Source organism: Cyprinodon tularosa, unplaced genomic scaffold, assembly GCF_016077235.1.
Source record: "Cyprinodon tularosa strain WSP-4 unplaced genomic scaffold, ASM1607723v1 ctg633, whole genome shotgun sequence".
Classification (NCBI taxonomy): domain Eukaryota; kingdom Metazoa; phylum Chordata; class Actinopteri; order Cyprinodontiformes; family Cyprinodontidae; genus Cyprinodon; species Cyprinodon tularosa.
This window is the reverse complement of record NW_024039378.1, coordinates 750,269-801,608: the sequence shown is the minus strand read 5'-3', so window position 1 is coordinate 801,608 and position 51,340 is coordinate 750,269. Positions and strand designations below refer to the sequence as shown.

Below are 51,340 nucleotides of genomic sequence, written 5' to 3'. Positions count from 1 at the left end.
TTACCTGCTAAATTTAAGAAAAAATCCACTTATTGTAAGAAAAATTACTAACTTAGATTAACATTTTTTGCAGTGCATGGGATATATATACACTATATACCAGGGCTAACCAATTAAAATTCAGCGGGGTGCGAATAAAGAAAATCATCAACCAGTGAAGGTCTGGAGATATTTTTTAATTAGAATCTGTTACTTTAAAAATAATTTAACACTGAAAGAAAATTAGGTGCATCCATGTTATGATCAATACATTGAATTTCTAAATTAAAAATATATATATATATATATATATATATATATATATATATATATATATATATATATATATATATATATATATATATATATATATATATAAATAAAAAACGTTGTTCTCTACTTCAAAAATAGTTTTTTAAGTTGAGAACAATCCTTCAGTTTAGACAATTTCCTGATTTAGATATTTAATAAAACACCTTAACTGACCTTTTGTTTGTTTTTTCTTTCTTTTTTCTGTCTTAATCAGAGCAGTGGGCTTTATGCTGCCCTGCAAGGCTTTAAACCTGGTTTGAATGGAGACTAAGCCATTCTCAAGCACATATCAAGGAGCTCATTCTGAGCCTGGATCCAGATTTATTTTTGATTCTGTTCATGGTGGAGAATCCTGCTTCACAGCAGCAGGTTGAGCCAAACATCCTCTAAATATGCAGGGTTATCTTTGAGCACGCCATTTCATTTTTCTGTCGCCAGTTCACCACAGTTCTTCCAGCAGTCCACACTTTCTCTGCTTTCTTTTCTCATCGCCTTCTCCTCCGCCCCGGCTTTTCAGGCAAATCAAGTAATCAACAGAGGTGGAAAGAGTACTAAAAAATTGTAATTGAGTAAAAGTATCTTTACTTTGCCTAAATTCTACTCAGAGTAAAAGTAAAATTACCCATCTCAAATTTAACTCAAGTAAAAGTAAAAAATTACTTCATTTAAAATGTAATTTGAGTAAAAGTTACTTAGTTACTTTGAGTTATTTAATGCAAAAAAACGATGAGTCATGAATCGAATTGAGCACAAGGTGTTTTAATGAATTTCAAGGCGTATTTCAGTGGACATCCACACTTGCAAAAGATCAGCTGGGCTAAGGAACATACTTCCTCATAGCACAAGGACAGTCACAGCCTGTACCATAAAGTGCAAACTATTTTCAGTCCTACTGTCCAACAGACAACAACATGATAACTAACTTAGCGCCACATTTTTTCGTAAATTGGATGTTGATGTTTTAAAAGCCGAAAGCTGCGTTTTGCTGGGCAGGCACATGTTGCACTGCATTATCACATTTTTCCCTTTTCTGCATTTGAAAACAAATATTCCTTCCAAATATGGCCGAGGGTTTTTCTGGCTTTTGTCTCCAGAATATGTTTCCTCTTCAGGCCTTTCCTCATCCATACTCCCTATGTTGTGATTAGAAACTGCCATCTTCCGAAGCGCAGCACTGGATTATGAGACAATACAAAGGGTAAATGCAAGGCAGGGCCACATTTAATTTTTTCACCATCAGTATTTTTATTTTTTTGTAACGTGAGGGGGTTTTAAATGTAGCAAAGTAAAACTATTTAGGTTAAAATTTACTCAAGTAAAAGTAAAAATTACATATTTCAAAAACTAGTCAGAAAATTACAAATTACTCATAAAAAGTACTCAATTACAGTAACTTGAGTAAATGTAATTCATTACTTTCCACCCCGGTAATCAAATAGTAATTGCACAGTATCCATTGCACAAGTTATTGCCGTTTTCGTGTTGCATTGTAGAGTCTTGTTGCAGCAGGGATGAATAACCTGCAGTAGCGCTTCTTTTTACAAACAGGGTGTAAAAGTTTTTACCAAAGGTGCTGCTCAGCTCCTCTACAGTTTGGTGCAGAGGGTGGAAGGTGTTGTCCAGCTATTAACTGAGCTATTAACTTCAATATATTTTCATGCTTTTAGTAGTTCTGGACTGAGATATTTTCTTATGTTACTCCATGAAGGGATTCGATCGGTACAGCAGAGGATAGCAGATCTTCTAAAGGTTTTGGTCAGTGAGAGTGGAAGATAAGGGCAGGGAAACCCTGGTGTTTGTTTGGTGCTGTGCCTCCCAGTCATCTGCAGGTGTCAAAGGTTAAGTTCAGTAGCTGTGACACCTTCCTGGAGGGGAGCATGGCTTCAGCTATTGCTGCTAATACCCTCATGCTTTCTTTCTAAGAAGAAACAGTTGCCCTTGTCTTTCTGTATTTTACCCTGACTCTTTCTTAGACGTAGTGATTGAAGGTCTCGTGCTGCAGTCTCCTGTGTGCACTGTTTCACCCTTAAATCTCTGATCCATTTGGTGGAGATTTCTCTCCAAGATCAATGTCTAAAACTCTGATCCTAAAACACCAGTGTCTTGCAACTTTTAGACGTGTCAGTCATGCTTTGGGCATGTTTCTCCTATTGTGCTAATAATAACTGAACTTTATTGATCTCACAGTGGAGAGATTGTCATCTGCATTTCATCCTTCCCCTTGGAAGAAATGCATTTTTCCACAATTTCTACAAATCCATTGTGTGGCGGCCAAGGTCTTTTGCTCAGAGAGCCAGAATGGCAGTGTGTGGAAGTGGGGCTTGAACTCAGAACCAAGCTCTATGCCCTAACCACTAGGCCACTTGTCCCCCACCACTATCAGTGGCTGTTTCTCACCTAGAATATAGAGGATATATCAAAATGATATACAGAATTTGTTGTTTTGTGTGGAAATGCTTTTAAAGCTGGTGTTTCAGCAAGATAAGAAAACTTTTATGGGGCAGATTGTTGGCTCCAGATCACCCAATAGAAAGCATGTGCGGTTAAATGAAACAATGCGGTTCCTGAGGTGAAATCAGGAAATAACTATTGTCAAACATTGCAGACACCTGCAGCACCTGTTCATATGTCACAAATGTTAGTCAGCTTCCTGTACTTATGATGTGAAACTTTCTAATAAACATTATTGATGCAACTAAATATTCTTCAGTGGTTCACATGAAAAAAAGATCTTCTATATATTTATTACCTTCTGGATGTTTTTTGTTTCTGTATATAAACATTAAAATCTCCTCACTGCTTGATAAATGATGAAATATTTAACTGTAGTTGAAATGTTTTGTGGAAGAGGCAAAGCTGGTAAAGCTTATCTGGAGCGAGCAGCCACAGATAGAACCAGAGAGAGAGGCGGACAGAGCGGGGGTTCCCTCCACCTGAGTCAGCGCGCATGCGCGATTCCCTCCTCTGTTGGCTTCTCTCCTGCACGCGCTGTCGGCTCACATCAGACCGTTGGAGAGCTGGAGAGCGCGCGCAGCAGCTGGAAAAGGACCAGGAATCTTTATTCACTTGTTTTTGATTCCACATTTTTTCTGTTTTTTGTCTAGTTCTAAAAGTAAAAAACAGAAGAAAAACGCAACACATTCATAACGGTACGTTTATTATTATTTTTCTTTCTGTTTACTATTTTAAGCGGTTTGTTATATGTTATTTGGAAACAAATATGTTTTATGACACTGAGAGCACAGGTGTTTCAACTTAACATCTAATCCATTTACTGTCATTTTGTATTCCTAAAATTAAACCCATAAAGTTTACTTTAATAACCGTTACAGAAGTGAGACTTTATTTTGAATAATTCGTTTTTTATGCATTTTTAGTTTAATTTTACCAGCCTTCCATCGACTTAGGCCAGTTTATTGTTGCATGTTATCATCATGATTTATAATCGACGCATTTAGTAAATCTCCACATTAATGCTGTTTTATAACAGAGGCGTTGGTAGGATCCTAAACACTGGGGGGCTTAGCCCAACCCAGGAACCTGTTTCCATACATCAGGAATGAATATAAAGCTAATGAATAATTAAATAGTAAATTGTATACCTTTTTTTTTATATGGGATTTTCTAAGTTCAGCAAAACCTCTACTTTTTTGCTTCTTTTTGCTTATTAGACATTTCGTAGCTAGATTACAACACCAAGCAAGTGTTATACATTGAAATGAACAACAAATAAAGCCTTCTGACAATATTTTTCTAATTCTTCAAGAGCTAAATATGAGTTTTGTTCATTTTTTCCATTAACAATTCACCTTACAGTGTAAAAAACAACAACTTAAATCCAACGCTATTGCAAACCATACGCTCTCTCTTTAAACTGGTGTTGGGGCTTGGGCTGATATAGATAATCTGAAGAAATTCTCATATTAATTTGATATAGAAAGGAGGCCACTTTTAAACAATAATTATTTTTTATTCAAGTTTCCTATGTTTATTAAAAAATAAGATTCTTTAAGCCTTTATTTCAAAATGTTCTTTTATTTCTTTTTCTAAATTCATGGTTCTCTCTGTGGATGTGTTTGAGAATTTGAAGTTTTCTTTGAGCTGTAGATTGTGTAAACAGAAGAAGAGCTGGGCTTGAAATCATTAGAGTGCAATTTTTTTATTTTTGCCAATGGCAGCCTTATTGGATTTTTAGCTGTTTTCCACTCATAATTCCAGCTTCACTGCCCTTTTCTGTTCAATTTTACTATTTCAAACTTCCGGATAAAACTGGAACCCATATAGTTTTCATTAAAAATCATTCAATAAGTCAAGCTGACCCATTAAAAGGGTTTTTCTCTATGTGATCAACATTTAAGGTTCTGGTTTCTTGAGTAATCTAACTGAGACTAATGGGTAATCCATTATAGTTTATTTTATTAGAGAATATTTTATTGTTTGTATTAATCTTCAGACTTGAAGGGTAAACAAAGTTGTATGTTTTATTAGTGATGATTGCTGATCTCCAGCCTCTTATTGCTGTTTGTTCAGCTTTGAGGATCAGACTGTTCAGACCTTTAGAAAAGCTTTAGAACACACCTGGGATGTTTGGCCAAGGAGGTGGGCTTTGTTTATCATCCACCATCCATCCATCCATCCATCCATCCATCCATCCATCCATCCATCCATCCGTCCGTCCATCCATCCATCCATCCATCCATCCATCCATCCATCCATCCATCCATCCATCCATCCATCCATCCATCCATCCATCCATCCATCCATCCATCCATCCATCCATCCATCATCCATCCATCCATCCATCCATCCATCCATCATCCATCCATCCATCCATCCATCCATCCATCCATCCATCCATTCAATCATCCATCCATCCATCCATCCATCCATCCATCCATCCATCCATCCATCCATCCATCCATCCATCCATCCATCCATCATCCATCCATCCATCCATCCATCCATGCATCCATCCATCATCCATCCATCCATCCATCCATCCATCCATCCATCCATCCATCCATCCATCCATCCATTCAATCATCCATCCATCCATCCATCCATCCATCCATCCATACATCCATCCATCCATCATCCATCCATCCATCCATCCATCCATCCATTCATTGCTCTAATAATAAACCATCATATGTGCATCTGTTTCTCTCTGCACGGCTCAGTTCTCCCTGCAGCGGGTCTAACTGACCCCCTGATCTGCCCTGAGCTGCGGTGATGACACCGACTGGGGCGACATTTGAAAACAGGAGGCTGTTTGGGGTTGTCTGTCCCTGTCACCATAGTAACCCCAGAGACGAGGGGATGCTCAGCCAGCTCCTTTGCTTGGCTCTATTTGTTTCTGTTATAGAAAAGGATTCAAAGGGGATTTGTTTTCATTTGGCTCATCTTGTCCAACAGGCAGTTTGGATGTTTCTCCTCCTCCATCTAGTTAGGGGGTCCAGCTTCATCCCTCTGAGCTTCATAAACACGTGTTTTTTTGTCAGAAGAGACAGATGCTTTCTGCTCCTCCTCCTCTTCCTCAGGGAGTTTGACTGGTCTTTTCAGAGCAGCAGCACGTCTGTCGCTGTAATTGCTGCTGTGGAAGAAGTTAGGGATGTGTGATGATAATGTTACTGTTTCCTCCTACTGTTGGATCTCTATTAAAATGTATCTTCTTTCTAAGCTGTTATTTCATGGTTTGTCATTGAAATGTTTTATTACCTGCTAAACTTTTGTTTGAAGTTATTTCTCTTTTAATAAAAAAAGGTGTGCTGTGGTGGTGTTTCTGGTTCTGCTCGATCCATCTTGGTTTCTCCTGTAATTGGTTACTGAATATTTAGAGTTTATTATATGATGATAAAATGTGCTTATATACTTGCTTCTGTTGATGCTAATTTATTTTTACATTATTTATTTGTCACTGCTAATGATCAATGCTTTGAAAAACCTGGAAAATATGTATTTAGTTGAGTAGCTAGATGGTCCCTTATAAACTAAATTTGTTATATGAAATTATTTTTCCTATATTCCTGTTTAGTTTGATAGATTTTTTTTTTAAGACTCTTTGCTCTTTGGGCCTTTTATTAAACAGCTTCATCTCTTTAACTGTTCTTTGCAAAGATCCCGGGCATTTTTTGTCGATTCTTTTGAATATAATTAAATTCAAGTACAGATTTAACACACTATCTCATATTTTCCATTTTTTTTCTTACTAAGCATGCTTTATTATTATTCAGCTCTCCTGAATAGTCTTTAGAAAGTCATCAGTTCTGTGTTGGTTTTTTTGTTTTGTTTGTTTTTTGTTCAGTGTTTTATTCATGTTCTTTTTATGATTTGTGCAAGTAATTTTCTCGCTGTGCAGAAGTCTGCAGCAACTACTTTGTATAGTCCAAATATCAACAACATTTACATTGAAAAGCTGACATAGCAAGAGCTGTATTGCATTATGCAAAATTGCATAAAAAAAGTTCTTTAAAAAAAAAGTAATTTTAAGGATTTCCTCTGAATTTTACTGGTGATTTCTTGGCAGAGAGTTAAACTGGTGGATTGGATTTGGTTGTTGGCTCCCTAGATCTTCTCCATGTTTTTATTCTCTATGGCATGGTGGCAGCTTTTGTCCTGTTCTGACTTTAGTTGTGTCGCTCTCACGGCTTCGTGTTCAGCTCACCAACTGGGCAGCCTGTAGTGTTTTCTCTATAACTAACACTTAAACTCGATATAACTGCAAAGAAAAGGTCAAAGTTTGCTGTATGAAGGCAGATAAACACACAGATATATAGAGATATATAATCCCCAACATTTAAATATTTGTGTCATTTTAATGTCATTTGTTTGAATTGCATAATAATAAGTCATTCAAACGATAAACTTAGTGTATTTGATATGAACACACTCAGTAGTGTTCATTTTGAGTAAGTTTATTTATCCTAAATACGTGAACCTGATGTTTTTGTTTTTCAAATAAATAAACTTTATTATATGAATGAATATTGAGCATGTTAGGTTTATTTAAAAGGTTTCTGTAGAATTATTTAAAAAAAATAAGAGTCTTTTTAATATTCTAAATACATTTTGTATGTAAATAAGCTGTTGATTGGATGCTTGAATTCTAATGACCAATTTTAGGTCAGTCGCCTTCGGTGTATTATTATTTTCTTATTTTTAAATTAATTACCAGTTTTAAATCTGCATATGCGAAGAAGTGCTGCCCTGTTGCCATCACAACGTGAGCGTGTGCAATATTTCATGCATGTTTGCGTTAAACTGATTTAAAACTAAGGTGTCTTTGATGCCTGAGTGTTTTTGTGAAGCGATCTTTTATATTTCTTAATTTAGGAATCAAAGCTGCCGTTTATTTTCTAGTTTAGATGTTCAGAATAGGCCTCATTGATCTTATTTACTCAGTTAAAAACAGCTGAGAGTGACAATAATCAGACAGTAATGATCAAAGGTTTCATTTCTCTTATTGTCTTTATTAATTCCTTTCCTTATATGCTCGCATATTGATGATGAATCTTCTATAGTAATTTTTTGGTTTTCCTCCATGTCTCATATTTCCACCTCAACCTGAGCGTTTCATCCATTCTTCCTGCTAACCTGCTGCTGTAATCCTCGTGGCTGAGGCATTTGGAAATCTGTCACCGCTGAAGAAAGTGTGGGAGCTGTAATCTGTTAGACTGCTGAGCAACGAGCAGCCGCCCTAAAAACCTAAAGAAATCACCAAGAGACGCTTAAAAACAGGGGAAAAAAGCACCCAGTGACTCACATTTCACTGTCCATGGCTTCCTCTCTGGTTTCTCTTAACGCTTATTAATCAGCTCCATCAGTGCCAATGGCAATTAGGATTGTTATAACTGTTTATCTGGAAGGTGTTCGGTTGGTTAGCAGAGACTTTCCGTTTAGTAGCCAAAAAAAAAAGCATTTTTGCATCCCCTCTTAAAAATTCTGCAGAAATGTTAAGAATAAACAGGTTCTAAATATTGGTTCAAAGTAGAGATTGGGGCTGGGCAATTAATTGCATTTGCAATAAAATCGATATTTAATAAAATGCATTTTTTAATTAGAGGCATTAAGTTTTAGTCCCATTACACTGAGCAAGATTTTTCCCTCTAGTTCTTTAAGCTGGGCATAAACGGTGCGATTTTTTCAATCGTTGCAGCAGCTACAGCTCACACTGTACGATGAAACCGCATGATTTCGTTGTACAGTGTGAGTTCACAGCTCACGATGTATGTTCAGCATGACGCTCTGATGCGATCTACCTGCTCACGCTGTACGTCTAAAACCATGTTGGACTCAGCTCCGCAGTGAGATGGCGCTACTTGGACTCGTCTATCTGGAAGCCAAATGAGTGGAAGAGGAATATTAAGCGCACTGCCATGGCAATTTGTGCAATATTATGCTTAAAGCCCTAAAAAGAACGACAAAGATATGGCTGAGCAAACGTGGCTACTACGGTCTGTCAATGTTACAGAAAGAACTACATTTCACTCGCACCCCGCCATGCTGCTGTGTTTACACCAAAGAAGAAGAATCCTTGTTTGTGCACTGACCGATTTGCCCACGACGGTCGATTGAAAATCAAAACATGTTTAATTTTCTCCCGACCTCACGATTCCTGATCGGGAGGTTGTCATTAGAGCCCTTCGTTACCCCCTGTACATTACACGACGCACGATCAGGCTGAAAGTCGGCCCAATGGGAAAATTCTAGCACAACTTTCCAGTTGTGCAAGAAAAGGTGGTTCACGAAAAGGGCAAAAAATTCCACAGTGTAAGCCCAGCTTTAGGCAGCAGTAAAACACTTAAAAAGGGTTCGCAGCCACATAGAAAGTTCGAGAGAGTTGTGGTTACCATGCAGATGCATGCATGCAAGTAGAAGCACTTTTTTACACTAATTTTACTCTAAAATCATGCAACAATAGACTCTTTTCAAGCAAGCTTTCAAAATCTAAAAGCCTCTGATGAAATATCTACAAACTTGGGGTTAGTGCAAAGAAAAATCAAAATAAAATCGCAATTGGCACTTTATTGAAAAATAATCGCAACTTAGATTTTTGGCAAAATCGTTCAGCCCTATTAGAGATGCACTAATACCAGATTCTTTCAAACTGATTATGATTGCAAGCATTAATTCAGACTATCGATACCTATGGAAGAAGAACATTCTCATTGGAATCTGGCTTTTTTTTAAACACCGAATTTTAAACACTGAATTTTTTTAACAACGAATTTTAAACACTGAATTTTTTTAACAACGAATTTTAAACACTGAATTTTTTTAGACATTGAATTCCTTACACTCAGTTTTTATCTGGTAAAAATTCACCTGAAAAAATTCAGCTGCAAAAATTCAGCCGCAAAAGTGTTGCCATTTTGTTTAACGAAAAATTCTTTTTTACTACATTCAGCCAGGAACAGCGCAGCCATAATGTCACCTGACCAAATGAGCTAATTTCATTGGCTAGAAGCTGCTCGACTCTATCGAGTGTAGATTACTTTGGCTTGAGTTCACCAAAAGGTCAACACTTTTGCGGCTGAATTTTTGCATCTGAATTTTTACCAGATAAAAATTGAGTGTAAGGAATTCAAAGTCTAAAAAAATTCAGTGTTTAAAATTCTGTGTTAAAAAAAAGGCAGATTCCAGCGAGACTTTTTTTTCCATAGATACCAGTGCTAAATATAAGCTCAGTCAAAATAAAAAGTTTGATTGTGTTTTTTTTTTAAGTCATAAAGAGGCAGACTGTTATGGATCCAGATGCGTCGCAGTAGAACCGGCGTTTTCCTGCTCCACATAAGCCCCTCTCATCATTTAGAGCTAAGATTGACTTTATCATGGATTCTGTGATATATGCCAAATATAAGGTAGCCTTAGTCCAGAGTATTGGGGAGAATATTGACCCAATATTTGTATCATTCCATTTCTAGTTTGAGCTGGAAAACATAAAGTTAAACAAAGCCATTAAAGGAGGAATTTGGGCATCTTATGTCCATATTAGATTTGATTTTATGCATCGAATAATCGATTTTCTTTCTAGGCTTCATGAGTGTCCATGAATGAACTCAAGTCAGGTCTAATTCTTAGGATTAACCTGTTATAGCACTGAGGGTTCCTGCTCGTATAGTGAAAAAAAGGCTCCTATTTGAGCTTGTTGAGCTCTTTGTTCGGATTAGAAAGTCTTTTATCTGAGTGGTTTCTATTCATCTGTGGCTTAGAAACACATTCAAGAGCAAACAAAACCTGCAGACAACTTTCTAAAACTTTTTCTTGCGTGCTCACATTCTGACAGTTTAATCGTATTCCTTCAGATTAGCAGTGGGAGTCTCTATTGTGTTATATTTTATGCATTCTTATGTTTTTCTGTGTTTTAGTCTCCAGCACTGAGGCTCCGTTTGGCTTGGAGCAGCCGCTCCTCTCTGGAACAACATGTTAGCTTTTCATACACAGTTTGCAGCAATAATTAACTTTTCTTTCATGTTTATAAACTGTACAGGTCGTCCCACGCCCTGCAGAGAAGTGTTAAAGCTAAGTAGAGCTCGTGTTTGGCTTTAGATAACAGAATAAACCTGTTTAACTAACCCACCTCCCAGAAATAATCACGTTATTAGCTTTACAGAGAATATGTGCAGCACAGGGAAACCTCCTGCTGATGTCATCCCCAGATGAGCTGGGAGTCCTGATTTATCTTTTAATAACGTCCCATAGAGCAGGGTTGTCCCGATCCATTGTGTCTGTGTGCTTTTCTCCGTCCTCCTTTGTGCTGCAGAGAAGAGGTCAGATGAATTTATAGTGTCAATATTTGTCCTTGTTTTGTTTCTCAAACAGGTTTCCATGAACTTGTGTGCTTTTGTGTTTTGTTTAGCCGTACACTTTTACGTCTTAGCAGCAATCAGTTTAAAGAGAGAGCAGAGTTTATTATTTTAATTGTTATTAAATTCATATGAAAGTTTTCTCATTCTAACAGATTTATAATCAGTAAACAAAGTTATCGCTCAGGAGCAAGAAAATCAGGCCTGTTTTTTGTCATCAAAACGTATTTAAATTTGTTCTTTAGTTTTATAGTTATATGATTTATTGCACATTTATTTCTCATTAACTACATTTAGTTGTTAGTAAATTTATAGTCTAAGGCCCCGTCCACACGAAGACGAACCCTGGCCTAAACGCACAAATTTTTCACCAAACCAGCCTCTCATCCATACGATGCCGGCGTTTCGGGGGTCTGTAAACGATCTTTTTTTTATTCAGCCTTCAGAGTGGGAAGATTTCAAAATTTCCAGCGTTTCCATCTTTACGCTCTAACCGCAAATTTTTTTTTTTACACGCATGCGTCATAGCGTCGCCTCTAAACACGCATGCGCGACACAGTATCACAACAACAATGGCGCCGTTGCTAATGCTACTCACCCTGCTGTCGGGCTTACAACAGAATCTTCTTCTTCTGGAATATCTCCAGGAAGAACAGAGCAATATCGACGACATAGTTCTGCACCTGAATTTGACTTAACCACGAAAATGGACCCGCAGGGCAACCATGTATAAATATTAGTGCGCATGCCCAACATTTCGTCGCTTATTTTTGCTTTGGCACCACAGCGCCACTTACAGGCCTGGCATACATTTTGCAGCGTTTTCATGCATTCGTGTGGACGCTCACATTTATTTTACGTCTCCGTCTTTACAGCAAACGTTTTGGAAAATATCAGCGTTTCGTGTTCGTTTTGACTTCATGTGGACGGGGCCTTAGTGTCAGGCATGCAGCATTAAAATTACAGTGCTTAGTAAAAAGAAAGAATAGAATAGAATTCAACTTTATTGTCATTAGACTGTCACAAGTACAGAGAAACGAAATTAACTCTCTGCATTTAAGCCATCCCTTTGGGGAGCAGTGGGCTGCCATTGTGCAGCGCCCGGGGAGCAGTGTGGGGTTAAAGTCGTAGGGAAGCGGCTGTTCTAACCCTTGGATTTCTGAATTCTCCCAAGTGGTGCCCGACTTTACACAAGCGAATAAAATGAATGTGATTGGTTGTTTATCAAGGGGGCGGATTGTTGTTTGGTGTAGAAGGCTTCCAGCCGTACATGTTTGAGCCCTTGCCTCGCAACGCTGCCAGTTCTGTTAGCTCTACGCCTGCTGGAGACACAGACGTCCATCCCCGTGAACACTGGGACGGAACTCAATGGGAAAGGAAATTATTCTGATTTCTTATTTCAACTGTTGCGTATATTAGCTGCAACATATGAATCAAGATGCTATGACAGAAAAAATTTGATTGACAGATGATCATTGATACATGATTGGCCGAATTTAGGTGTACAAGCTGACGTATAACTAACTGGCCGGCATGAGATAACAAAACAAAACAGAGATTTTTTTAAAAAGAGAAATTGTCTTAATTTTGCAACAATATAGTCTGATAAAGAGTACATTTATATGCATGTTTAAGCCAGAATAATTTGACATTTAAATACGACTTTGCTCAGGGACCCAGAGTGACAGTCTGTGGGAGTGGGACCTGAACGTAGAATTTCTGAATTCCAAGTGCAATACCCTAACAACTAGGCCACCACTCCCCAATGGTAAAAAAAAAGAAGCTATTTAAGAGATTTTAGTGATCATAAACAAATCTTTTCTTAAATTTTTTATTAACTGGGAGAGAAAAACTGTTAAAATGGTTGATAAAATATAGAGATTTGAAAAGATTTACACATCTCTCTTCCATCAAGTAGAATATTAAAACCTTACTCTGGTTGTTGTGATCTTTGATCCTTCATAAGGTCGACAGTTAATAAGTCATTAATAAGGGAACCTTTTGTCAAGCTCTATAAGTGACGTGCAGAGAGGAGACCTGAAGGTATCTGGGAGGACTGAGCTTCACCAGGTGGAACCGTTCTGGTTGGATGGTAGAAACCAAGCTGGTGGGAGAAAGAGCAGAGGGAGGTGGAGCAGAACACAGAATGATCTCCTCACTAAAGGAAAAGGGGCTGAGAGTACGATAAGTCAAACACATAAAGAGCAAAGGACAGGAAAAATCTAAGCAAGAAAGAAAGGATGTGCTTATGAAACATCCTTATTAATACAAAAGACATGTTCGGATCCAGCTGTTATTCTGTTGAGATGGAATTAGAGCATTTGCTTTGTCTTCCTCATTCATCCAGTTAACCCATCTCATCTTTTAATGCAGAGCTGTCAGATTTTGGGTTTGGACTTTTAAACTCTGCGTAGTTAAATTTTATCCTCCACTGTCTACTTATTATTTACCATCAGTGACTGAGCTTTAATGTGAAGCTGTGAGTCGGTGCTCAGATTGTCAGGAAACCATGAGAGAAGGAGGCTGTGATGCTGGATCATGGTGATGGTTCCTCTTTCACCCTCTGCCTCCTTATTGAGGTCCATGCTGAAGGAATGCAGAGCGAGCGAAGGATCATAACTGGGTCGGCTGATGAGGTGGTTGGTGTGAGGTTCTGTTTTCTGAATGAGTGCGCCTCACTGTCACAGTGGATTTCCCAGCATGCATTTGAGGCAGAGGCCACCAGCACTGAGGTCTACTCTGATTATGGAACCGAGCTGCAGACGTTTGAATGTTTTGGTTTTAATTGTTTCTACTGGATTAGGACCCTGATGATGATGATCATGATGATGATGATGATGATGATGATGAAGGTCTATGAGTTCTTTTGTTGCCTCTTTCATCGTTTTGTTCGGTGGTTCCAAATCTCTTGGTAATGACATTGTGCCCATGTTATGTGGGCCAGTTGATCTTTTCTTTGACTGTTAAGGTCCGACAGACAAATTATAATAAACTGTAAGGACAGTGGGCAACTATTATTTTCCTGAAACAATAAAGGATCTTGAATGATTTGGATCAGCAGCGTCTGAAATGTTGTAGAAATCAAAACATCTGTAAAACTTAGTGATTTATTCCAAAGTGAAGGTAAACAGTGGTGTTTAGTTTGTTAATGAGGAAACCATTGATCAGATCAATGCAGATGATAAAATAAACCTTATATTTCACCAGGAAGCTTATAGGTTGGAGTCTGATGTGATGCAGAGAGGCGATGCAGTCAGATGAGCCCAGATTGATTCTGTTTTCTGAGAGACGGATGTCTCAGTATACAGCGGGGCCACCAGGGGTGGCCACCCCACTCGCCAGTGTAAATTGTGGTAGCCTCAGTTTCATCTCATTAATCCCAGCCAGCGACGTAACATTTAAAATACCACAATAAACCAAGATATGAGTAGGTGTTTACTTAAGTCATGTTTACGACAATAGTAGATTCAAACCCTGAAATTATGGCTTTTAGTTTCTGTGTGCCACCCCAAGATTTTTAGCTGCCCCATCTGGCCCCCCCTATGAAACATTTCTGGAGGCGCTATCGTGCTAGCAAAGCTTTCACACACACACCTGCAAACTGTGACCCTGTTTTTGTTGTAAACCGCATCAACAAACTGTCATTGTTCATTAGCGGGTCTGTTTCCACGGCAATCAGCATGTCTGTGAGCGCTAGCCACAGTAACACACAGCAGCCCTGGGTGTCTGATACAGACTGATACAAACTGCATTATAGTGCAATATTAAAATGCAAACTAATGATAATTTGATAATAGGAAGGAACAGATCAGAGAAACTCACCCTGAGTAGTTTCATTTTTTTTATTCTTTAAAGTAAAAAAAAAAAAAAAGATCCTCACCAGCTTATTTGCATTTGCACATTTGCAATGTCTTAAAGTTATATCCATCCATCTTTTTTCCGTCTGTCTCTTCTTTCAGGGGTTGACCAACCTCATTTTCTCCAACTCAGAGTTTCTGATTTTACAGGTTCTGCATTAAATCCCTGACTGTTCACTAGTATACATTGAAAGTTTTGTTCTTACATTAAAACCTGGTTAAAAAGTTATAACAGTTTAGGATAATTGTGATTTGATCACCTTGTAAATTTTAACATGAAATGAGTTCCAACCCTGACAATATAAACAGAAACATATTTTTTTTCTCTAAGATTTGAGCCTATTTGATCAATTTTGTGGCAGCTTCATAAAGAGAGAGACCACTGGCTGTCATGGTTTTATCTAAAGCTCAGATCCACATGCAGAGAAACCAATCCAGAGAGTCCAGGGGAAAAGGTTTAACAGGTTTTATTGAAGAGATAAAGAATCTCTGAACAGACTCCAATCTGTGTGCTGTATTCCAGTGTTAGTCTGATTCAGTGGAGGGCAGAACAGGGTTTACCCAAAACACGGTCAGTTGTAGGTGAACAGAGAAACTGACTGTCACTCAGATTTCCTGCGGTACTTGAACTGGTCGTAGTGGAGATGATTCCCTTGCTCAGTGTGTAAACTCAACGTCCTCTCTGGGAAACTGGATCCAAACCTCCAGTTTGAATCCCCAGCTCAGTTTGAGGCTCAGTTGATCCCTCCACGGAGTGAAGGTCCCAAAGATCCAGTTTGCAGGATGACTTCCCAAAATTGGCAAACACTCTGGTGTCGAGGTAGTGGCAATCAGCAGCTTAAGAGCACTCCGTTAACGAGGTAACCATCAAAATGGCAACAGATTGTACATTTAAATAAGTTAAAAATGCTGGGCTTCTCAGGACCATTCCTCAGAGTTACAGATTAAAATGAACACATATCTGTTGTTTTCTTATTGGACATAGAATCAGACTGTAGAGCTTCTAGAGATCCTGAAAATTATTTTCTCAGGCATCATTATATTAGTAGACAGGTTAATAAATCTGTTTTAAGCAGAACTTTTGAGACATGTAACATGCAATAAAATATGTTTCCAAGTTTAAAAGAAAAAATATGCAATGCTATAATAAAATTCAATATATCTTTTTGTCTTTTGTAGCCCGAGACTCAAAAATAGCTGTGCCAGCCAACCCAGAGACAGACAGACTCACAGGACACAGACCTAAAATTAAAGTATAAGAAACTTACAAGAATTAAAGCACAAATAATACAAAAACTGTGTATAAGTGATTTTTGAAATATAAGGTTCAATATATAGACTTTGGCTGTCAATGAAATATGGGACACATTTCTAAATTAGATTTTGCTGCTTGTGAAGGAGGATAATCAGTGATGCAGCTTAAAGGGAAGCCATGCATGGATGGATGGAAATGAAGTTGTGTCCGTTCTAGGGATGTTGGCATCGGCTGTTTTTCGTCATTTTTTTATACATTAATGTTTTTGAGCCCTTTATAAAATAATGCACTAAAGGCAGGAATCTGTCTGTATCTATAAATACCACAAATATATTGGGGTACTTTTGCGTCTCAACAATAGTAAAGCATTCAATAAATAAATGTTTGAGCTCATTTTTGGAAAATACAAACCCTATTAAAAGCGTCTGGCTTGAGTAGCTTTAGCTCCATCAGCCACCACCCTTAGAGCGTCCCCACCAACTTTTATCGCAAAGTTACACCCTCGAGACAGACACTTCTTTTTAACAGTTGTAACTTTGACTTTGACGATAGAAAGAAACTAGCATTTTAGCTCAGACTAAGTTTTACTGAGACTCGTTCAGCTATTAAAATCAGGGGACATTAATAGCTGAATATTTCACAGTAAAACATTGGGGAAACTTGATATATAATATACAGTCCTATAGATGAGCAGCTTAGAAAACTGTAGAAATATCCTGCAAAGACCTGAATGGGAACCAGAGTCATGCATCAGATCATATCTGTTCAGATCTGTTTTCAGATAATAACTCTTGGTAATGCAGATCCTATTTCCTGTCTGTCAAACTATGTTATCTTTGATACTTTTTCACTGAAACTAGAAAACCACTTGCAGCTGTTATCAAAAAGATTTGGTTTTAAAGTGTCTCTTTCTGCTGGTTTAACAAAGAAATATTTTTCTATGAATAATCAGTTAGTGGGAAGAAAAGAAAAGCTAAAAATTAGAAAGTTTTTGGTAATCTAGATGCTGATATCCCCCCAAGAGGAGAAAGAGCCATCAGCAGCCGGGTCAGGGTGTTGGTTCTCACACACCGGGTGGCTCTGGTTATTAGAACGATTTAGCTGCAGATTTGATGGAAGAAATCGGGCGATCAGTGATGTGAGATTAGGTTGTGTAACGCTCACTGTCGTCTTTAATTCGTCGGCAGGAAGTGGAGATCTTTGCCGACATGTATCCAGAACTTCACACGGTGATTTCTTCCTGTGTGAGTCTTAAATAATTAAACTTTGCAGGAATGTGGTCCATATTTGGGCTTCCTGCCACTGCTCTAACCCGGTATGCTGCAGTCGAGTTGTTATTGGAAATATGACATCAGTGCTGGGTGTGATCTGTCCTTTGTTCACCTTTGAGCAGCAGGTGGTTTGATGAGAAAAAGCCTCAGGTTGTTTAGTGAAAATACAAACCTATTAGAAAAAAAGAAAAGAACTAAAGGTGTGGCAGTTAGATAATTCGTATCTAATTGGATGTTAACATACAGGCAGTGAAATATATTCACTCGTGCAATCTATTCTCTTTTTCTATTGTAAAAATTGTGTTTTCCAGTCAGTTATACAGTAGAAGACTCCTAAATGTTTAAGACAATGAGAAAATGAGTCATCCTCTGAGGCAGCAGAGGAGGTGCTGGATGAATGCAGACACTAAATCTGAGAATCATGGATCATTTATTCAGGGATTTTCCTTTTTTCCCCTGAGTTTTATCAAGACAGTTGCAGTTTTTGTGCAGCTATGATTTCCAGCAGGGCCAATACTGTCTGTATCAGCTGATTCCATCCATCCTTCATCATCCATCATCTGTCCATTATGGATCCTCCATCTACCAATTCCTCCATCCATCTGTCCGTCTGTCTATTCATCTGTCTGTCCATCCATCCATCCATCCATCCATCCATCCATCCATCCATCCATCCATCCATCCATCCATCCATCCATCCATCCATCCATCGATAATCCACCCATCCATCATCCACCTATCCATCATCCGTCCATCATCGATCACCCGTCTAACAATTCCTCCATCCATCCATCCATCCATCCATCCATCCATCCATCCATCCATCCATCCATCCATCCATCCATCCATCCATCCATCCATCCATCCATCCATAATCCATCCATCCATAATCCACCCATCAATCATCCATCCATCTTCTATCATCCATAATCCGTCCAAAATCCATCCATCCACCATCCGTCCATCATTGATCATTTGTGTAACCATCCCTCCATCTGTCTTTTTTATCCATCTTTATTATATTTTTGTAGATTTGTATAAATTCCCTGACCTTAGAAGCATGGTTGTTTTTTTTTTATAAATGCTAAATGGTCATTATTTGAGTATTTATTCAAATTGACTCTAGAAACCAATTTAATTTAGCAGGAAAAAATGATTTGGGCTGCAACGACTATTTTGCAAATCGATTGATCTGACCATCTTTTTATTTTTAGCGATTAATAATCAAATAGCAAAAGGCTCCTCAAAGAGGATTTTATAAAGAATTTAAACCAAATGAAGCTAAAACTATGCTGTAGGAGGAGATCTGTATAGAGCAGATTGCCAGACAAAAAAGGATTTTTTCTTATTTTTAATTCAAATTTTTATTATATTTTCCCACAACATTGTTATAATTACTGCTCTGAATGGTCTGGCCTACTTTACTCCAGTGCAGTTTATACAGAATTTAAACAGGTGAAGCTAAACTTATAATACTTGAGGAGTTATTTGTAGAACATACTGAAGGAGGAAAAAGGCTTTTAATCTTAATAACAGAATTTTTTATTTATTTTTCTTTTAAATGTTGGTATAATTATTGCTCTGAGTGGGTTTTTCTTTTAGCTAATGGGATAATTTTAATAATCTTTATACTAGTAAATATGTTGATGACAATTTAAAAATATTAATTGCTTCCACGTGATATTTGATGCAGGAATATGGCTTCATTTAATAAGCATTATATAGTTTTTAGCAGAGTAAAATGACTGCTCTGATTGCTTCTAGCTCACTGAGTTCTATGAATATTGCTGCCAGAGCAGTGAGTAAAGAAGTTTAGGAATAAAGGGAATTTTGCGGCTGGTTTCCAGCTCTATTAACTACGACCTGCTGCTGAGAGTCTCTCTCAGTCGTTAGTCTTTGACCTAAACTTGGAAAAGCAGGAGAGAATTGATAAATACAAACTGCCTGTAATGAAAAGAAAACTATTTATGTGTCCAGACTGCTAATCCATGTTTCCTGATTAGATTAGTGGAATGATGTTTTAAATGAAACTGATCTATCATCTTTTGTGTCGTGATGCAAACTTTGGTGCTTTGTAACTTTAGGCTTCCTGCCCGTCGTCAAGATGCATGAGAAAACAAAGCAAAGATCCACAAACATTGTTGTGGTTTTCTGTTAATTCCTTTCAACAGAGCCGTTGCTCCTCCTCTCCTCCAGGCTGCTGATCTTCATCTGCAGACGTTGCCAATGCAATGACTCTTTTTGGACGTTATCATGGTTACCCGTAATCCTGGTGACCCGTCAGTCTGGTGCCATCCTTCTCTGCTCCTGTGCAGTCAGTCGAGGCGATGCACGTCATGGGCAGCGTCTCCCAGGCCAACAACGTCGAAGGGTTATCCTTTAACCAGGACGTAGCTGTTGCTGAAGCAATGTCCCCACCTTCCTCTTTGACATTTTCACACAACAGTAAAAATGGGGCGAGACTACAAGACAGTCCTGCACCTCCTCCTCCTCCGCCTCCTGCTCCCCTTCCTCCTCCACCTCCTCCTCCTCCTCTGCTACCAACAGGAGGAGGACTGAAGAAGAAGAAGAGGGTGAGGAGCTTCTTCTGGAAAACGATTCCAGCGGAGCAGGTTGGGTTATAGTGTTGCTAGAACTCAGTATTTGTATGAAGCTGTGAGAACCAGCCTCACACCAGTGAACTGCCTGTTTCAGGTCAAAGGTCACGCCAACCTTTGGACTCAGGGTCAAGTCCAGCAGGATTTCCAGATCGACGTAAAGAAAATCGAGGAGCTTTTCACTCAGAACGATGGCCCGCCGGCCTCCAAGGCCACGCCCACCAGAGGAGGGAAGACCCGGCTGTCGTTCAGGGAGGCTAAAGACGAGGTTTGGTTCTTCTTATTGTTTGCTAAAGGCTTTTGGTTGCTTTATGGCACGACTCTAACTGTCTCTTCCTTCACACCAGGTCTCCATTCTAGACGCCAAACGAGGGCTGAACATCTCAATCTTTCTAAAACAGTTCAAGAGGTAAATCAAAGAATGAAACCATTTATCTAACCTGAGGATGTTACTCAGTCAGAGAAACAATGACAACCCCCATTTTAAGATCGCAACCATCTATACCACTTCCTAGAATAAAACAAGATTATCAAATTGGTTTAAATTATACATCCCTTTATTCCTAGAGGTGGTGTTCATTTAATCTGAGTCACTGACTAATCAGAAGATCGTACCTGTTTCTGATAAAGCTCTGGGGTGACAGCGTGACTCAGGAAGTGATGGTGCGTTGCGTCTCGTCACCCTCATCCCGAGGTGTTGTGGGTAAAAACAGATGTGGTGATGCTGCTTCTGTTATGGGGGAATGCAAACAGACGGATGCTAACAACATGTGACTGATCCGCAGTTATGTCAGAAATGTGGAATCCTCTGCAACACGCACAAAAGCAGACCGATTACCACACCCAGATATTAAAAACATAAAAGAGTCAGTTTTTTTCCAATCCTACTAGATGACAAAGATTAAAATTTAAATAGAAAACCAACCTATATCTCCTATTGATTTCTCATTTCTTCCTGCGTTGTCCTCCTCTCTGACATGCCTGCATGCCAATGTCTGGACGGACTTGTTAAAAGAGGAGCTCTGCTTGTAGAACCAGTTTTTGCTGACATAACCTGACATAGATTTGTGATTGTAAAGGCCAAAGCATGACCCCTCAGTGTTTATAGGAACAACGGACAGACGGTAGTGAGTATTAGAGTGTTAGTGTGATGTCTGGATCTGATCTTACAGAAGAGTTAATAAAGGTTTGACCGTTCCCCACCAAATATCACCCAGTGCCTCCTCCGAGGTTCTTCCTGTTTTCCTCCTCTAATCATCCCAGCATTCCTTCTCTGACCTTGTCCTCCATCGACCCGAGTCAACCCTATTATGTAGTCAGTTCTAATCCTTTCCAATTTTGTTCCTTCTCGTAAAAATATGAACATCTTAAGCTCTGCCTCCTTTCTTGCTACGTTTACACAACCATCTCCATATTGTACATCAAGGCACGTCTCACTTTGTTACAATGTATTCTTTCTTTTACTTTTTAAGCATCCTTCTGTTCGCAGAGGTTAGCCGTGTTTTAGTCCTTTAGTCATGTATGAAACGGCAGGACAATATATATGATATTGGTAAATAGCAGCTATTGTCCATCACAGCAACACTAATTGATTGATTGATTTAATGGATCTGTATATGTATGCATATATATATATATATATATATATATATATATATATATATATATGGTTATCAAATTCTCCTTTTCTAGATAGTAGAAAAGGAGAACACGGAGCTGACATAACAGGCTGCTGCATGCACAGCGCCATCTTTAATATTTTTTCACTGAAAAAAACAATTTGCCACATATTCTATGAAATTGAAGCTGAAAGGTCAGGGTTTTTAAAATGTAAAATCCAACGCAGCTTAGAACCATCCAAACATTTGGTCGCAGGCAGTCAACAAGGTCAAAGGAAACATGAATAGGAATAAAGGTGAAGCGGTCACCATTTCAACATAGAATCCAATCTGAAGCTATCAGGAAACCAGTCTGTTCCAGGGTTACAGGTTGAGAGTTCAGAATAAGGGATGTTCGCATAGAGACATGGCTGAGGTGGGAGAGTGAAACCTGACCGCTACTGCACAAGGAGCATCAATTAAAACAAGACTGGGCTGAGAAATACTTCTAAGGTTCTATGGCTGGAGTCCATCTGGGTGGAGGTGTGGTGCTGGTTTACTCAGGGGTCTGCAACCTGCAGCTCCGAGGGCCAAAAGTGTCTCTTTGGACCTTTAGGTATGGCTCCTAATAGTGGTTAAAGCTCTTAAAGAACCAGCTAAAGGTTTTAAATATGGGTTAATTTTATAGGCCCTTGTTTGAAGCAAAATTGTTGATTTTCTAAACAGAATGAAGATTTTTTTTGATCACTTTTATTTGTCTGGGCTCAGGGGAAAATGGCTCTTTGGATCTGAAAGGTTATAGAGACCTGAGCTAGTTGGACTTTATTGGGTTAAAGATGGACTGAAACCCTATAGGCAGTTGGTCCACATCTTTCAAGAAGATTGTTGGGGCTGGGTGATTTATTTCATTTGCAAAGAATCACGATTTTTAAGAAAATGCTAAATTCTGGTCCTGTTACATTTAACAAGACTATAAGACTAGTTTTTTCTTATTGCAGCACTTTAAGTTGCTTTAGTAGGTTTTAAGCGGGTTTGCTTTTACGAAAAAGGGAATAAACGTTCTAGTGTGCAGATCCATGCATGCAAGTCGAAGTAATCACTTCTCCAAAAGAAGATAACAGTGAAGTCCTGCAATAATACTTTGAAAGGAAAAAAAAAAACATATACCCTGGAGTGAAACATCATGGTTCTGCTTAGTGCAAAGGAAATCAAAATCGCAATATTGGTTAAAAATAACCACAATTTCGATTTTTGGCACAATCGTTCAACCCTAGTAGCCAGTAAGAGCCATAAAGAAGAAATAATGACATATCCCCCTACCCTTTACAGGAGATTCATGGTTAAGTAATGCATGGAATTGGTCCAAAGGTGTCAGTTCTTGCTGCTTCACACAGAGTTCATCATTAGCAGATCCAGATTCCCTAAATGGGAGGCTCTTTTTCTCACTGTTAGATGAAAATGATAACCTGAGTTCTGCACCAATAACCTGAGAAAACAGGATAACATGTCCTGAACATGTTTACTATGTTCAGACCCACTGCTTAGTAAACAGAACACCTACAGCTGTGAGGGAGGCACACAACCATAAAGGAATCAAAAGTAAACTTATGCTGTCGTATAGAGCCAAAAACATGTTTGAAGTCATCCTGTTTCTCTATATTTGGCTCCAGATAAGCTCCTTAAACTTTTATTTTTATCTGTCAGAATGTGATCGTTTTATTTGTACGGTTTACGACTCATTAACACATCGAAAAGTGTCATTTTAGCACATTCAGAGTGTAATTTAACACTGTTAATTAAATAAAGCATTTTCCCCCCACAGGTCCAATCAGGCAATAGTGGATGACATTCACCATGGCAACAGTGAATCATTTGGGGCGGAGCCTCTGAGAGAGCTGCTGAAGCTGCTTCCAGAGAAAGAGGAGGTGAAACTGAGAAACATCCATCAGCCTCGTCAAACACAAACAACCTGACTTCCAGAAAACGTAGAAAGTCTGTGTTTCATCTGTAAATGTGTGTGAGCAGTGATGATGGAATAACTCTGGGTTTGTTCTGCTGAAGGTGAAGAAGCTGAAGGCGTACCGAGGCGACGTCTCTAAGCTCTCATTGGCCGATTCCTTCATCTATCTGCTGACTCAGCTGCCCAGGTGAGCTTGTATTATTTTTACTTTATCAAATTAAAATTAGTAGAAAAGAGGGACGAGCTTAAAAGGCAACAACTTTAAAATGATTTGACGTTGCTCACATGCTGGACTCTTAATGAGAGGAAATGTATGAGTTCATGTCATTTTAAAGTTGATTAGTCGTTTAAAGCTGTTTCAAGTTGCAGAAAACAGCTTCGGATACATATATGATGCACACAAACTTCACCTAATGCAGGGCTCGATGTTAAACACTGGCCGATCTCACAGGGCAAGTAGTTTTTATTGTTGGGAGAGTACAAAAATTTCATTGCATTTTCCCGCCGGGCACGTGCAATGATCGCAAAAAAAATTATTTATCAATCAAAATTACTTTGAAATCACCGACATTCGACCCAGAAGCGTTGCCGGCGCCATTTTTGTTGTTTTGTACACATTCTCGCGTGATTTGAAAAAGCCGCGTGATTTTCCGCCAGATGGTGTGATTTTTGTCCGGAATTGGCGCGAATCAGACACATTTTTTTCAACTTGACGGCTAAAAAACAACCACAAGGGAAAAAAATGTAAGTACAGTAACACCCCCACCCCCACATAACCTTAGATTAAAGGGTTTAGGAAAATTGACAAAATTGTATTCCATGCGCACAGTTTAAATATTTCTATCATGTGGCAGTCTTCTGTACAGTGATGCAGGTCATACTGTATATTAAAAATGTTCATTAAATTTTTCTCTCTTAGACATTGGAGAGGTGCATTTAAATGTTATAGAACTAAACATGTTAGATTGGCGACCTGCTATGTTATTATTATTGTCTTGTTGATGCATTTATTTTGTCAGGGAACACTAATTCTGAGTCAGTTAAAAATCGGGGAATTCTGAAATTATGTAAAACTGTGGAAACCCTGAATAAAATAACTATGTATAATGATTCTCTAGAAAAGTCACAATATATTAATAGTATTATCTTGTATAAACCGTGACTCTAAAATAAAAGTTATTAATTTGTGACATTGACTTCTGTCTTGTGATTTATCTTAAGATTTTAACCTGTCAAGTTTTTTTTAGATTTTTAACATTACAGTTTATATTTTTCCAAGCACACAACAGTTTAAAGCAAAGTTTAGTTTGAATAGAATGTGCAGGAAGGATTGAAAAGCATGTTAACACGGTAATGTAGGCTTGAGTTCATTATCTGACGCATGCATTTACACACCAGGAACCTGGAAACTTAAAAAATACTAAATTACAAAAAACATATAAAAAACAAACATGTTTCATTGATATATATACAAAAATGAATATTAGGAACTATATTTATCAAACATTTTACTGGGCAAGTAAAAACTGTTTCTGGGCAAATGAAGTGTGAAAGCCACTTGCCCTTTGGGCAAGTGGTAAAAATCCTTAACGTCAACCCCTGTAATGTAAATACGCTGCTGTTTTTTAATATTGGTAAAGCTTACGAGTGCATTTTAAAAACACATGGAGGAAAATTTACCTTTTTTTTCCCTTCCAATGTTCTTTTCTGCATGTTATAGATGTCTTTGCAGAGGGTCTGGTCCTGTTTTGTATTAGCATCATTCATGTTTGATGCTAATCCATGGGTGCACCTTGAACATTTACAATGTATTTTTACATGTTTGCTACCATATGGAGCTGTTAAGACTGGAAAAAAACTGGTTTATAAAATTTAAAATATACATTAAGATATATATATGAAAAAATCTTTACATTAAGAATTTTGAATATTTCAAATATTTATTATTTTTGGAATACTGGACTGCTGAACCCTAAATGCACCAGGGAGCGTTATCACAGATCTTTCCTCCCAGCAGCTTTAAGACTCTATAACCATCACTGTTCCCAACAAGCTATATAAATTGTTACATTCTTTAAACAGTTTCTATCTTAGTCTCATAAATAACACGCTGCTGTCATTTTGCACGCCTCTGATGTTGCTGCTATTTCAAATATCCATTACTGTAAAAATGTCCATGGCTGTATATTGATTATTTTATTCTCTAGGCGCACAGTTTTATATTGTTATAACACTCTACAGTAGAGTATTTTAATGTTTGTCTATTTTTCAATATTATTTTTGCTGCTTTAAACACAGAATGTCTCCATTATGGGACAATAAATGGATTTTCTGTTCTATTCTTTTCTATTTTACTCTATTTTCTATTCCATGATGGGTATTTAGCTAAACGTATTAAGCATTTGATCACTAATCGAGAAAATGTGCATTTATGAAACAGAATAGAAATATAGTTTATTGTCTGCAGAGGTTCAGGTGTATCAGCAGCAAAGTGTCAGGCTGATGGAAGCAAGCAGATAAAGATGAAGCAAGCAGGAACAGGGCTGCATCATTTCAGGAAAAACCCGTTTGTGATAAAGACAATTTCCATTCAGGCAAGGCAAGTTTATTTATAAAGTACATTTCAGTACGAAGACAATCCACAGGGCTTTACGTGAATTAAACAGTCAAATAGAAGCAAAATAAAAGCAAATAAAGATAAAAAAACATGATAAACGCAGTTAGTAAAACAAATAACAAAGTTGGACCACAACCTTAAACTAATAATCCCTCAGTTAGCAGTTTAAATTCAACAGCCAGCTCTGAAAGAATAGGTTTTTAATTTAGACTTAAAGGGAAGCCATATTTAAATGTGAAATCATTCTGGCTTAAACATGTATATAAATGTACTCTTTATCAGATGGTATTGTCCCAAAAGTTAGAAAATTTCTATTTAAAAAAAAATCCTGTCTTAAAATCAGTTTTTTTTTTCATTATCTTAAGCAGACCAGTTAGTTATACGTCAGCTTGTACGCCTACATTTGGCCAATCACATATCAAATGTCAGCTGTCAATCAAATTTTCTCAGTCATAGCATCTTGATTCATATGTTGCAGCTAATATACGCAAAGGTTGAAGCAAGAAATCATAATCATTTCTTTTCCCATTGAGTTGCGTCCCAGTGTTCACTGGGATGGACGTCTGTGTCTTCAGCAGGCGTAGAGCTAACAGAACTGGCAGTGTTGCGAGGCAAGGGCTCAAACATGTACGGCTGTAAGCCTTCTACACCAAACCAAGCTTCTGCCGCCCTGGCGTCCTCTTCCACAACATCTTCGTCCCCGCTTTCCTCCTCTAAATAAAAAATGGATGACGGAGGAGACTCCTCCACGACCTCCGACACTAAACTCTCCTCCTCTTGCATGTTTCCGCTGTCCATAGCGTTCCTTGACAGTGTCGTTGCTAAGTCACCAATTCAGTGCTACTTGGTCCCAATGGAATTTCCCATTGGGAACCTACTAGCACTATGCTAACTGGTTAGCAAGATGCTTCCGAGAAACCAGCCAAAACATCCCGCCCCCTTGATAATCAACCAATCACATTCACTTTAATCACTGTGTAAAGTCGTGCGCCACTCGGGAGAATTCGGAACTGCAGCCGGTGGAACAGCCGCTTCCCTACGACTTTAAAAAAACTCAAACTAAACAAAATTCTCCTGACTCCTGCTGTTCTCCATGATTTAACTTGACTTTAACCTGAACCAGACGACGTCATAATGTCCTACCAAATATTACATCCTCTGCAGGTGTCCTGTTTTACAAACTGTAAAGTGTATCAATATAGATATTGATATCTCTATATCTCTATATATGTATATATAAAGCAGGTTTATTGTGCACTTGAACCCTGAGCTGCTCCACAGGAAAACCTTCCTGCCCCCATCATTGACTTAAAGTCTGCATTTCTCTCTAGTTACTCTGTCCGCATTGAGTCCATGCTGTTAAAGGAAGAGTTCCCTGGTGCCTGTGAAGCCATGAAACAAGATTTAAAAACTCTTCGCTCTGCTGCCAAAGGTAACAAACATTTTATACAGTATAATAAACTATGGAAAAGATACAACTCTGCCTTTTTTTGTTTTTCTGCTCTTGGTCTCACTTTATTCTTTTCAACCTTGTTGATCAACTCAGGTTGATTCTTTACTTTTCCAAACACAAAACATGTAAGAAAAAATAGCAGAAAATCAAAACAAATATAATCTTTTTTCTTTATCATGATGAATATGAGGTTTTTATGAATGGAGGTTTATAAAACACAAAAAGAAAATGTTGCTCCAGAAATTATTGGATGTCATTTTAAAAAAGCAGCCAACATTTAAAGAAAACCTTCTATAAAAACCAGAGCTATGCTGAAGCCTCTTCAGATTCGGTGCAGATGTGCAGAAGGAGACGTCAGCCTCGTCTCTTCACACAATAAAAACTAACACATTGATTATTTTTAGCAGTGTGTGTGTGAATCTCTAACTAACCCTCCATATGCTTACGCTCTTAACACATCCCACCCTCAGAAACTCTCTTTCTCTTCTCTAATGACACGTTTCCTCCCCTCCTTTGTGTTTTTTTTCTCATCTAGAATTAATGTGCTGTAAGGAGCTCCACGCTGTTCTGCACTTGGTGCTGCAGGCCGGAAACATCCTCAACGCTGTGAGTGGGGAATCAGCAACAATTCATTTTTAATCTGAGAGGAAACAATAGCTGAAACAAGGGGGGGGAAAGATAAGCGTTGTACTCTTAACCTATTTAATTGAATTTAAAACCAGTTGAGAAGTTGATTCCGGTTTGTTTCCGGCTGCATACGGTGCAGCGATCATCAAGGTCGACCGCTGAGAGCTCCCTGCAGCTCGAGATGGAGGGCGGCCTGCTGGTCTGAAAATAAAAAAAAAATAAGAGGAACAGATGTTCACTTATTTGAAGCATCATCAGGGAGAGCTAGACTAAAACTGTATAATTATCCCTTATTGTTCACATTGTCAAACTGGAAACTTCCCCTTTCATAGGCAAATTACACAGAAACCATGATGACAGCAGCAGAAAGCTTTCATTTCATACGAGGCTCCTTTAAAAACATGTTTATAATCTGAACCTTCAGCACTCCTCTGGTCCAGAACAGCTGATTGTTCTGACCCGGCTTTCATTTATGGGGGGTGGCCACCGCTACCCTGTGCCACCCCACTGACCAGTATAAACCCTCCCATTATGCACAGCCAGCAACGTAACATTAAAAATCACACAATAAACCAAGGTATGATTAGGTTTTTATTGAAGTCTTTATGATTTCTACAGGTAGGGTTACCACAATAGCAGATTCAAACCCTAAAATTATGGCTTTTAGTCTCAGTGTGCCACCACAAGGTTTTTAGTGGCCCCATCTGGCCCCCCCTATGAAATATTTCAGGAGGCGCCACTGTTTATCGTACATTAAAATACTAAAATCAATAGACAGCATGTTAATATATTGCAACAATACAGGACGGAAATAGACAGTGATGGAACAAAAACAACAATATATAAGAAATAAAAATAAGAGTTTTCTCTATTGTTACTTAAGAATAAAAAAACTTAATTTAATGTATTTAAATCTATAAATAAAAATCTGAAATGTGTGGCTTTCACCTTTATCCAGACCCCTGTACTCTAATAACCCCAAATAAAACCCTGTTCAGCCTGTTTCCATCCAGAGTCACATGATTTAGTCCAGCGTACATTCAGCTGTTCTGGATTTGGACTCAGATGTTTTTTATAAGAACAATACTGTTCAGGAACGAAATTTAAAGCAGGTTTCAAAACGATATAAGATTTGAGCATCTCCCGGTGCTCTGTTCAATCCCTCATCTGAAAGTTAAAATAATTAATACATTGAAATTGAAGTTTGTGGCCTACATGGGAGAAGTCATGAGAGAAGATAAGATAACCATCCTGACAGTAGAACAAGGCGATGGCAGCATTATGCTGAGGGGATCCTTTGCTGTTCTTCTGTTTGTACGTATTTTTGGCTTCATTGCGTCTTCGTGTTACTAACTGCTGTGTGTTTTTGTTCTGCAGGGAGGTTCTGCAGGAGACGCTGTGGGCTTTAAGCTGTCCTCCCTTCTGTCTCTTGCAGACACCAAGTCCAACAAACCGGGGATGAACCTGCTGCACTTTGTGGCTCTGGTCAGTAACCTGGATCTGTTTGTGAGGATTGATTTTGGGACAAAATTCTACACCTTGTCTTTATTGTTGAACTTTTCACCTTCTGTATTTATTTTTGTGCCTTTATTTAAATGCTTGGTCGGTGGATTTATGCAAAACAAAAAAAATGTGTTAATTACTGCCTCATGTTTCCGTCTGGCTTCAGTTTAAGTGAAGTTAAAGTTTTTTCTTTTGTTTATAAAAATAAAACCCTTTTAAGAAACATTAGAATGATCAACCTATTACATTAAGTTTTCCTTTTTCCACTTACGTTTTTCAAGAACTTAAAGCACAGAAGAAAAACCTTGAAAAAATGCAGAAAAATAACAGCAAGAAAGGAAAACAACAGCTTTGATGACACAAAAAAGTGGAAATCCACAAAGGCCACAGATTTTATTTATTTTATTTTTATTTAACCTTTATTTTACCATTAAGTCCCTTGAGATAAAATCTCTTTTTCGAGGGAGACCTGGCCAAGAGGCAGCAGTACAGTAAGACATATAAGAACATCATAAACTAGACTCTAGAATATCAGTTACAATTCTCTGTGCAAGCGGTTTTCAATAGTGATTTAAAATGCTGTAGAGGAATAAGAGTCCGTAATTGCAGGGAGTTTTGAATATTGTGCCACGACCATGGTGCTGCATAGGAAAATGATGTTTTGCCAAGATCTGTGTTGATCCTGGGAATAGTGTGCACAATAGACTAATTTTACGCAGGCAAAAGAAACAATGTTTATTTATTTGTCTAGTTTATTTTCTCCTCAGGCAAGCAAACAAAAAAACACAAACATTTCCTCCATGTTTCTCTTGCGCTGGTAAAAAAAAAACCATACGCCCACCCAGATGCATGCTGGTCCCACTATTGACAGCCTATTTATAAAAAAATAATTCACCAAAATTAATCATAACTAACCAAAAACAAAGGAATATGACTAAATAACCAAAAAACATAATCGCATAACAGATATCAAACAATTAAGTAAAATAAACTTAGCTAGATTATGCACAAAAACAAAAAACATTTTTAATTATTAACAAAAAATAATTGGCCCCTACAAAACAAGAACGTACACCTGAAACATTCACTCAGTTAATCAAGCCTAATGGAGAGACTGGAAACAAAAACATAAGAGAAAGCGCAGCAGCATCTTTTTATTAAAATCAATCACAGATTTGTATCTGATCCATTTAACTCTGTTCCATAAAGTTTACCTTTATAGTTGTTAACCAAATCTCCAAAATAAGTGGGAATCAATCCTGTTCTGGCTTAGCAGTTGGACTCCACCTCCTTGTCATCACTTTCTTACTAGCTACTAAAATAGCCTGAAGCAATGGAAATCATTTCTAGATTTAACCTCTGAAGCCTGAGCTCAGCTCAGATTTATAAAGCTGCCTTATATTCTACTTCCAAACACCTCGTCTGATACTTTATTAAAACCTTTATTTACCTGAAGTTTAATATATTTAAATCTGTTTGGATTATTCTACTGTAGCTGAAGTTCAGAGTCCATCTTTAATTGAAATTATTTATGTTTTTGTTTTTTGTTTTTTTACCTCAGGAAGCTCAGAAAAAAGACAAACATCTGCTGGAGTTTCCTCTGAAACTTCCTAACATCCAGGCTGCATCCAGGTGAGACACGACTTTATCTTCATACAGTAAACACCACAGATAAACAAATTAAGCTTTATAATTATGCCCAGCTGGGGAACAACTCATCATGTCTGATAAATGGACAATATCTATCAGAAATATGAGAAATTTCTTATAACTTGCGAAACAGCGCCTCCTGTTGACTTTGGTTGGTAAAGATATTCCCGCCCCAAAGCCGAATCCAGCACCAGCCTTTGAACGAGACTCAAATATTTAAGTTTAAATAGAATAAATGAATATTTTTTCATCAGGATCTCTTTTGAAACGCTGGAAGCTGAACTGCAGCTGCTGACGTCTCGCACGCGCTCAGTAGAGGAGAGCATCCAGAAGGAGACAGAGCTGCTGCAGCAGCTGGACAGCTTCCTGCAGGTAACATTTACTCATAGACACATTTTAGACTTCCTGATGATTCATTTCTCAGCAACCCAGAAAGAAGGTAAAACTGTCTGAAACATTTACATATAATTTCTCTAACAGTCTCATGTGTAAGTTCACATTTAACTAATTTCTATTTAATTAAATTGTCAATGAAATTCTAAGCAATATAAAAAAAAAGTCACTTCATTTGTTAGAAGGTAACAAAAAAGTGGAAAAATACGGAGAGAAGTGTGATGGGAGAAAATATGTTTTAATCTACTCTTAGCTATGACTTTAAGTATTGTCTTCACTTAAAAGAATGAATTTATTGAAGATGAATAAGTTAAAGCTTAAAAAAAAACCATGAGATTAACGAGCTCCCGCCGTCCGGCCGTGTCACAGAGCGCCACGATGTCCCTGTGTTCGCTGCGCGGCAGCCAGCAGCAGCTGAAGAAGGAAGGCAGAGAGCTGGTGGACTTCTTCTGTGAGGACAGGGACACCTTCAGGCTGGACGACTGCTTCAGCATCTTCCACACCTTCTGCACCAAATTCACAAACGCTGTCAAGGTTTGGTCAAAACCCCGCTCAGACATAAACTTTATTAAATGTTGAAATCACTATTTCAAAAAGAGATGCAAGACTAATTTTATTTTATTACCTCTCATTGTGTTGATTTTAGATCAGACATTTTTTTATTTTATAGCATCACTTGCAGTAAGTAAGTTTTAAATAGAGGAGTTGGTTTGGTGTCATTTTTTTGTTTGTTCTTGAAGGAGAACAAAGAGAGGGAGGCAAAAGAAGCAGCTTGTCGTCAGCGAATGCGCGAGGAGGAGCTGAAGCGACACTCTTGGTCTGGAGGAGAGGAGGTATGTGGAAACACAGACATTACTCTTTACAGCAAAGTCCGAAGAGTCCTGGTCTGATCGTAAACTGCTGCTATGGTCCGATTTTAGGTATCTGGAGCCTTCGGCTCACGCTGCCGCAGTGAGACAGACATGTCAGCTGCAGCGACCAGGGATGAGGCTGGACTTCTGCTCGACCTCCTGACAAGGTCCCGCTCCTCTCTGAATACCAACCACATCAGTCGGGGACGCTCGGGGAACTTCCAGCGAAGCCGTAGGTCTCCTTCCAGCTCACCGTCTCTGGCTGCAGAGCGAGACCTGAGCGCACTGTTGGAGAAGTCCAACGACCTCAGAGTTCCTCGGCAGAGAGGCAAGGAGGACACGAGGAAAACCTCCCCATCAGCCTCCTCTAAACACGAGCTTCGGAGTTTAGGACTCTCTCCTTCTAAAGTATTGACTGTCTCGCCAACGCACTTAGCGATCCCCTCTAGCAGGATCGAAGAAAACACCAACGATACGGACATAATTTACCTGAGCATTGATAGTAAGACAGAAATGAACAAAGAAGAAATTCCAATCAAACCTACCTCTGATTCAAAACAGGAATCTGAGCTCCATGACAACGGGAGAAGCCAACTTGTTCCTGGTTTTAAGGGTCAGGAGACTGGTTGGAGGATTAAATGTGATGATCAGATTTCCAGCGGACAGAGCAGCGGTGCTGCTAAAGGAAACATGTCTGTGGTTTTGGAGAAATGTACCCTGGTACCTGAGCTAAAAGTGTTTGACAGTACCACCACCCAGACGGGCCGCGATGAAGACCACTGTACCAACCATCGCACCATGACTACACGCCTGGAGGAAGAGGGGGTAGACAAACTGCAAAATGACGAGAAGAAATCCTCAAGAGCACCAAAAGAGAAGACAGAGGAGCAAGAAATCAAGGTGATCGTCTGGTGTGTGACTGGTGTGTGTGAAGCAACTGGTGAAAATGCACAACCAGACACCCATGGAGAAGGACTGCATGGTGAAAACCAACAAACGTCCTCGATAACGGCCAATCAGGAGTGTTCAGACGCTCAGCTGGACTGTAAAGGCACAGAGTCGGTCCCAATCAGCAGCCAGCCCGTCTCCCACTTCAACAACCCTGATTCTTCCCCTGGATTGCATCCTGTAAAACCTGCATCAGCCGAACCAGAACCACAGGCAACAAAGGCTTCCCCAGCCAGTGGGGACCCCGCATCAACCTTTGATGGTCTGGTGTCACCCAGTCCAGGTTCTCCTACTGCAGAGGCACCGGCGAAAGATCAGAAAACAGACAATCCAGAGACAGAGGAGGAGAAATCAACCAATGCGGTACCTTGCTCAGAGAACAAATCTGATAATAGAAGCACAAACAGGAAGACCTTGAAACAAAAGACAGCAGAAGATTCTTCCACTGGTGGTAAAACAAAAAGAACAAACTCAGCCAAACTCTCCACCAAGAAGTTGCCGAACTCCAACTCTGGAAGCACTGGGATGAAACCATCAAACACAACCTCCACAGGTGGGAGATCTGTCCGTACTCTCACCAGCTCTGAGGACCAGAGCATGAGACGAGTTGTACCCATTACAAGGATGAACCCCGGTTCTTCATCCAGAGACAGAAAGGATGAAAAGCCAGGAGTTTACACGCGGGGGTCCTCCAGAACCGCAGCACACTCTGGTCCAAACATCTCCACCCTCAACAGCTCATCCACCCGTCGGGGAGAGAGGCCCAGAACTGCTCCGTCAACCCAGCGTCCGAGCACCACTAAGACACCAGAGTCCAAAGATCTGAGAGAGCAGAACCAGGACTCACAGGGGAGGCCGCCTGTCCGGAAACCCTTAACGAAACCCAAAACTCAAACAGAGGAGAAAATGTGTCTCTCCAAGCTCCGGGCACTCAATCAGGCTGGAAATAGGGGCAGTGTCAGCGCTCCTGTCACGCCTTTGCACAAATCAAGATCCCCTTCATCGTCAGTGCTTCCTGGTTTTACCCGAAGCACAGCATCCTCTTCTTTCAGAAGGACAAAACCTCCTCTTGGGGCTCCTCATTCCTCCAACAGTAGTTCCCCTAAAGCCGCCCCCAACACTTCCTCCGCTCCCTCGGCTGCTTCTTCATCCCCTTTTACCAAAACAGCCTCTTCCAGATCAAAAGATCCCAACGTGTCCTCCTCGTCCTCTTTAAGGAGGTCTCACAGCAACAGATCACCTGCTCCATCTCCCCGACACGGCTCCCTGGCGCCCTCTAAAGGCCACAGACGAAAAGACAGTGGGAGCCTCTCTGACAAGTCAACCCATTCCAAAGAGTCGACCAAAGCCAGCAGACCCAGCTGGAGATAACAGATGGAAACATTAAGTCTCTGATTCTGGAAGCTCAAAGTAAACTACAGAGTCCAGAGGATTCATCCTGAATCTAAAACACCTACCTTGTTATTTCAGGATGAGGAACTTCTCTAATGAGCTGTTTATTATGGGTGCAAGGATGTAAACATTGAAAAACGCTAAATGTGTTGATCATGTGCTTTAAAAGGTCAACAGAGAACACATTCAGAGAGGGAGACTAAGCTATTGTCAGATCTGTGTGAAATGTTTATATATGCATAAAATATTATGGGGTTGCACAATGGAACAGTTAGTAACACTGTTTGCAGTAAGAAGTCCCTGGGTCTAGATATGGACCCCGGGGTCTTTCTGCTTCTTCTCCTGTACAGGCATGAGTTCCCTCCAGGTTCTATGGCTTCTCTCAACAGTCCAAAAACACGACTGTTAGGGGAATTCTCTCTAAATTACTGGATGGATGGATGGATGGATGGATGGATGGATGGATGGATGGATGGATGGATGGATGGATGGATGGATGGATGGATGGATGGATGGATGGATGGATGGATGGATGGATGGATGAGGTATTATTCGATTAATTGATTGAAACACTAATCATGAATGTGATTTTTGTTTTGTTTTTAAAAGCTGGTTGGTTGCAAAGTTCAAGGCAAACTTATGAGATCCAGTAATTAATCTCTGACTGCTATATTGTCAGTCAGAAAAATGCTGATTAATGTCACTATCAACATTTGTGGGAACTGGTGGTCTAGTGGTTAGGATATAGCGCTTGAAATGCTCAGTTTCTGAGTTTGAGCCCCCACTCCCACAGACTGACACTCTGGGTCTCTGATCACAGACCCTTAACCCCACACTGCTCCCCTGGCATCCTGCAGCTTAGGATTGGGAATTGATAAGATTTTCACGATTCTGATTCCCTTATCGATTCTGTGAAACGATTCGATTCTCTTATCGATTCTGTGAAACGATTAACTTGGTAAGTCCACAGGGACATTTGTCTACCTTCGCCTGGAACATTCTATTTCTGCCTGCCTCTGCGAAAACAGAAGGCAGTGAACTGCGAGCCTCTGCGCCAGCCAGACTACCCGTCTCATCACAGTCATCTAAATCTAATGGAGAAGGGATCTGTTTAATGAAAAAGCATTACTGTACAATTTCGGGAAATAAACTCATCTCCTCCTGATTTAAATAAACGATCATCACCTTTCTCTCGCTCTCTGAACTGCGGAGCAACTTCGTAGCATGTTTAATAACCCCAAAGAGAGGTAGGAAACTGGTTTATTTCCAGAAATTGCATATGCTTTACTAGGAATCACATTAAGCAGAGCCAGGGATATAAAACTAGCTACTTACCACCAGAGTTGCCTTCCATGCTGGTCGTAACTTTAGCTTCTGTCCGAAAGCATAAAAAAAACATGGAATTCGTTAAAATGTATGCTATGTTGTGTGTGCAGGTGTTTCTGCATGTTGGATGTATTTCCTCCCGATGTAATTGCCACTTTGCAATTATTGCAAAGCTCCTTGTTGTCATCTTTCTCTTCCTTAAAATGAAGCCAAACTTTCCATCGCTTTGACCACTTTTGTTTTGCTTTTCTAGACTTACACCTGGTCACGTCGTACTTGCTTACTGAATGCCGTGTGCGTAACTTGCGTGAAAATTTTTACGTAAGTTGTGCTGCCCAGCACTAGGCTCTGGTGCGGCTTGGAATCGATAAGAGAATCGTTAAGCGAGCTGCCAAACGGTGCCATGGAATTGGAACTTACAGAAACGTGTGTTTCAATTCCAATTTTCGATTCCCATCCCTACTGCTGCTAGCCAAGGGGAGAAATTTAAATGCAGAGGTAAATTTCTCCAATGTGAGATAAAAAGTCAAAGTCAATAAAAAGTTCAATTATTAATTTGTCTGTATGGGAGCGCTGTTTTGCTTTTTAAAACATGTTGATATGATCCTGCAGTGTTTAATATCTGTTTCATTTTGTCTCAATAAACCAAAAGCAATCTTTCCTTATTTGGGTAGTTTACTTTGCATCTTGCCTGTTTTGAGAGAGAATTTTTGCGCACCTTTATTAGCATTACAACTTTATTCAGACTCTCTTCAATTCAATTCAGTTTATTTATATGGCACTAGTTCACAACACATGGCACTTTATAGAGACAATTCAACCAGATCATACATTCAGATTGTTTTCTAATGAAAACCAGTTGATTGCATCGACTCGTTGGTTCATCAGCAACCCTTCACACCAAGCGTGCATGTAGCATGCTTGGCCCCATGTTAACCATCTAGAAAAAGTTCACTTTCTATTTTCAGGTCCTGACTAAATTCCATAAAAGTTTACCATCACAGAGGAACAAAGCACCTCCCCGCTCCAGCCGGTGAACAATACCTCCTTAACGACCGACCTTTAACAATCCTAGACAGGTTTCAGGTATTACAGGAGACAATCCCCCCCTTTAACGACCGACCTTCAGAATCATAGACAGGTTTCAGATATTACAGGCTAACAATGGAACCAAACGACCCACTCATCGGTTTCCATTTGCATGTTTCCAACCAATACAAGGCCTTGTCTATATATAGACTCAAACTCACTGCGGATCCAGACATTTGAATTGAGAAAGCTTCCTAGAGAGGTTGCGAAACGTCTTCAAATCTTGGAAGCCAAGTCCAGTGGATTGTTTTTTAAACTTTTACGGAATGACTATGACCTGGATGACTGAGAACCTTCATCAGCGTCCTGACTAAAGAGTCTGATTGGACGATCCTACTTTGAGATAGAGTGGGAAGGTACCAACACCCAGGCCTTGGCCTATAAGAGCATCACAAGATCCGGAAGCTCCATACAAAACTTGTTTCAATTCAGTTCAGTTTATTTCTATAGCGGCAAATCACAACACATGTCATCTCGAGGCACTTTACAGTTCAACCAGATCCTACAGTCAAATTGATTCACAATTTTCTATTTAAGGAAAACCAGTTGATTGCATCGACTCATTGACTTCAATGCAATCCCTCACACTAAGCATGCTTGTAGCGACAGTGGAGAGGAAAAACTCCCTTTTAACAGGAAGAAACCTCCAGCAGAACCAGGCTCAGTGTGAGCGGCCATCTGCTGAGGCTGACTGGGGTTCAAGGAGACAGAAGCAGAGATACAAAAAGCAGCTGTAAAAGGCGGCCCCGTCCAGGAAACACACAGCCAGGCCGACGAGCTCCGAGCCAGCTCCCATGTCAGAGGATGAAGGGAGCACATCCAGCCAATCACAGTCAGAGAAACAGGACTATAATGGAAAAAAGGCAAATCTCCAACATCTATAAACAAAGTTGTTGATGGCACAGCTGATATTTATATAGGAACAGATGAGGCAAGGCTTCATCTGTTTAAATTTACCCTAAGGAGGTTTGGTTATTATCATGATCTTAAATCGAGATTATTTTAAAAAAACTTTTTTCCTAAAGCACTTCTCTTGTTTGAAAGATAAAAATAAGATGTTAGCTTACATTTGCTCAATCAGAAAGGAGAACGTTTTTAGGTTTACACAGAAGAATAAATAGTTAGCATAGAGGTGACAGGAGGCAACAATGTACAAGAAATCTAATAAAACTATAAAATGTATTTTATTTTTAGTACTACAAATAGATAAAAAAAAGAAAAACCTTTTATTCTTTTTTAGTGATAAAAGGGATAAAAAGAAGGCAAGAGGTTAATTAGGAACCCCAATTTCTGGTTTTAATTTCAGAGAAGTCAGTGATTCTGAGCTATTTTCTCTTTTTAAATAGGAATGACCACAGATCAGCTTTAAAGAGCTTTTGAGTTTCCAGCCTTTGAGAGCAAGATGGGACATTACCAGGAACCGCGATGCTGTCAGGATGCAGTTTGTCTAAGTTAACAAGCCAAGAAACTGGTCTATTTTATCACCACAGTATCATTCTCCGAATATGACATAGTTTTTAGGTTCTTTATCAGATCAGAAAGATACACTTCACTGTTTTTTGTTTTTGTTTGTTTTTTTCTAGCTGTTGGTCTTACTATTTTCATGCTAAACAAATTATCAGGCAAAGTTTTTTGAAACTAAACCTAAAGATCACAGATAATCGTCTAGATTCCTAACTAAAGCAAGACGAATGAGAGTTAAGAAGCCATCCTTAACTAAGGAATTTAATCAGCCCCTTAGCAAAAAGTAGTATACTTGAAGTACACTAAATTGGGACATTTTATAACTTTACTATGTGTTTAAAATGTGTTTACTAAAGTATACTTTAGTAAACACATTTTATACTTCTCATTGTAAGTCAAGTACACTTGACTATACTATTGTTAACCCTTTAAAGCCCAATCCAAGAATAAAACGAAACAGAATTTTGTTTTTGGTTTGAAGTCCTTATTTGGCCTTTTAACAAAAATATGTAAAAAGAAAAAACAGAAATAAATTTTTGATAATAATAATTTATTACTATGTGATAAGTCCAGATTATTTTTTGTGTAGTCTTCTACTGGCTGTTATCAGGTATATCTGATTTTGTACAATAGGATTTTGAGCAAAGTTTTTACCATTAAATTATGCAAAAGGTGTCAGACGCAAAACATTTCAGAAACCGAATGTATCAAATACGATACATTTGGCATTACAGGGTTAAGTATATGAAATATAGTTTAGAATAAGTAAACTCTAAGTGCACTGCCTGATATTTTAAATTAGTGCACTTTTAGTATACTTGAATAAACTACTCAGCCGGTAAACACTTAAATTACTACCTAGTAGGTAGAAAAATATATATGCTACAATCTTTGGAATATTTCCCATGAATGTGAGAAAACTGCTAATTTTTCTAGAATGTCTTTCAGCATAATCAGTTATTGGGAATATTCGTTGTTGGTAAATTTATATTTTTTTCTGTCAACTAAACCTTTGCAAACACTGTCATCATTACTAAGGAGGTAACAGCATTTATTTGATATAAAGTACCCTTACTGGATATAGTGATTTATTCTAAAACGTTCATAAATGACATTTTTAAAGCCATTTATAAAAATAATAATTATTGAGGAGTACAAAGAAGAAAACAACTTTTTCAACAATATGTATTCTTAAATTACTTAAAATAGATACTTTAAAATAGATAGATGTTAATTTGCCTCGTGGATCAAGCCTGAATACATCTATCTTCTTTGTAAATTTATATGTTTAACAATTAAGAACATGAAGGTTATGTTTTTGTCCATTGTGAAACTACGGCCGATAGGGGGCACTAATGATCCACGCCCATGTTTTACACCGGACGTATATTCATGACGTACCGGATGTGGAATTTTGAATCGTATCAACCGCTGAGCTGCAGCGTTGATATTCATCTGAGAAACCAGCAGCATCTGCATGAACCGACAGCTGAAGGAGAAACAACGATCCTATAAAACCTGCGAATTTCGGTAAAGTTTGGAAATGATCTATTTTCTCTGTTCCATCCGGTAAAACCGACAGAAAAGGGACCTAGTTGCATTTATAGATTTTCTCTCAGAGCTCATACTGTGTTGTTTTTTTTATTCTGGGGTCTAAAATGAGAAGAAATGCTTCAATCTGGCGTTAATTTCCTGAGGTTTTATCATCAACGTTTAATGTTTTTTTTATAATTGCAGATGTGTTGCTAAGTAGGCTTTTCCAACTTTTTTTTTTTATCATTTCAATGATTTTTTTCATTACTTTAATATCTCGGGTCACGTGACTCGTCCTTTTAAGTGTGTGATATCCTTCGTGGTTTTTTCAATAACGATTCGTTTTTATAGAAAACAGAAATTATTTCCCCGTTTTTCCTTAAAAATAACTTATTTTTCTCTTTAATGAAAAAAAAAAGTTCTATTTAAAAAAAAAATTATAGGAATCGAGCTAGCAGACCTAGAAGAGGATTAGGGCCACTGAAAAAAAATAGAAAAAAAGTTTAAAGATTTTAACATTTTATTTCAGTGTAATATGAGGAAAAAAGTCAGGATTTCTGACTTTAATCTCAGGATTCTGACTTTATTCTCACAACTCTGGCTATTTTTCTCAAAATTCTGGCTAATTTTCTCACAATTCTGACTTTAATCTCACAATTCTGACTTTAATCTCACAATTCTGACTTTAATCTCACAATTCTGACTTTAATTTCACAATTCTGACTTTAATCTCAGAATTCTGACTCTAATCTCAGAATTCTGACTATTTTTTTCACAATTCTGACTTTAATCTCACAATTCTGACTTTAATCTCAGAATTCTGACTCTAATCTCAGAATTCTGACTCTAATCTCAGAATTCTGACTCTAATCTCAGAATTCTGACTCTAATCTCAGAATTCTGACTATTTTTCTCCTCTCAATTCTGACTTTAATTTCACAATTCTGACTCTAATCTCAGAATTCTGACTCTAATCTCAGAATTCTGACTATTTTTCTCCTCTCAATTCTGACTTTAATTTCACAATTCTGACTCTAATCTCAGAATTCTGACTCTAATCTCAGAATTCTGACTCTAATCTCAGAATTCTGACTCTAATCTCAGAATTCTGACTCTAATCTCAGAATTCTGACTCTAATCTCAGAATTCTGACTATTTTTCTCCTCTCAATTCTGACTTTAATTTCACAATTCTGACTCTAATCTCAGAATTCTGACTCTAATCTCAGAATTCTGACTATTTTTCTCTCAATTCTGACTTTAATTTCACAATTCTGGCTATTTTTCTCTCAATTCTGACTCTAATCTCAGAATTCTGACTCTAATCTCAGAATTCTGACTCTAATCTCAGAATTCTGACTATTTTACTCTCAATTCTGACTCTAATCTCAGAATTCTGACTCTAATCTCAGAATTCTGACTATTTTTCTCTCAATTCTGACTTTAATTTCACAATTCTGACTATTTTACTCTCAATTCTGACTCTGATCTCAGAATTCTGACTCTAATCTCAGAATTCTGACTCTAATCTCAGAATTCTGACTCTAATCTCAGAATTCTGACTATTTTTCTCCTCTCAATTCTGACTTTAATTTCACAATTCTGACTCTAATCTCAGAATTCCGACTCTAATCTCAGAATTCTGACTATTTTTCTCTCAATTCTGACTTTAATTTCACAATTCTGACTATTTTTCTCTCAATTCTGACTCTAATCTCAGAATTCTGACTCTAATCTCAGAATTCTGACTATTTTTCTCTCAATTCTGACTTTAATTTCACAATTCTGACTATTTTTCTCTCAATTCTGACTATTTTACTCTCAATTCTGACTCTAATCTCAGAATTCTGACTCTAATCTCAGAATTCTGACTATTTTTCTCTCAATTCTGACTATTTTTCTCAGAATTCCGACTCAGCTCCACTGACAAAAATGTGAGTTGTTTGGCCAGTAACACGCTGGTGGAAAAATACGGAATTAGGCAACTGTTTACATGTCCGAGCGGTCCACGCTAATACTATTTGATTAATCGAAGTCTCTAAACAGACATGGCTACGGCTTGATGCCAACATGTTTGTTATCTGTCAGAATTCAATCAGAATTCTGAGAAAAAAGCCAATATTCCGCCTTTTTTCCCATATTAAACTGAAATAATCTTCCGTAGCTACTTCAGTGGACAGCTGCCTTCATAAAGAAGTGCAGTTCAAGAAATAATTCCGGATAAAATTACTTCTAGACTCTGAAAATCTGTACAAACAAGTTGCAAAGTAATTTATTCCTAAAAACCGTAACAGACTATTAGCAGGTTGTACCGTCATTAAAGTCAGTTTACTGCCCAGCCAGTTTATCGTGTTAAGGATCACATATAGATGGAAACCTAATCTTTTTAAATCTGAAAGAAAAACTGGATGGTTTAAACCAGGGGATTACCAATAAAACAAATAAACATATAAAGGATAAAGAAAATCATCAACCAGTAAAGTGTCTTTCACTCACCTGTTATCAATTGATAGCAGATTATCAGGCTTTGCTGAACTGCAATCATCTGAATCAGGTTTGCTGAAGCTCAAACATCCAAAACATGCAGAGCAGGCTGCCTTGAGGACCAGGGTTGAAAAACACTGGGCTAATTAGTATCACGTGTGGCCTGGTCCCGGAAGCTCCGGTTGGCTTTACCATGTTAACAGGAGAAGTGGCGCAAGTGAAGTTAGACGCTGCCGTCGGATATGCAGTAATTTATAAATGTTTTAAATCAGGTTAGGTCTGGATTAGCCAGCAGCTGGGTCCAGATCCAGACCGCGGGCGCTAATCTGGAACGAGGGAAACAAAGCCCACTTTGCAACTTGTCATTTTGCTGTGATAAACACGAATAAAGCAGTAAATCTGTTTCTTTTTTTTCCCACTTATCTACAGTTTGCATAGGACTATCTGCTGAAGACGGCATTTAAAACAAACCAGGCTGAAATGGCACCTGGCAAGCTAAAACTGGACGAGGAAACCATCTCCTGCTCCATCTGTCTGGAGCCACTGAAGAACCCGGTGACCATTCCCTGTGGACACAGCTACTGCATGAACTGTATTGAAGACCACTGGGATACTGATGGTCAGAAGAAGACCTACAGCTGCCCTCAGTGCAGGAAACAGTTCAAACGAAGGCCTGTTCTGGAGAAAAACTTCATGTTAGCTGATTTACTGGAGGATCTGAATATGATTGGACTCCAGGCTGCAGCAGCTGATCACTGCTATGCTGGACCTGAAGATGTGGCCTGTGATGTCTGCACTGGGAGGAAGAGGAAAGCTGTCAAGTCCTGCCTGGTCTGTTTTGCTTCCTATTGTGAGAATCACCTCCAGCCTCACTATGATGCTGCACCATTACAGAAGCACAGGCTGGTGGACCCATCCAAACATCTCCAGGAGAACATCTGCTCCAGTCATGATGAGGTGATGAAGATCTACTGCCGTAGCGATCAGCAGTGTATCTGTTATCACTGCTTAATGGATGAACATAAAGATCATGAAACAGTCCCAGCTGCAGCAGAAAGGACTGAGAAGCAGAAGGAGCTCCAGGAGAGACGACAACAAATCCAGCGGAGAATCCAGGACCAGGAGAAAGATATGAAGATGCTTCAACAGGAGGTGGAGGCCATCGATGCCTCTGCTGATAAAGAAGTAGAAGACAGTGAGAAGATCTTCATGGATGTGGTTCGTTTCATCCAGAAAAGAAGCTCTGTAATGAAGCAGCGCATCAGATTCCTGCAGGACACTGAAGTGAGTCGAGTTAAAAAGTTTCAGAAGAAGCTGGAGCAGGAGATCACTGAGCTGAAGAGGAAAGAAGCTGAGCTGGAGAAGCTCATAAAAACAGAGGATCACACCCAGTTTCTCCAGAACTACCCCTCACTGTCAGCACTCAGTGAGTCTACACACTCATCCAGCATCAATTATCGTCCTCGTAATTACATTAAGGAAGTGACAGCAATTGTGTCAGACCTCAGATACAACATGCGGTTCTTCCTGACAGACACAGAGGCAAACCTCTCAGCGGAAGCCACTGAAGTGAACGCTTTCGTTTTCCGAGCCTCCTTATTAAAGTTTTCCACCCAAGTTACAGGGGATCCAAACACAGCGAACAACAAAGTGCTTCTCCTCTCCCCTTACACTGAAGCTAAATATCTGAAACAGGAGCAGAGATATCCCAGCCATCCTGACAGGTTTACCTATTTCGCTCAGCTCCTGAGCAAAGAGGATCTGATTGATCGCCATTACTGGGAGGTGGAGTGGAGCGGCAGTGGGGTTTCTGTTGCAGCGGCGTACAAAAACATCAGAAGAGCCGGTGCAGAAGCCGAATGCGTATTTGGGTACAACCCGCAGTCCTGGATGCTCAGCTGCACCGTAAACGGATACAAATTTTATCACGATAGGAAAGAAATTGCGGTTCCAGGTCCAGTTTCCTCCAGAATAGGAGTGTTTCTGGATCACGGAGCAGGTACTCTGTCTTTCTACAGCGTCTCTGAAACCATGACTCTCCTCCATAGAGTCCAGACCACATTCACTCAGCCTCTATATGCTGGGCTGAGGTTCTTCCCATCCATAGGAGATGCTGCTGAGTTTATCAAACCAGTTTAATGGGTTTTTTTTTGTTTACTTTTGATGCCTGTTAACTAGAATCACTAGTTCTATTGAAAAATACGAAATACGGATTTTCTTATTTTTTTGAGAATGTAACCATCTGTATGCAGTTGTTAACGTTCAACCTAAGAAATAAAGCTTTTACTTCTGAACCTACTGGTTTGTTATTTATGTTGAAAAGATGATAAAACCAATTGTTTTTAATAAACTAGATTTAGGAGAAGTAGATCTTCCTACATAAAAGACAAGCTGTGCCCAATGTTTCACAAATTCAAACTTTTTAGTATTTACCAAATAATGCCACATACAGGCGCGCTGGAAGCTGTTTCAAGCGAGGGGGGCTGATGGCTGGTTTGGAAAACACATGACGTCATTATGTTGAGGGCTGTGGCTGACGTTTTTAACATAATATTGTAGGCCTACATTTGTCGCCAAAAACTGCCATTTAAAATGCATCGGAACAAAGCATGAACATTTTAAACTTGATTTCTTCTCTTTTAATCATTCAAAACAAACAACAGCTCCCAATCAACAGGATCAGGAATACTTGAATGAAACATGGCCTAAATATTGCCTAAACTGAGCATTGAACGTCTTGAAAGTCAATTCGACTATGGATATGGGGAATAATTTCATATCTGAAACAAAAAACACACACACAAAAAAATAAAAAAAAATTAACTAATTTCATATTTTATCACTAAATAGCTTAATACAGACATAAAATTTAGTGATATGCAGCCTTATTCTAGCGTAGACTTCTTCAGCCACAGGACTAAGATGAATAGGCACATAAATAACGCTAAATGCGGCAATATAGGGGAATTAAAACATTTCTTACCTCGAAATAGTCAGAAATATGTTTCTGCTGCCTATTGCTAGCCATGCCTAAACGAATGTGAGGTGGCGGAAGCTTCCGGGGGAGTAGCCTAGTTTTTTATGAAATATTAAAATAATGAATCATTAGTTTATATCTTATACACAGCCCATCATTTTAATCCCATATCAAACACAGTCTTTTAAAAAATAAATACATAATTAATTTCATGTTTTTAAGTACAATATTATGTTACTCCACAGCCCCCCACCATGGGGGGCTGATGCTATGACGAGGGAGGCTGCAGCCCCCGCAGCACCCCCCTTCCCGTGCCACTGGCCACATAAGCCAATATGTTTGCTTGAATGATCATAAACTGACTTCTCTATAAAAATAGTTTAACTTTCTGTTTTTAGATAATAAGCAAATGTTTCTAGTGCTTAAGTTTGCTCTTTTTCTTAGTAATTGTTGGCAGAGCGAAGGTAAACTCTTCAGTGATGGACCTGATCTGTCAGGAGTCCCGACAGGACGGTGGAGCCGTTGTTGGCCACTAGATGGCGCCAAATAAACGCCATTCTTCAGCAGAGGAAAAAGCAACAGCCAATTAACCCTTTAAAGCCCGATCCAAGAATAAAACATACAGAAAATTACTTTTTTTTTTTTGGTTTGAATTCCTTATTTGGCCTTTTAACAAAAAATATGTAAAAAGAAAAAACAGAAATACATTTTTGATATTAATAAATTATTACTATGCGATAAGTCAAGATTATTTTTTGTGTAGTCTTCTACTGACCAAAGTTTTTACTATTAAATTATGCGAAAGGTGTCAGACGCAAAACATTTCAGAAACCGTATGTATCAAATATGATACATTTGGCATTACAGGGTTAAGTTTGCTCTTTTTCTTAGTAATTGTTGGCAGAGCGAAGGTAAACTCTTCAGTGATGGACCCGATCTGTCAGGAGTCACTACAGGACGGTGGAATCGTTGTTGGCCACTAGATGGCGCCAAATAAACGCCATTCTTCAGCAGATATAAAGCAGCAGCCAATTAAAAAGTTGATAATTTGCTTGATAATACATGTTAAACTTATCAGATTCTAATGCCCAGCAATTAAATTTTTCGTTCCAATTTCATTCCAGTGGGAGTGAGTTTACCACTGAGGAGTGGCGGCCTAGTGGCTAGAGCATAGAGCTTGGAATCCAGAGGTTGCCACTCTGGCTCTCTGAGCAAAGATCCTTACTCCACGCTGCTCCCCGGCCGCCGCACAATGGCAGCCCGCTGATCCTTGGCTTTAATTTGATGAAAAATGTACTTCTTAAGGAACTCTAAATGAATCAGATCAAAGTGGAAATTCTTTCATAGAATTCAGATACATGCTATTAGAACAATTTCTATAATTGAGCTGCTCAAGGTGGCTGTATGCTGGAGTAGCGTCAAAGTTTGTTTTTCTGAGGATTGTTACTTTGAACGCTGTGCAGCTTAAAAGGCTGGCACTGATTTTTAATTTATGAACATTTGTTATATATAATAATAGTTGCATTTTTATGCCCATCAGACGCTCAGTAACATTTTAAAAGCTGAGAACAATAATTAGACTGGGTGCCATTGATGTGGAACCATTTGTGACTTGTGTACCACTTTTGGGCGTTTTTGTCTTTGCATAAGTATTCTAAAAACTTGAGAAAATTTTAATTGCAAGAAATTATACAAAAGTGCATCTGCTCAGAAGATTCAAAAGCTACAGCTGTTTAAATCCCATTTACAGTTCAGCAAGAATAGCTAATTTATATTAAAAGCAGTTATAGGAAATTAACGTATTGCTGTATAACGCAGCACTGAGCTTTTCTATTCTTGCATGTTTTTCATTAGGGTGAAATAAATAACTTATAATTATGAAGATGATACTTAACCATGTTTGTCAGTAAAGCTAAAAGAATTAGTATTTTTTTTATATTCATATGATTCTAATAAGGCTGCTCAGTGGAGCAGTGGGTAGCACTGCTGCCTTGCAGCAAGAATGTTCTGGCTTTGATTTCCGGCCCAGGGTCTTTCTTCATGGAGTTAGCATGTTCTCCCTGAGCATGTGTGGGTTCTCTCCTGGTACTCCAGCTTCCTCCCACAGTCCAACAACATTACTGTAGTTTAATTGGCTTCTCTATAGTCTCCTTAGGTGTGAAGGTGTGAATGGTTGTCCTGTGTGTCTCTGTGTTGCCCTGCGATGGATGGGTGACCTCTCCAGGGTGGACCCCGCCATTGACAGCTGGAGATGGGCACCAGCACCCCTTGTGACCCAAATTAGGATTAAGCCTGTTACAAAATGGATGGATGTTTCTAATACAATAAAATGTTTAAAGCACTTCTATTTTTGTAAGAACGTTGTGGAATTATGAATTACAACCAAGTTACTGTTTGTAAAAGGAAATACAGTAACTAAAGCGAGTGAAAAGTATTCAATAAAAGCAAATAATCCAGCAGCAGCCAGTACTTTATAAGTAGAATTTACAAAACGTAACTCAAAAACAAATGTTTGCATGAAGCGATATTTATTTATTGATTCATCTTCTATTCCCCACCACAATTTGTTACATTATTTCCAAAACTAACAGAAATTAAAATAAAACATAAAAATGTTTCAAAATAAAATGCAATGCCACCCAAACCCAGCATAAAGGCTAGTTTATAGTCGCCATCGGGGAGTGGCGGCCTGGTTGTTCGGGCATAGAGCTTGGAATCCTGAGGTTCTGGGTTCCAGCTCCACTCCCACAGACGCCCCTCTGGGTCCCTGAGCAAGACCCTAACCCCTGATTGCTCCCTGGGTGCTGCACAATGGCAGCCCACTGCTTCCCAAGCGGATGGGTTAAATGCAGAGGTAAATTTCTCCAATGTGAGATTAATAAATGTTAAAATAGGTGTCTTAATTTGTAGAAATTCCTCATAAAATCATAATTGAATAAGTGAATATTTTTAGAATTTTTTTTTTTTTTACCCAAAAGCTCCCAAAGTTTAACAACGCAGGCTATAGTGTGAATCAGAGACTCCAAACGAAGGGCGCAGCAGTCATGGACTCATGGTTTGATGTAGACGTTGACGCTTCCCTTTAGGTCTCTGAAGGCGCTGCAGTCAAAGTTGGCCACCACCGTCTTCGAGCCAGCCTTGTAGGGGACCGTCTGGATCTTGACCGTCAAAGATGAATTAGGTTCCACATCTCCCAAGTTACTGTAGATAAAAGAAGAGACCCTTTTTATTTTCATAGCAATGTTAACACTACACATTAAAGTAGAAAAGAAGCAAAGCTACCAGAGGTGACAAATAATTTGTTACCGTACCTAAGTAGAAATATCAGCTATCTATACTTTAAAATTTTGACAACATTTTACTTCTACTCCTTAGATTTTTTTTAATTACCTCTACTTTCTATTCCTTACATTTTAAAACAGACTCATTAGTTCCATTTAAGCTCATTTTCGATACGGCCTGTTGGTATTTAAAAAAATAAAAACTATCAAAATTATTTGTTAGAACCGCCTATGCCTACTATGACTGTTGATTAACCATATGAAAACTTTTTTGTTTGTAAAAGTCCAGAAAATATAATCCAGAATCTGCCTTTAAATCTGTTAGCAACTAATGTCGCTGTAATCGACTGTGCAGCCAATTGGCAGCCGCTTTGCTGAACTTATGCACCAGTTCAACATCCTGTGGAACAAATGGTTAACAGGAAGAGAAAGGAGTAGACACGGCTTTGTATAAAGCAGGGCATTCACCAAAAAGTCGATTTGTGGACAAGTGGACTCGATTCACATCGAGAAAACTCTAAAGTTGAAAAATCACAGCTTGTTAACGCACTAGTTCAATGCACTAGTGCTGTCGAGGCAGCGGGGGTCAAGATGACTCAGGACACGTCAGAGCGACTTGTATCTTTACTCAAACGTGTGTCTATGATCATTAAAGTCTCTGTCAGCATCTACTGTTTGAACCAGTTAAAAAGTTTAACTTCTTTAGCCGCAGTTTAACCACTTAGGGCAGCAATAATATTGCTTTTAGCCAAACTTAAATACAAACATGCCTAGTTTATAGAGTTGTTCTGCAAATAAAGTGGATTTTGAGATGAAAAACACTCTAAATTAGAACAAAAGTATTGGTCCTCCAGTAAGGTCCGCTGTCCTGATTTTTACCTCTCTAGGTGTTGCGATCCGAAGAGGCCACAGCCAACGACAGTCAGAGAACAGCACCTCAGCGTCTCCTTCAGCGGGTTTTGAAACTCCACCAGAATGGTCAGAGGACAGTTCACACGAGTTTCACCCAAAACCTGCAGAAAATATCAAACACAGTTTTCAGCAAAATGTTTACGTTCTACAATGAACTCATTATACAGATCATAAATAAGTAAAATCTAATGTTATGCTTTCAGCAATAGCTCACATATCACTATTTTTTCTCTTTATATCAAAAAAATGTAAGACAGTTTAAGTAATTTTGGGGATTTTGGATTTCCAATAATATGAAACCAGATATAACTACGGAAGAGGATTAGGGCCACTGAAAAAAAAAAAAAAAAAAGTTAACTGATTTTTAAATCTTATTTCAGTTTAATATGGGAAAAAAGTCAGAATTCTGACTTTAATCTCAGAATTTTGGATTTTAATGTAGATGGGCATCATGAAGGAAGAGATGTGGAGCACTCAGCTTCACTGACAAAGATGTGAGGTGGCCAGTGACACATTGGTGGAAAATGACAGAATTAGGCAACTTTTTACGTGCCCGAGGGTCCCCTCATTAATAGAGGAGCAGAAGGTCATTAAAACAAGAGAGCTAGTCTCTAAAACAGACATGGCTAAGGCTTGATGCTAACATGTTTGTTATCTGTCAGAATTCTGAGAAAAAAGTCAGAATTCTGATATTAAAGTCAGAATTCTGACTTTTTTCCCATAAACTGAAATTAAATTTAAAAATCAGTTAAAGCTGCAGTCTGTAACATTGAGAAGAGAGCAGACTTCAACTGAAAATTTGAAGAAAAACAGGTTTCACGCCACTCCCCCACCCTCTCTGCTTCACTCATGCCCCACCTCCAAGCTCCACCCCTCTCACAGCACCTGCGCTACCGCATGCGACCAGAAGCGTCCAAGCAGCGTACGCGGCATGGAGTGTGAACCGGTAAGAGCGATAACACTCACCTCCAAGCAGCTAGATATAAGATGATGGTTATACTGAAGTTTGCAGTGTAAGCAGTTGTCGGCAGGGGCAGTAAGGGCAGTTTCTCTTTCGCTGGTGGCTGTCGCTCCGCCATGACTTCCACGCGCGTCCTCCTGACTGCGGCAGCCGGGCGGCAGCGGTAGGTTAAGCGGTGAGGGGGGGGAGCTGTGATTGACACTCCATCAGACGCTCCTCTGGCTGTGATTGGTTGTTTTGACTCGT

The 51,340-nt window shown here is 38.9% G+C and overlaps 3 protein-coding genes across 3 annotated transcripts in view; 2 read left to right on the top strand and 1 right to left on the bottom strand.

The window, feature by feature from the left end:
* Nucleotides 1-3,302: 3,302 nt before the first annotated feature.
* LOC119798669 (FH2 domain-containing protein 1-like) lies at nucleotides 3,303-36,869 on the top strand. Its single transcript, XM_038308229.1, has 14 exons — nucleotides 3,303-3,440; nucleotides 19,651-20,091; nucleotides 20,174-20,344; nucleotides 20,424-20,485; nucleotides 23,497-23,599; nucleotides 23,736-23,821; nucleotides 27,583-27,683; nucleotides 28,240-28,310; nucleotides 29,709-29,816; nucleotides 31,396-31,466; nucleotides 31,739-31,856; nucleotides 32,247-32,411; nucleotides 32,618-32,710; nucleotides 32,798-36,869. The coding sequence occupies exons 2-14, from the start codon at nucleotides 19,807-19,809 to the stop codon at nucleotides 35,045-35,047; spliced, it is 3,684 nt and encodes a 1,227-aa protein (XP_038164157.1). The 5' UTR covers nucleotides 3,303-3,440; nucleotides 19,651-19,806; the 3' UTR covers nucleotides 35,048-36,869.
* A 3,486-nt stretch (nucleotides 36,870-40,355) lies between these two features.
* LOC119798671 (E3 ubiquitin/ISG15 ligase TRIM25-like) lies at nucleotides 40,356-45,257 on the top strand. Its single transcript, XM_038308231.1, has 2 exons — nucleotides 40,356-40,477; nucleotides 43,393-45,257. Exon 2 carries the CDS (start codon nucleotides 43,444-43,446, stop codon nucleotides 45,100-45,102), a length of 1,659 nt encoding a protein of 552 aa, XP_038164159.1. The 5' UTR covers nucleotides 40,356-40,477; nucleotides 43,393-43,443; the 3' UTR covers nucleotides 45,103-45,257.
* Nucleotides 45,258-48,488: 3,231 nt separating this feature from the next.
* Nucleotides 48,489-51,340, bottom strand: part of LOC119798670 (protein-glutamine gamma-glutamyltransferase E-like) — a 13,829-nt gene continuing 10,977 nt past the window's right edge. The window contains exons 14-15 of the mRNA XM_038308230.1: nucleotides 50,101-50,234; nucleotides 48,489-49,141 (exon numbers count right to left, since the gene is read on the bottom strand). Coding sequence (XP_038164158.1) covers nucleotides 48,991-49,141; nucleotides 50,101-50,234 — 285 coding nt within the window. The 3' untranslated portion in view covers nucleotides 48,489-48,990. The remainder of the gene's footprint in view (nucleotides 49,142-50,100; nucleotides 50,235-51,340) is intronic.

Bases quoted from the DNA above. Each gene is read 5' to 3' on its own strand.
- LOC119798669 (XM_038308229.1), top strand. From the start codon at position 19,807: ATGCACGTCATGGGCAGCGTCTCCCAGGCCAACAACGTCGAAGGGTTA. The intron at 20,486-23,496 runs GTAAATCAAAGA...TTCCCCCCACAG, and splicing joins TTTCTAAAACAGTTCAAGAG to GTCCAATCAGGCAATAGTGG. The intron at 27,684-28,239 runs GTAACAAACATT...TTTCTCATCTAG, and splicing joins TCTTCGCTCTGCTGCCAAAG to AATTAATGTGCTGTAAGGAG.
- LOC119798671 (XM_038308231.1), top strand. From the start codon at position 43,444: ATGGCACCTGGCAAGCTAAAACTGGACGAGGAAACCATCTCCTGCTCC.